Below are 72,089 nucleotides of genomic sequence, written 5' to 3' on the forward strand. Positions count from 1 at the left end.
GACGGTGGTCATGTTCTGCAGCATGGGCCACATGTAGCCAATATTACCAATTACACCACTACCACCACCACAACAAAATACTTCTGAACCTGTCACTGATGCTGTGTGCGAAAATGGATTTTCCCATAAAAATGACCATTTTCCCCAATACAATGGTTGGAAATATAATAAATCAACACAAATGACATTTGTATTGTTTTCCTTTGTCAATGCACATCACATGGAGTATTTATCACCTCTGAGAAACCTACAAAGAGAATAACAATGACAGATATCCCATGTTGTTAAAGTAGAATGGCGGCCATTTTGGGAAATGGCCGCCAAAGCTGACCAAGGCAAAATCTCGAGTGGCTCCATATCCAGAATTGTTCAGAATACATTAGTCAACACATGTACCAATTTTGGTGCTTTTATGAAAAGTCGAACAATTGGTTTGCTATGCTACAGTACTATCCCCGACACCAATAACAGATAATAAACATTGTCATCACCATGGCTGAGAAACAAATGGAACAGAGGATGGCTTTGATTTCCAGTCAAAATGAGAGGCAAAGGAAATGAGACTTAGAAACGGGTCAATGGAAATAAAATGAGATTACAGAGTGAGGAAAAAGCGGGATTGGAGAAGGAAAGGACGATGGGCGAGAATGCACTCTGTAGGGAAGCCAGTGAGCACCCCTCCCCCAAATTCGGACGGAGCAAGGCAGTTCGCAAGTTGGCCACAGCGGCTCATGAGTGCTGAGCTAGGCACAATGCACAACAAGGGGAGCAGGTGACAAGAGTGGTGGGAGAGGGAAGGACAAAACAGTGGAGGACACAGACATTCTGTGGAAGGGAAAGGGATGGGGCGGGGAACATGGGGTATACAAGATGGACATTTCAAGGACTTTCAGGAAGGAAGGCAGGGAATTTGAAGGAGGTGGGTTTGGGGTGGATTAATGGGGTTAGAAAAGATCGAGGTTTTGGATGGGGGAAGATAAGACGTGGTGGTTAACTGCTGTTTTTAAGGCCTGGAAGGAAGAATGGGATTGAAGAGAGAGTGTGGAGTTTATTCCAAAGGCGGGAAAAAAAAGAGGATTGAAAGAGTGAAGGTGAGCAGCGATTCGTGATTTTGGTAGTTTTACCAGAAGGGGGTTGTTGTTGGCGGACCTTGAGCGCCCTGTGGAAATATGGGGGGGGCAGGATTGCAGACAAAGCGGGGGGGGGGGGGACGAGACCGGAGAGGAGATGGTAGCAGACAGAAAGACCACTGACCTGCCTGCGGTGAGAAAGTGATTGGCCCAAAGACTCAGCCTCACCGCGGGAGATACCAATGATACTAAATGCCTTGGTTTCCACAGCGTGAAGCCGAGAAAGTTGAGAGGCGGGAGCACCAGCCCAGAGGGGAGAGCAGTACTCCATCAGGCTGTGGACAAAAGCTTTGTATGTTGTCAGGACCAAGTCGTTCGGTCCAAAAAAAAAAAAACACATTGGTATAATGGGCAGCAAAATTGCACCAACAATATTAATTTTGTACTTTTGCAACTTTCATTTCATTATTATTTTATAACCTTTTATATTGCACAGATGTTGGCAATTTAAAAACACGTCTTAATAAAATCGTACAACTTAAAGCATATGAATATACAAAACATTACTTCTTCTCAGGGAATGGACTTAAAGTGCCCAAAGGTCTTAAATGGTCCATAGGTCTGAAAAGTATATATAGGGTCAAAGAAGGTTTAAAGGTGTCTCAAAGGTATGAAGTAGTCCAAGGAGAGTAAAGGTCTATCGGGTCTAAATGGGTATGAAGAGATCTAAAGGTATAAAAGGTCTAAGTGGGTATTGAGGTCTCTGAAAAAAAAAAAAAAAATATATATATATATATATATATATATATATATATATATATACACACCATCAGAGATGGGGAATCCCCCGCCATTGAAAAATAATTGAAATCAGATAAGCGATTTTCCATTTATTACAAAAAACATTTTTTTTTCTAGATGGCCGCCCGTCGGCCATCTTGTTTTCAAGATGGTTGGCCATCTTGGATCTGGCCACGCCAAAAATCAACCGCCATTGAAAAATAATTGACATCAGATAAGCAGTTTTCCATTTATTACAAAAAACAATTTTTTCAATATGGCTGCCCCAGTCGGCCATCTTGGATCCGGCCACGCCCAAAATCAATAAGGTTCTTCCTTTTCAGATGGTACATGTGACCCAAATTTCAAATCGATATGGCGAACAGTTTATGAGTTATTGCACTCACAGCTATAAATGTTGACGGACGGACAGCCGGACGACCTGGGTGACAACAATATCCCCCTTCCGCCACGCAGTGGGGGATAAAAATACCAGAGATCTTTGGGCTTCAGTAACTCTCTTTAGCTTTATAATAATGTTTTTCGCTCAACCTCGGCCATTTATTCCTGGTATGTGAGAGACCCTGCAACCCATGCCTGTAGAAAACGGACATTTGGAACGTCGGCTGCATTGTCCATCCAATCATCGTGCAACTTTCTATGATGCTAGCTTATACCATTGCATACCTTTATCATTTTGTCAACCTGGTTGGGGGTAGGCTTTGAAGGCCATAAAATACAAGTTAACGAGTCTTTCCTCAGCCTTAGGAAAGGAGGTGCACAGAGCACATTGCACAAGCGCAAGCACATCTACATGTGCCACTAGAGATGGTTGAAGCCCAAGTTTTCCACGCAGAAACCGGAAAAAAGCAGCAAAAGGCAGGAATCCCGAATACACTAATTTTGGTTCTATTTGTTTGAAAGCTTTTCTCAGCACAAGATTGAGAAAATTAAGCTTGCACCATCTCTAAGGCTCACTTGCAATACCCTCTCGCACCACCACTGGGAGCAGCGCTACACGATACGTATTGTGACGTCCACGGGACTTGAACAGTCCCGCCAACGTAGAATGAGCCGAAACGATGGAGGCGGTTTATTTTTTTATAACCCAAAGATGGAAGTTTTAATCGCTCTACAGCAAACGGGACGAGGAAGGTGGCACGAGTCACTTTTCACTGAGTTAATAATGTTTATTTCTCTAACCAGAACGATAATAAGACTCGGCAAGAGGAGGGATCCGGGGCGATTCGATGGGATGGTGGTGTGGGTTCGGGCGTGGGGAAAACACAAACAATTCCAATGGATATACAAATCTCAAACCCTCTAAGGCGTCAGGTACGTACACACACACACACACACACACACACACACACACACACACACACACACACACACACACACACACACACACACACACACACACACACACACACACACACACACACACCGTAGCTAGTGGTCAGGCTTGCCTGTGGTGTTGACATAACAGTCACTGGATTGGTGCCGGACGAGCGGGCGTTGCGCCCGTCAGGGGCAGGAGACACAGTGGTGCCGAGGTTCCGTCAGCCCTTCCGTGCTCAACCGCGGTTTCCGGCCCGAGAGCTCCAACCAGCCACCATGGTGCTGTTCCTGGTGGTGTCGACCTCCTGGTGTCGGCCCAAGTCCGCTCACAGCCGCCAGGGAGCCAGTTCTGGCACCAAGATGCGAGCAGGAGAGGGAGGCAGGTCTGCCCGCCGTTCGGTCCCGTACTCCGAGCCAGCAGAACTCCAGAGCCAACCGAGGTGAGGCACGAGGCACAGCAAGGCCACGAGACACGACAAATCGAGAAACAAACCAGCGCAACGAGAGAGCGCGCTCCAAGACCAACAGTCTGGACCAGACGCTTCCTTTTTATCACTCTTCCTCCTCTTCTTCTTGTCCCGAACAAAACCTTTTTATACTCGAGTCCTCGTCACTTCCAATCGACCCTTTTATTGGCCCTCCGCCGTTGCCTTCCGCCAATCGTGATCAAGGGGCGGAGCCATCAGCAGCACTGTCCTGTAACGTCACGGCAAGCCTCCAGGGAATACTAAAAGGGGATACACATACACACTTACCCTAACCCGTCTCCCTATCTAATTACATGACAATTATCATTTCCCCCTTTAAGAAATGGACATTTACTCGACAATTTATCACCACTGAATTGCTACTTATTACATTGAGATCCTGGTACAACTCGAACAGAATGGCATACCTAATTAAACATCCTAATTACCCTTTAAATGCATACCCACCCCCCCCCCCCAGACGTAACAGTATTTACGATTATAATTTCCGTCGCCCCACTTTCGGAACTTCTGAGGTGTGTTCCATTACAAATCACCTTGTACGCACTTGTCAAGTCGCTTAAGCACTCAAGCAAGCACTCCAACTAAACTGCTTATGAGGAATCTCTGGCTTGGCAACTGAGAGGATGCTGATTGGTAATGGAACACACACCTAGTGAGGGGAGCAATGAAGTTGCTCCAACTTTTGCCATATGACCCATCGTCCCCTTGGCAAGTTTAGTTGGTTGATATTGCATAAGTAACGACCGAATACATCGACGTCAGACAGACAGATATCAAAATGCACATCAGTGCGTTGACAGGGCTCACGGGGCTCCACTGGACCACCATTGAGGTTTGCATGGGGCCCCAAACGACTAATGCCACCTGTGCATATGGGCCCCTGCTGGCCCACTGTAGCTGACCAGCTCGAGGTTAAAGGACTGAAACGGGATGATGCTGAGGACTTTGACTGAAGACCTAGTCTGCAAAGAGGAACACTTGTGGCCCAGGTATGTTTTGAAATTGCATGTGTGTGTGTATGTATATGTAATATGTATCAAAATGTGTGGAGCGTGACGGACGCTACCCCGATCTCCAATGGATGTAAGTCCTGTGTGTGCGCACACCAAAGCGTCGCCTCACATTGAAGAGAATGTGGAAGTTTCTGTCAGGAAAAAAGAGGAATGCATAAGGAGTGATTCTGGATTTTGGGAGTTGTTCTTGTTCATATACAGAGTCAAGGCTCGTGGAAGAGCTAGTACACTAGGATGTAACACGAAACAAATCAGGATGTAACAGGACAAAAGAAACACTGGAGAAAGGGGTGGGGGCACCAACAGTGGATTTGAAGGACAAGATAGAAAGAGACTTTGACATACAATGGGTGTGGGGAGGAATGGGGGTCAGGAAAGGACGCATGGAGTTTCACCAGAAGGGGGTTGATGGTGGACCACTTGCACCCTGCAGAAACCTGGCGTGTGGAGGTGACAAAGCACGGAAGGAGCAGAGGTTGCAAGACCAGGAAGGAGGCGGTAAAATACAGAGACCAATGTACCTGTCTGCAATGGGAAAATGATCGGCCCATAGACTCAGCTTCGTCGTGGGAGATTATAATGATCTTGAAGGCCTTAATTATTTGTTTAATGCCTTTTGACTGATGTCGCTGATTTTAAAAAGCTATTGTCTTTGTGTTATTTTGTTAATTTAAATGATCTTCAGAGGTATTTGCCAAATTCTTATTATGGAAAGTTTTACAATTGATTTGTATTGCATGACAGAAATAACATGGTATCTTGTTAGTCTCGTCCTGAAGGGGTTGCGAGACTATTGTAATGGGTCTGTCTGTCTGTCTGTCCATGTAAGTATATTTCTGGCTTAAAAATATTTTTTCTCTGCAACTGCTTGTCTGATGAATGAGAAACTTTAAATGTAGGATGGAATGCCCATGGAGATTATTTTATTGATGACTCTGACATCATAGGTCAGATGGTTATGGCAGCCATCTTGGATTAATGGAAAAATTTGGACATTTCCAAAATTGCCCAGTGAAAAAAATTGAAACTTGACATGTGTCATCAACTCCCCATGGGGTATATATGGTGATAACGATGATGTCTTCGGTTAAGTGGTATTCCAGCCATAATTGGTTTAATCAAAATTTTTATCCAAAAAAATCTGAAACTTCATACATCTGATCTACGACCCGATGTGAGCGAATAATTAAATGTATGACATCACATGGTCTGATGGCCATGTTGGATTGAAAATAAAAATGTAAAAAATCTTCTCTAGAACCGTGAAATGGATCGATACAAACTTCATACATATGATCGACTCATCATGGGGAGTATAGTTTGAAAAATTTTCACATTCATCTTCATTGATGCATTTTAGCCTTAATCTACACAAAAGTGGTCATTAAATATCCTAATAAGCAATCAATAAAGCTATGGAGAATGGCAATGTATATGACATAATTTGGTGCATGGATGATACGGGTATATGGACCATAATAGCAGTGGGCCATAAACGTAATGTGTTCAGTTAACGATGGTATTTTTGTTCAGAATGAGTTCGTGAAGCAAGACTATGTGCCTTTAACATCTATAATATAGTCATTTAACAACATCAAGACTTTAACATCTATAATATAGTCAAGTGCCGTTCTAGTATTGACGTAAATTAGTATATTTTTAGGAGTGTGACCCATGTTAAACAAGGAAGGCCACTTACATGGCTGGCAATGGCGAATACTTTGAGGAACTTCTTTCTTAGATAAATTGAGGAGGAAGCGATACGATGTCTTAATGTTCTTTATTAATTATGTACATAAAGAATCAATGACAGGCAGTGCTCAACAAATTGCAAACTGTGACTTATTTCCTATTACATGCCTTATTTGACTTTCTTCACTTGTTTACGGTATGATAATGGTGCTCCTTTTATTATTAAATGATCGCAGCACAGCAGTTTTGAAGCTCATTTCTACCTGCTATGATTCCGTTTAAGAGTCAAACAGTGCCCTTTTGAGGGAAGAGTCGTTGATTAAGGAGATCTAAGTTCGCAGTAATTCTGTGAAACTTTAATTAGACTGTCTGCACACTTGGGAATATCAGGATGAAAATCATATATCTTTAAATGTGGAAGATTCCAAAGTAAAATACATTCAACAAGAATATAAGTAACTTCTCAAGTATCGAATTTAGAAATGCATCAAAGGAATGTGATATTGTTTTGTTATATACGAGCCAGTATTACCTTATAATGATGTTATTCTCATGCTATAAATGTACTGTCATTGCTAATGACCTCTACCGATTGATGTCAACCTTTTATCAATTGAATGTCTGTAGGTAGTGTTGATTATGAGTTGTACAGTGCATGCAAAGATAAGATTTTCTTGCATATCCTGCAGTGGCTTCAGGCATCCAATGCCCTAGTGACGCATCTTTTCCGAACGGTCGGGATTTAATGGTCATATCCTGGACCGGGATGGTGTGGGCAAAGTTAATTTAAAAAAAAACAAGCAAGTTTGAACATTTAAGGAGAGTACGATACTTTAAAAGATGTTTTCTGCTGTAGATGTGCCCCTTTTCCTCTGGACCTCTCATGTTCCTCTCGGCTGTGTGACGACAGGAAAATGAATGTCTTTTCTGAAACTAGAGATTTAGGTGATTAAATAATTAATTTAATGCATCTACATTCTTTGAATAACTTACAAAACATCTCTATTATAACAATCACAAAACGTTTTATATCAACAGATCAAATGTGTGAGATAGGTGATGATGAAGACTGCAAAAACAACAGCACTAAAAAGCAAGCATGCGCTGAAGAAAATTATGTGTCCTTTGACTTTCATGTATTGGCAGAAAGGGCAGGTAGAAAATGACTGATTTTGTAAGGAAGTGTTTTTGTAGTTTTGTGCTCTTCTCTGGCCTCCAAAAAATGTCTTGGCATTACAAGATTCAGTAATGCGGCTGGCATTGTTTGGGAAGCCATTTTTGCGAATGATGGAGCGATAAAGCATTGCCGATGCCTTTGCAGCACCACGGTAGTAAGATGAGGCAAAAAGACCATATTTAGGAACTGTACGGTCCCTCAAGACCCAGGAAAAGTAACCTTGGACGTTTGCACCATCCAGTTGAATGGCTGTATGAGGAAAAACCACAAGGTTAATGAACATTTAAATTTTTATACATACGAATCAATTCAACCTGAATCATGTCCCATCTGCAAATCTCATTAACTACTTCGTGGATATATGTGTAATCTATTATATAGTCAATGAAAACACAACTGTGGAATATAATTTGATTGGTCTCATAGAAATGCACTTTTTTGTCACCTCTGCCGCCAAAGCTGGATGGAGGTTATGATTGTTTCTTTTACTACGACCACTTTATTCATGTTTTGTTCCTCCTCGTGTTAATTTTTCAATAGCAGAATTACTCACACCTTTTGGGACCGGCCAAGGGGGGAAGTTTAGGTCCAAGTATTTTACGAATTGGCTGGGCAGGCCTGATGTTCGAGTGGAGCTGATTGGGCCGGAATTTGGCCAGTGTGCCAGCAATAAATAGCAATCTCCACAAATGCCACTGGCATTTTTAGTGGTCACCCAGCATGATAGCATTTATTATTACTTTTTGAAAATAATGCTAGCAGATGTGACACCCACCTTAACACCCATCTGATGTACAATGCACTTTCTGTTCAGCATCCTGCCTGCAAAGCACCAATCTGGTAGCTTGGGGTTGAGCCGAGACTCAAACCCAGACTATATATCCCAAAGGTTCTGCACCATCCCATCCGGTCAGGCCATCTGAACTCGATTACTTGTCTCCAATGTGTATTTTCTAAGGGTTGTGTAAACTAGTCCATCGCAAAGGTGAGCATTGTTGTCTCCACTCATACATATCCCATAATTTCCAGTTGTCCTTCACATATGCTGGCAAGATGGCCAAGAGATACACCCATTTGCCTCTAAACTGTGTAGATTGGGCTTAATACATCCATTTCAGCTATAAACTGTCATCCCAGAGTTTCAAAGGCAGGGTTATTCATCGATGTGTGTGCCATCCTTCAGATGGACTTCACACTGGTGTCCCATCTGCCAACATCAGTTCGTGGATGTTAAAGATCCCACAGTGCCCTTCACAAAGAGTAGGTGAGCCATTGCCAGAAACGTGGCCAAGTTCCAAATTCCTGCCCCAACTACTGCTGAGAGAGGGATATGGTTCACAGCCCAGCCGAAAAACTGCTTCAGAAGAACCAACGCTTTGTAACACAGATTATGGTACATCAGACCAGGATATATATTAAACTCCTCATTGCAGTGTTGCTTGCAAAGATATTGTAGAAACATTTATGGCAAAAAAGTTATTTCAACAAAAAAATTTAAGCACTTCTCTTATATACAACGTTTATGGTTTTGTTGAATGAATCTTCTGAGATTTCAGACCAAATATTTTGTAGATGGCAAATGTGGGAAACAACAACATATCGTTGGTCATGTGTGAAAACTAGACCATGCAGGTACACTCCAACTCTTTGTGAAGTTTCATCTTGAGCCTTATTTATATATTGTCATCACAAATATGAGATGTACTGGGAACTGACGTCGTTGCCAAACAAATGGGAGGACTTGTCAGTGCGTTGTATTGCAATACTTGCAACTAGCACCATTTTGTGTGATCCTGCTATTCTTGCCTGCAGTAATCATTCATTGATGATAACCGGCAACCCTTCTGTATTTTCACACTATTCAGCCTTGGCAACTCAGGCTAAAACTGAAATTACATACAAAAACCTTAATTTATCACAGAAATTGCTCATCCCTTTATTTCGGCAGTGTGTTGTCCAGAGTTCAGACTGCTGCCTCAATGGCTCCTGAAAATAAAAAATAACCCGGCTTACTTACGTGAAGCAAAAACATGCCGACTGCTCATGTGCATATATACTACATCGTGGTAATATATCTTGGATAATTCAAATTGTGAAAATGACACTTCCAAAGACATCTTAGGCTTACCAGAAAATCAAGATGGCGGATATATTTTCTTCCTGACAATTATGGTGAGTGGAGTCAAGCCAGCTCTCCAGCTAATGAGTTCAGAGGCTTCATACACATGCAGCTTCATTACATATATATATATATATATATAATTTTTTTTTTTGGAAAGCAAAAGTGTGTTTGTATCTCGCACTGAACATCTCATTCATGTAACTTTTGAACACTCCGAAGTGAACGATAATGATAAGTAGTACCTTTGAGGAGCTCGTTGAGATAACTTTGGTGGTAAATCACTCTTAAATGGTCAGTCCTTGACCTCCTGTCATCGATGCCATTGGCTGTCACCATTAGTACCATGCTGTCCCCATATCGATGTCTGATCCAGTTAAGCAATTGACGTAGCCCTTGAGGCTCGACAGGTTTGTCTAATGGTGAGCGCATCATTGTTATGTCACGAAACACCCATCCATTATGCCCCACCAACCAGGTGGTAAAATGATTCAGACCCAAAAAGTCACAAGCCCCATAATACAATGGAAAGGTGGTATCATTAGCAGAGGAAACTGTTTGGACAGAAGGAGGGGATGTTTTAAGAGGAACTGAAGAATTGGCTTGTTCACTTGTGGATGAGGTAGTTTCATCGCTGAACTTTGGCACTGCAGAAAAGAGTTCATCAGCAAATGGGCCTAGCTGTTGCACAAGAGCATCAGTGGCTGCCCTTTGATCTCTTAGCATATACGGGTTGGCTGGTTTGTACCAGTCAGCAAGCAAAGCAAGACCAACGTGTCCTCCCTGTTGTGCACGATAGTGATTATCATAAGTTTGCCATGTTAAAACATGTGCTCGGAAGAGGTTGTGAGTAATGTTGTTCAGATCACCATTTTTTATGTCATCCTTTTGACCGGCCGTACTTTCATCTGCAGACATTTTCCCATTCTTATGAATACCATTTTTCCAAAGGCAGTTTGGCCGGTTTGGCTCATCCAGGGTCACCCAGCTTTTAATGTCATATCCAAATGTTTTGAAGCAAAGATCAGCATAGGTTTTAAAAGCTGAGACAATTGAAGGATTTTTCCATCCACCAGCAATTTGCAACTTGATTGGGAGCCTATTCAATGGATCCCAGGGTCTGTGGAGTGTTGCTACTGGTTGAATGGCAGCCTTTCGTAATTCCTTCACAAAGCAATGGTAGAACTGAAGTGCATCAATGTTACATCGAGATGGATCACCATCTGGAAGGAGGAGGCCCCAATCAAGCGTGAAACGGTAATGTGTGATGCCAAGCCAGTGTAGTGTAGAGATAAGATGGCGAACAGATGCGGCCTCAGAGCAGTGGAAAGACCGTTGTGGATAATGAGCAGATGAGATTGAATGCAGATGACCATCACCAGAAACATTCCACAGGTAGATTCCATGATAGGATGAAGTGATTTCAACCTTATTTGATGAAAAGGAAAAGGGGGTGTTGAATGACGAAAACAAAGAGGCCACATTAAGAAAATCTTATAGTGTCATTCTATTTCCCACAAACGACACTCAAATGCACATGCACAATATTTGTAAACTGATAAGAAAAAGTGAAATATCTTAAAATGAATAACGACACAGCTCACTTGAATTGCCGTGTCCATTGCTCCCCAGGTAAATCCACAGGGAAACATGCCATGATGGAAAGGTGGGGCAGATCCAAAGCCATTCTTTGCCACAATATCACGATACAAAAGCGCTGATGTTTTAGACTTCAAGAGTACATCTTCATGCTTAAAATCCATAAGAAATAGTCCTTGTTGAACATTGAGACTCCAGTCAAAGCCATCCAGCAATGGCCAGACTGTAAACCCAATCAGGTTTACACCATCATGTTGCACAGCTGAGGATCAGAAAAATAAAGGTCTTTCATGCTGATATATCCTCTAATTTATACAGTGCTGATTCTTTTGATCATTGCTTATGTCCACAAGTCTCACAATACCTATGCTTATGCTTATGTCCACACAATACCTGCAAAAAACACGTACAAAACAAAATTCACTGGTTGTAAGAGTATTCAGCCCCTCAGGTCAGTACTTGGTGGAAGCACCTCTTGTAGTAATGAATGCTATGAGTCTTTTTTTTTTTTTTACAGAGTGAGATGGTGAAATCTTTACCCATACTTCGTGTGAAAAATGCTCCACTTCTCCCAAGTTTGATGGGGATCGTCGATGGAATGCAATTTTCAAGTCTCATCATAAATCTTCAATTGAGTTCAAGTCAGGACTTTGACTGGGTTACACAAGAACATTTAGTGTCTTCTTAATCACCCACTCCAGTGTGGCTTTAGCTTTGTGATCAGATTTTTAGCTAAAGCTTTGTGTTTAGCTAAAGCTTTAGCTTTAGCTTCAGATCATTGTCCTGCTGAAATGTGAATATCTGACCCAGGTTCAGATTCATGGCTGACTCAAGCAGGTTTTCATCAAGGATTCTCCGGTATTTTGCACCATCCATTGTCCCTTCTGTCCTGACAAGCTTGCCAGTCCCTGCTGATGAAAAGCAGCCCCATAACATGATGCTACCACCACCATGCCCGAGGACCCAAAGACCCAGAGGACCCCAAAAAACCCAGAGGATCCAAAAGACCCTGAGGACCCCAAAGATCCAGAGGACCCAAAATACCCTGTGTAACTAAAAGACCCAGAGGAGCCAAAAGACCCTGAGGATGCTGAGGACCCAAAAGACCCCAAGGATGCCAAAGACCTGAGGACCAAAAAGACATTGAAGACCCAGAGGACCCAAAATACCCCGAGGACCCAATAGACCCAAATAAATGATGACTGGGTGTTCACTACGGTCTATTTTTTAGGACAAAATAAAACTTGAAAAACATTTTTCTTGGTTTCCAATTTTTTTGTCCGTAATACTGTATAAAAAGCCACTTGTTTTAATAATATAACTCCAACCCGTCATTTTGGACGGGCTTTTATTTATATGAGTGGATGTATAAATGTCATGTGTCAGTCAGTCAGTCAGTGTATGTCTCCACCATAACTTCAAAACAATGAAACCTAGCTGTCTGAACCTGCATGCAGACAAAGGGAAATCCAAAGGAGTACATGAATGAAAATTGGGTATTTTGGTTAATTTAAACACCCCTTTTGAAGATAATTAACGACCTTATTTAATTATCCTTTATCAAGGCTCATCCTTGGTCACCTCACTGTCCCCACTGGGGTCTCAATTCGCCATTTTTTGGCCTGCTCAACAACGCCTTGCCTTGGAACAGGCTGCAACGATTTCTTAACGATAAAGTTTTTTTTTTTTTCACCTTCCTTGCTCATATCATCGAATGCCTGGTTATCATATCTACACATCACTGGATACATTGTAATGCTTATAAAACGCCCAGACACCAGCGTTCATGGCTTTATTTCATTTGTGCACATGCCATAACCTCTCGAATCTCTTAATCTTAACACAAGCCGAATTTCAAAACGTTAACTCTGGAATTGAACTTATCAGCAGTTCCAACTGCTTAAAACAACTGCTCATTTGTCCAATTCTTGACATTTCGGGCGTCCCCGGGTGCATGGTGTTTATATTGTTACGAATCTGGAAACCATTCGCATTCAGACATACAGTTGACCCAAAGTTTAGTTATTTCGTTAAGTATATGTGGATAGTTAGAATTCCTCCCTTATGCCTAATGGGAATTTCATGTACGCGCTGCAGGTTTCTTTTATAGTCAGGTTTTTTACATCTTGAAATCGCACAACGCCAACAAAACCCTTGTTTCACTCCTCCTCCCACTCTGCGGGCGAACAAGCGCTTCACCCGCCCAGCTTTCACTTCACACCACGGTGCCATAGCCCACGTGTTCAGGGCTACGGGCATGGGCGGAGCCCCCTTGCCTCAGGGCTGACTCTGCCCCAGCCAGATGGAATGTTCCCCTCATCCAATCGGGGGTGAGATCACCTCAGGGCCGACCCCGCCCCAGCCAATTGGAATGTTTGCCCCGTACAATGAGGGGAGGACACCGATCACCCAACGCCCCCCGACCAATCGGAAGGCGAGTTACCTCAGAGCGGATCCCTCCACCGCAAGGGGGGGGGGGAGGAATAAGAAGGATCGTGAGCTGTATCCAGGGTTGGTTGGTTGGTGGTGTGCCGCGGGTCTGGTCTTCTTTTTTCGGGGTGCCTTGGTGGTCGGTGCTCGTGGTGGTGCTCGTGTCGTCGATGATCATTCATGACTGCCAGGATCGCTCGTTGGATTCTGGGTCGTGGGTTCGAGTCCCACCATGGTGGGTTGTGTTGGAGCACTCGAGCTGGGGGTTCCCGTCGACGGACTCCGACTCGCATATAAAACCACATGAGGTGGCCAGGTACCCGGCCAGACTCTGGCCCTCAGCTCTCCTTCCATCCCGAGCTGAAGGGCCGAATAAAGACCCATGAGGTCCATTTCTTTTTTGGTGTGTGTGTGTGTCTGTCTGTTGTCAGTCTGTAAGTCGAACTGTTTAAGACTTAAGTGATTCCATTGTACATTTGCCTGAATTATTAGTCGTGATTAAGTCTGCTCTGTGTTTTCCTCCCTCTTACAATTGTGAATAAATAACTGTTAAATGTTCCAGTTCGTTGTCTGTGGTTTCTATCATTGACCCAGCATGGTGCGGGCTTGAGAAATAGGGAGGCCGTTTGTACAGTAAATTGTTCATTTGGTCCGGCAGGCTTTGGTAATCCCCACTCGGTTACGCCGGATCCGAGTCGGTAACAGCGACTCGGTTCGTACAAAGTCGGCCGAAGGTGTGGCTTCCCCGGTAGTTAGACAGGGTGGGTACTTAGGTAAATTGGAATTAGACAATTAACTCTACCCCACACCGTCAAAATATTGGCGTCCACTAAGGGACCGGTGACCTTTGGAGTTATCCGAAGGTTACGACCTTCAATTCCGGTGTACGGTGGGAGACGGTCCAACTGCTCCATCTAGCTGTCGTCCTCGCCACAACAACCCGGCACAACAACAATTGGTGTCAGGAGTGGGATTCGGACCCCTCCGCCTCCATAGAGAAATTCACGGGACTCGGATCAGGGGTGCGCAGAGCAAACCCCCGCCCCCCCATTCCCTCCAAATTAAGAGCGTCAAATTTATTCTCAGGACGAGCCATGGCGGGCCAAGACAGGCTGGAGCAGGTGGGTTCAGATTTGAGCTAAGGAGAATCCATGGTCCAGGACAACACCTCCATGCAAGAAGATGCCTCCCGCGACCGGACCCAGAGGTTGGAATGGGCGCGGGAGGGTTGGCATATGACCCCCCCCCCACTTCGTCAAATTTACCCCCCTCGACCCCTGTCCGACCCGTGCCCGATCGTGGCAGACCGGCTTCGCCAGTGTCATTTGACATGAGACAGATGTTGGAGGTGTTGATGCAAAAAATGTATGCAAACATGCAAGATTTGAACAACAAAATGGACCGCAATGCGCAAAGAATGGATGAGATGAGGGATGATATGCAAACCCAGAGAGGGGAAATGCAAAGCATGGGAATGGACCTGCAAAACCTACAAAGGAGCGATATGCAAACGCTCAAGGCGGGAATGAAGGCGGAGGAAATGAAGGCGGAGTTGGACGAGGTGAAAGGCGAAATGCGGACTATGGATTGGAAAATGGCGCCTGCACGTGGGGAAACGTCCGAGTCGAGGGGGAGTGTGAAGGTTGTTTGGACCCCAATGGAGACGGGCAAGGTCGAGGTGACGATGGACGCCACGGTAATTAAGAGAGAAACCTGTAAGCTCGGACAGGTAGAGCCGAAAAGCCAGGAGTAAGAAATAATAACAGAAACGCAAGAATTAGAAGAGGAGAACGAATTACATGAAATTAAAATGGAGCACACACAAGTAGAGCTAGGAGGGGACATGGAGGTTGAGCTTGGGGAATGTTTCAAGACCCAATGCGAGAGTCGGATTGACCTCCCACAGGAACGAGGGGAGACGGTATGCTCCCTCGAGGCAGGCCGCGACCAGGAAAGGCCGTGCGAGGTCGAGCGAGTGCATGGTGCGAATGAGCACATGCCGAGCTTGGGGGGGGTATAGAAACCCCGAGATGTTTTGGGCTAACGCAAGCCCCCGATGTGAATGTCCCAGAGTGTGTGTCAAAAGGTGTGCAGAATGCGAGTGTCATGGCATGTTTGTGTGCATGCGTGGAATTGGGACACGGACCAACCCAGATGGGAGACCTGGGTCGTGTAACGGACGGAGTTGTTTTGGAGACGGCGCCGGCTCCGCGGGACGCTGCGTGCGAGATCCGTTCCGTGTTTTGCGAACGGCCCAAGCGCGCACGTTTGCGTGATCGGGAGTCGGCCTTAAAACGTTTCGTGCTGGGTACAAGACACCAGCGCGGACGGCTAAAATGGCGACGAACTGAATTGTGTGAATTCGGAAAGCACGTGGCCCCATGTGAGCACGTGCACAGAGGCCCACGTGCTGCTCGCGGCGAGTACTGTTCGCGGGACGATACCACCGGGCCCGTGTGTGGTAAGCCTTGCAGGGTCCGTGTGCGAGTGACGTCACCGGGGATCTCGCAGCACGAAATGCGGGTGAGTGGCGCACGTTGCATCATGTGGTGGACGGCTCGAGAACAAGCGCATGGTGCGATCGACGGGGTGACGTTACGGTCCCATTTATCGCCCATACGGAGGGAACGAGCGAGTCGGAAAACCGCCGCCCTGGCGACGCAAAGATAGCCGAGCCTTGCACGAGTACCCGATCCCCGGCCAGGATGTAGCAAGCATCCTCGCCCGGGCAAAGGAGCATTAGTTAGTGGGAAGGGTTTAGCGAAAGATAGACCGGCCTCATGGGGCAGGAACAGTTCCTCATGGGGCCCGTGGAACGAGTTAGTGGGAATTTAGGTTAGATTCAGAAATGGATTTTGGGAGACACGGACGGACATGGAATGTGTAGTGGGGACGTAGCTTAGCAGTCGAGTTAAAAGGAATGTGCGTTTGAATAAGGGATGATGAGGGGCACGAGCTAGTTAGGGGGACGTAGTTGTTAGAGTGTGGAGAGAATTGAAAAAAAAAAGAGAAAGAAACATGATGAGTGAATGTGGGACAGCGGGCCCAAGTGCGAATGGAGTGAATGTGGAATGCATGGTGCAAATGAATGATTGTATCCCACCAAAGGGAACCCGGGGTCAGTGTAATGTTAGTTAGTGGGTTCGTCAAATAAACAAAACGGATGTCGTTTTGTTGTTGGTGTAGCACGAAGGCATGAAACCTTTTTGAAGGGTGCAGGAGTCCATTGACCGGCTGGGAGCGTGGCTGTGGAAAGGTGAGTACTGAGTAGAGGGCACCCCGGGCACGGAGAAGTCGGCCAGAGTAGGCCATGGGTCCAAGCGACTGGGATAGTGAAATGGGCACGGGTGACCCTCGGAATGGGACCCGGAGCGCCAGAAATGTCACATGGGCATATACGGGGGAGTAGCCAGGAAGGGCACTCCCCATGTTCATACAGACTAGGTAGGCTCGGAGACAGCCTCAGCTGCCCGGGGGTGCCGTGGTTCGAGTTCGGCAGAAGGGAATCCCTGCCAATTGAGCCACGCTGGCCAGCCACAAAATTGTGCAAGGGCACGAGAGAAAAATTGAGGGCCAGGCCCAAATTTATAACAGACACCAACACAGGCGACGGGCATCATGGTTTCTAGAACCAATAGTTTAAAGAGACAGGCATGTTGAAAAGCCCCGGGGATAGTTCAAAGTTTAATAAAGGATAGGACATATAGGAAGTGTGTACCCCTTCATACCATCCATCCCTTTGCTCTCCGTAGGCTGCTGGACCCACCATGGGAAATTGCTGAAATCTGTGGAGGCTATTCTGAGGCTCCATTGGGCCTCGAGACAGATCTACCTGTCTCTTCCTTATTCCCCTCAAGAAGGATCTTAGGGGTTGGGGAGTAGGCAGGTAGGATAGGTTGGCCGGACAAGGACAGTAGGAGGGTTAGGGACACTGAGGATTATAAAAGGAAAAAAAAAGGGGGAAGTCTCAATTTTGTTGTTGAAAACTAAGGGAGTGGGTATGGACAAAGTCAGGTAAAGGCGATAGGTTGGGGGGAGACAGTAGGGTAGGTCCGAGCCCATTTTCGGAGCGGCCGGCACCACCGCACTCCCTCCAGAACCCCACAGACCAGACCAGAGGCCGGCCAGCTTCATATGCTGGCCCGTTTGTGCTGCATCTGCTGGTCCGCATTTGCCTCACCATACTTTGCCTTGCCTGCCTTTGCCTTGACCCCATGCCTGCCTAGCCATTGTTTGCATTTCCCCTGTGTCAACCATCTCCACCATGTGCACCAGGACCATCCCAGCAAGTGTTTGCAAGGATGTGCCCTGCAGGCAGCCACACCATGGGGACTGCATTGGTGCAGCCCGTGCATCCATCATCCATTTTGTGTTTTGCATCCATTCAGTTCACATGTGCCAGGGACTGCATTGTGCAGCCTGGCTACCTCCTTGTCTTCTTGCAGAAAGGCCAGTTCAAATGGCCTGTGGAACAGCGTATGGCCTGCTGTGTTAGGGTGAGTTGCCTCCAGCAGCCAGGAATGGAACAGGAAGGTCCAGTGAAACAAAAAGAAGGACCTTTTGAGCAGGCCCTGAAGACATGTGACCTTCCAGCTGCTGGGCACTCACCCACACCAACTGTTGACTTTACTGTGCCCTTTTCCCACAGATCACAGGTCCTGGGCCATGGTTAGTGTAAATAGTAAAATTGTAAATGAATTGTAACCCACCTGTTGTTTGTGTTAGCGCCAGCAATGTATTTAAGTTGTCTGAGTGAGTTTGATATTTTAGTTACGCAGCGCACTGTTATTTTTTTGGGGACATGTATTTCAAATGTCGCACTCAGGGATCTGTAGGTAAAACGTACGAGGGGAAAAACCTACACCTGCAAGGCACACAAAAATTTACGACTCGGAACGAGTCTATAAAAAGGGGGGGGGGGTAGTGTTCCGAATCTGGAAACCATTCGCATTCACACATACAGTTGACCCAAGGTTTAGTTATTTTGTTAAGTATATGTGGATAGTTAGAAATCCTCCCTTTTGTCTAATGGGAATTTTATGTGTGCGCTGCGGGTTTCTTTTATAGTCAGGTTTTTTACATCTTAAATTCGCACAATGCCAACAAAACCCTCGCTTCACTCCTCCTCCCACTCTGCGGGCGAACAAGCGCTTCACCCGCCCAGCTTTCACTTCACACCACGGTGCCATAGCCCACGTGTTCAGGGCTACGGATGTGGGCGGAGCCACCTCACCTCAGGGCCGACCCCGCCCCAGCCAGATGGAATGTTCGCCCCGTCCAATGAGGGGAGGACACCAATCGCCCGATGCCCCCGACCAATCCGGAGGCGAGTTCCCTCAGAGCGGATCCCTCCATCCACCCGGGGGGGGGGGGGAGGAATAAGAAGGATCGCGAGTTGTATCCAGGGTTGGTTGGTGGTGTGTCGCGGGTCTGGTCTACTTTTTTCGGGGTGCCTTGGTGGTCGGTAGTCGTGGTGGTGCTCGTGTCGTCGATCGTCATTCGTGGCAGCCAGGATTTCCCATTGAATTCTGGGTCGTGGGTTCGAGTCCCACCATGGTGGGTTGTGTCGGAGCGCTCGAGCTGGGGATTCCCGTTCCCGTCCACGGACTCCGACTTGCATATAAAACCGCACAAGGCGGCCAGGTACCCGGCCAGACTCTGGCCGTCAGCTCGCCTTCCATTCCGAGCTGAAGGGCCGAATAAAGACCCACGAGGTCCATTTCTTTTTGGGTGTGTGTGTGTGTGTGTCTGTCTGTGGCCAGTCTGTAAGTAGAACTGTTTAAGTGATTCCACTGTGCATTTGCCTGCATTCTTAGTCGTGGTTAAGTCTGCTCTCTGTTTCCCTCCCTCTTACAATTGTAAATAAATAACTGTTAAATGTTCCAGTTCGTTGTCTGTGGTTTCTATCATTGACCCAGCATGGTGTGGGCTTGAGAAATAGGGAGGCCGTTTGTGCCGTAAATTGTTCATTTGTTCCTGCAGGCTTTGGTAATCCCCACTCGGTTACGCCGGATCAGAGTCGGTAACAGCGACTCGGTTCGGAAAAAGTCGGCCGAGGGTGTGGCTTCCCCAGTAGTTAGACAGTGTGGGTATTTAGGTAAATTGGAATTAGACAATTAACCCAAACCCATGCTGTTGAAATATTGGCGTCCACGGTCCACTAAGGGACCCGTGACCTTCGGAGTTATCCAAAGGTTACGACCTTCAATTCCAGTGTTCGGTGGGAGATGGCCCAACTGCTCCATCTCGCGGTCGTCCTCGCCACCGAACCCGGCACCACAACAATATGACCGATCGGCGAATGCTAATCGCTTGCCAAGCCAGCTGTTCTTATGAACCATCTCGTTGGAGTGCTTGCTTGAATGCTTAATCGACTTGGCAAGCTCGGCTGTTCATTTCCAAGCCATGGCCCCATACGACAAAAGCAAAAGTATTCGCACTGTCACTGAATATATCGATTGACTTAAAACAAAATTCATGCCCAACTCTCCTGCATTTTGTCCTGCGTTGTCGTGCGGTCCCTTGGGTGGTGGCTCGCTTGCTGAAAATGTGCAATTTTATTTCGACGTTTCCCCTTTTTGTACAATCCTATTTCTTGATATGATCCGTCACTTTGACATAGATAGATACAATCATACATATATAAAACTGGAAGGGCACTCGGTAGAGTGCGTACCTCCACCACAGAATGCCTGATCCACTAGAACTTGGTTTTTCAAACCCGAGGGCGCGACCCTAAGTGGGGTCGCCGAGCAAATTCCATGGGGTCACGGGCGTCCGCTTACAGCGAAAAATAATTGTCTATTTTCGATCGGTGTTCGCTATTACGGGATGTAATATAAACGGTTCGTTCAAAGTATGGGAACCGGCACAACATGATGCTTGGAATGGGATCCAGCCGATGCGCGGGGGCTCGCTGAAGGGCGGTTCATTTTGGCGAGAAATTAGTGGTTTGATCCACGGTCTCTCAGACTCAGACTCTGACTCGATCATTAACGTCTATTCACGTCTCCACGTACGACTCGAGACCTTATTTGTAATGGCAGCACCGGCCACCAGCAAATCTCGAGAACGTTCTTACCAGGATAAATTTCTGGACCGTGAATTTTACTACGTTGTGGAAAAAAGTGGGGCACAGAGGCCTCAGTGTGTGATTTGTTTCGAAGTGCTTTCTACGGAGTCTATGAAACAAAATAAGTTGCAGAGGCATTTGACTACAAAACATGCGCCTTATCAGGATAAGGAGAGAGCGTTCTTTGAGAGGAAACTTCTTGCACTCAAGAATACGCATCTTGACAGAGAGGGTACATGCCATCAGACCAATTCTCGGGCATTAGAGGCCTCGTAACGAGTGTCGCTCCATGTTGCCAAGACTAAAAAGCCTGATATGACTCCATTGCGGAAGAACTTGTGCTGCCATGTGCAAAGGACATGGTATCTCTGATGGTTGGGGAGGAAGCGGCGAAGAAACTGGCAGTTATACCCCTCTCTGACAACACCATCCAACGCAGAATTGAAGGTATGAGTCTGGACGTAATGGCTCAGGTCGTACAGAAGATCAAGGAATCGCCGTGGCACACCATTCAGTTAGACGAGTCCACTGATATCGCATCGTACGCGCAACTCATCGTCTGGTTCCGCTTCATCAAGGCTGATAACTTTGTCAATAAGCCTCTGCTCATCAAACCATTGGAGGCCACCACCAAAGGCGAGGACATTTTTGGGAAAGTAGAGCAGTTTTATCGTGACCATGATCTGGACTTCGGAAAGTTGCTCGGTTCTACAACAGACGGCGCGCCAGCAATGTTAGGAGTGCGTTCTGGATTCAAGGCTAAATTGCTTGAGGTGGCTCCTCAGACCTCCATGGTACACTGCATGATTCACCGAGAAGCGCTCGCCTCTCGAACTTTGCCAGAAACCTTGCAGAGCGTGCTCTCAGAAGTCGTAAAAATGGTGAATCACATCAAATCGTGCGCCCTCAACACTAGGTTATTCAGGCTATTCTGCCAGGAGATGGACGCCGACCATAAGAATTTACTATTCTACACTCAAGTGAGATGGTTATCTCGAGGAAACCTTCTTCTGCGCGTTTACGAGCTCAAAGATGAACTGAAGGAGTTCCTACGCACACAAGGGAAAACGGCATGGGTAGCGTTGTTTGAGTCGGACTCTTGGCTGTCAGAACTGTGCTATCTCGTTGACATCTTTGAACGTCTCAATGTCCTCAACCTCTCCATCCAAGGCAAAGACGCCAACCTCATGATTTTTCACGACAAAATGAGCGGATTTCTGGCGTCTCTAAAATTACTGGCAGACAAAGCAGCTGTTAAGCGCTTCAGCCTTTCCCCCCGTCTGGTGGAGCATCTAACGACCTGCCAGTACGATGATACTGAGCTCGACAGTCTTTCTGGGGAGATAGCACGTCACCTTCGGTCGCTCATTGAACAGTTCGAGCACTATTTCCCTGAGCTGGATGTGCAGTCCTTTTCTGTGGTTCGGGACCCTTTCATGGCTCCACTGGACTCGATTGCTGATGAAGATGATACAGCACAGGAAGAGCTTGTACAGCTCCAGCAGGATTCAGGAGTTCAGGCTCTTGCGCGGACGAATACGTTGTCGACATTCTGGTGCAAAATGCTGCCGTCGTACCGACCCTGTCACGGCGCACCATTAAGGTTCTCATGCCATATCCTTCATCATACTTTTGTGAGCAGTCGTTCTCCACCATGGTGGTGATTAAAACAAAGTACAGAAATCGCCAAGAAATGGAGCATGATATGATCCTGGCATTGTCATCTACTTCTCCATGAACAGAGAAGTTGGTTTCTGAAAAACAGGCTCATCCTTCTCACTGATATATCTAAATGTCATTCGGACTAAACTTCTGAAACATTCAACTGTACTATTTGGATACTGTCGGCTATTCTCCGTTTACTCGTCTATGAAAACATGACGATGGTGAATAAAGTAAACAGTAAATGTTCTTGTGTCAGATGAAATCTTATCTTATATATTATGAATTGGGTTTTGAATCTTTTGGGTCGCGCGATGTCGAGAGGTTCTGAAATTGGGTCGCCACTAAAAAAAGTTTGAAAACCACTGCACTAGAACATATCGGACCCAATACATTTTTAAAATATCATGCGATATATCGTTATTGAGCCCTATCTTTCAATGATGAAGAATCACTTTAAAAATTAAATAATTATCGTATCCGTATCCGGCTTCGGATCTTCACCAAAATCGAATCAATTCGTCCTTGCGACACACCCAACCTGTCCACAAAATTTCACCCGGATCAGTCCACAACTTTTTGAGATATCATGCGCATAGACAGAGAGGGGTGAAAACCACCTCCTTCACCTTCGGTGTTGGAGGGAATTGAACGTTTCGTTCGTAAAAGTTTCTTCAACCGTTTTGTTGGAGTGCTTTCTTGGAGCACTCTTCAAGCTTCCATGGCTTTACCATGGTGCAGTTCTCTGTGGGGACATCTCCGGAGTTACGAAGGCAAAATAATATGATCACAATGAGTAAAAAATGTTTTCAGTTGTTACAAAGCATTGAATTGCCACATCACAGCAGGATAGCTGAGAGGTATACATGCTTGCTTTAAGTTGTCTAGCCTGGGTTCGAATCCCGACACAGCTTTCAACTGTTATCCTGGTGTTTCACAGGCAGGGTGATTCATTAATGTGTGTGCTCGCTCTCGAATGAACGTTAAACTGGACGTCACATCTGCTGGAATCCCCCTTCTCCCCTCCTTACTCTCCCCTCCTCACTCTCCCCTCCTCACTCTCCCCTCCCTGCTCCCTCTCTCTCCCTGTCCTACCCTCCAACAAAATTTTGCATGTTGCTTAAGGGTACCCCAAGTATGGTTTCATATCAGGGGTAGGTAGTATGGGGTTGCATGCCAGGGAAGGGAGGGGAAGACCTCAATTCTCTCGATGTAAATGTGTATTTTATCCACCCAGTGTTATCCAGTTTTACAAATCATCATCTTCTTATCTCAAAGAAAGTTTAAACAATTTGATAATATGCATTATAGTGATGAAATCTGAATGAGAATAATTCGAAATTTTCAAAATGTTTCATTTCACTCAAACCAAAGCATCCAACATTGAGCTTCGCAGCGAAGCGGAAGTGATTTTTGCTCACACCATATATATCCAGCAGGGGTGATTGATGAAGGTTGACGTTAGCTGACTTCAAAGCAGATGGAAGATGAGCTCAGGCATATTATAGAATGAACAGAGCACAATATTTGTGAAGTCCAACATGTTGTCTTTTGATTAAATCTGTCAGCAAAGCGATGGGATCGTTTGCTGGTCTAAAACCCACTATAAGAGAGAGGTTTGTGTTTATGTGTGTCGCCATTGTTCTCAGTGATGGCCAAACAGGTCTTTGTCAAACTTCCAGAGGTCCATCAGTGAGGGCCAGGGAGTGTTTTAGGCAAAACTAAAGAAAGAAATAAAATAGAAAATTTTGAAAAACAGTTGGCTTTTTATTATTATTGTGCTCTTGTGCCTAAGTCTTTGTAGCTATGTGAAAGGTAATATCAAGCGATCACCGACCCCATTCCTTAGTAGGTGTTGGGAAGTGTTTTAGGTTCCCATAAAAAAAAAAAGGAAAAAAAAATGATTTCTTTAAAATGCCAACTGGATTAGAACACCACTGGGCAATGCAGGGTACCCCTGCCAATCTCCAATAAAACCAATCATATGTGTGTGTGCATGTTCACCAACAAGCAACTGTGAACAGCTGAAAAAGTCGATAAATTATCTGTTTTCAGAAATCAATAAGAACGAACAATCAGAGATTTCAAACCCTCACCAGGACTTGTTTTGTGTGGCAAATAAAAGTACTAAAGGAAAGGTTGGTGATTGCAAATGAAAGGTCCAAATGGTCGAGTTGTAAATGTGTAAAGGTCAGGTCAGGTAGGGGAGCATGCGCAGGAGCAGCAGGTTGCTGCATCCACTTTCTGTCGGTACTCGAAGGACGAAGGGTCTCTGTCTCGCCATTCCCCCGGCAGATGCTTGACCCATCCCCTTCTCCTTGAGATGCTGATCAACCTGCTGCAACTACAAGGCATGTGGTCGGCCCCTTGGCCTCCTTCACTCATGATGCAGTTTACAGGATGCAAAGGGTAATTTTGGAGCGTGTCACACAGGAGAAGGATCTGGGGGTGGTCATAGATATAGGAGGTAAGCAGGTCGAGCACAGTGCCAGGTTGCTATCGGTGAAGCAAATAGGGTTTAAGGTTGGATTCGGAGGGGGATCATTTATAAATCAAAAGAAGTGGTGTTAACATTGTACAGGAATTTAGTGAGGGCCACATCTAGAATATTGTGTGAAGTTTTGGTCACCACAGTTCCGGAAGGACATAGATGCCATAGAGAGGGTTCAGCGCAGGGCTCGTAGATTGATTCTGGGCCAAGGAGGGCTCAGCTATGAGGAGCGGTTGAAGGAGATTTGGCTTTATACACTAGAAAAGACATGGTTATGAGGAGATATGATAGAGATATTTAAGATAATGAGAGGTATAGTTAAAATAAGTGCAGATGAATTATTCAGCAGAGTAGACGGTGATCGGACCAGGGGCCATAGCCTGAGAGTTAAGAAGAGGAGAGTTAAGACGGTAGTAACGAATCTTTTACTCAGGAGTTAATGCATGGAATGGTCTCCTTGGAAAGGTAGTGGCAGCAGAGAGAGTGCTTAAGTTTAAATTGGAATTACATAGGTACCTGGAAGTTATGAAGATAGAGGGGTATAGGGATGTTGGCAGGACTCTTATGTGGCTTGAGCATTGATGGGTGATTGTGTGCATGTGTACGGAGTGCTGTTGGTGGGGGTCTCATCAAGAGGTCTTGTGTGGTTGATGTTGTGTGCTTTTTTTAACAAAGCCTATGCCCCCTCCCCTGGGGAAGATATATATATATATATATATATATATATATATATGTCATAAAATATTTTAAAAACTTTAGAAAAAAAAACAAAAACATTTTATATTTTCTTCTTTTGATCATGTGTTGATAAATTAGTATGGTGTTGATGTGGCACAGGCATGATGGGCTGAATGGTCTCCACCTGTCTGATTTCATTATATTTCCTGGTGTTCTAAAAGAATATTAAAGGTTAATTCTAAAGAATATTAAAGGGTTTAAATGGGTAATTCTAAATGGTAATTTTGAAGCGTTCTTAACGGTAATTCTAAAGGGTTCAAAAGCATAATTCCAAACGGTTCTAAAGGGTAATTCTAAAGGGTTCCTACTTTGCTTTATTGGTGGCCGTCCTTTGGAAATTGTGGATGGTGTCAGGTGAACTGTCCAACCAATGGGTGGAACTCACACAGATGTACGGCTCCTTTTATAGGATGGAGTTATAGATTATGGAAGTACTAGTATAAAAGCCCGTCAAAAATGACAGATTGGAATTTTGTGATTCAAAATATTCAGGGACTGGAAGATATGTTTTGTAGCAAGAAAAGCGTTATTTTAAAACATTACATGTACAAATGTTACTCTATTTTCTTTATCTTTTGGGACCTTTCATTTCAAGGGTACAGCCTCATGAACATGCAAAAGCCTGAAGTCTCGGCATAGCGTCAGGTGTGCTTATCTCTATTATAATACCAAGCTTGCACACTAAAAACTCGGCTCGCCGTCACACGATCCCTATGAAACTGCTGTGGCACTTAGCGGACATGCCAACAATGTTTGGGAAGTCTTGGCGTTCCATAGTACCATTTGCATTTTGCCCAATGCGTATTTTTGTCATTCCCCGTGTACGGTCTGTAGTCTGCTACCAGCTATGTCGTACTGCTATCCCGTGCATGTGCACGGGTATCGCTCGTATCTTATTTATTAAACATCGCACGTATGTAAATGAACAATCGTTTTACTCTGTGCATATAACACTTCACTTGCCACGATTTTCACCTCCCTGTGCCTTGTATTTATTGTTATGTTTTTTTAAACGCTTCTGTTCACCGCCATTGAAGCCTGGTTGTATGTCACTGTCTAAATTTCCAAAATAAGAGACGTAATTGCTCTTTAATGGATAAGGTTTATCGAATTTTTTTTATCCTGAAAAATAGACCGTGGTGAACACGCAACAATTTTAAAGATTGGCCGTTAAAACCCTTCTTAAATCGTCCTTTTGAAGATGGACAAACATCACACAAACAAATACACAAACGCACAATGTGATTTATATGGTAGAAGATAGATAACCATGCGAAATGCTACGAGGACCATATGAGAACTTTGCACATGAGAACCATGCAAAGCACCATGAGAAGGGAGGGATTGATAAGAGAGTAATTTTCAGCGTAAGAAAAATAAAAGACAAGAAGGTGTTCTTCTGATCTCTCAGCTGAATCCGCATTTATGACATGAGACACCTTAACCGTCAAGTCATTTTTGATGTTTCCTAAGCTGTTGGCACTTTCTCAACCCACAGACTTAACACGAGAGTGAGTATCCTGTTCGTACAACTTTTTGAACGTTCAATGTATTCAACATAATATGGTCACGAATGCAATTTACCAGCCATCAATTGAGCCAAAAATAATCTTAAGAGTATTATCACGCACCTTGTAGAGCATTGTATAGAAAGCTTTTCAACATGTACAAGTTTGTTGTGTCTTCTGTTCCAGCGTGTGCATCCACAAACCATCCACAGTCCGCCAAAAGAATCGGAGGATTTCCATATTCCTTATCCACGTAAGTGAGCAAGGGCCGCAAACTTAAAGAAGGTACCTACAATAAGAGTGAATCAAATTTTCAGGCAGACGTAGCAACATGATTCAGATCGACAGACACAACTTACAAATGGAAGGCAATCGGTTACTGTCCCTGTTTCAGTATAATACAGAGTACATTGTAAATTTAATATACAACATTTTAGAGTATAATAGTGGAGTATGCTTTCCCATTGTGTAAGCATACGAACCGTGTTTCCCCATTGTCTCGGGTCACTCACCTGCATTAATTTTTTCATTTATTTTCCCCATTTATTTATATTTTCATTTACGGTTGCTTTCCAACAGTTCTGTGATTTTTCCTGGTGTATCAGCTTTGATGTCTTAAGACATCTTTGTCTTTGACGTCGGTGCCCAAAATTACCGTGCTTCCCCATTGTCTCGGGTCGCTCACCTGCATTTTTTTCCTTTTTTTCATTTATTTATTTTCATTTATTTATATTTTCGTTTACGGATATTGTCTGATGGTTCTGTAATTTCCCCCGATGTGTCGACTTCGATGTCCATCGGCACGCAAAATTTCAGCTTTCTATGTCATCTCAAAGGTACCGATCTTGGTACCGGTCAGTCAGTGAATCAGTGGTTAGAAAGAGATTTACGTATGAGATGAGAAAATGGTATGATTAAAGAACTTAAAAAAAAACTTTGCAGTTCACTTGCCAATTGAAATGCACGGGGTCATTCAACCGAACAGAGACGACCAACTCGGGCCTGTGAGAATGTACATAGTACAACAACTATTCCCTGTGCCTCTGCAATTGGTTACAATTTACTGAATAATCCTCAGTGTGCAGAGCAATATCATATTGGCTGGTTTAAAATACCTGAGTAGAGGACACAGTTTAGCTCACCTTCATGCAATGGAGACCACATTCATCAGGTCAATCAATCCCATTCTTTGTAGACAGAAATATTGTGTCCGAATTTATATCTATTTTGACTATGATGGCTTGACTGTGTGACAACTGTACCACAGTCAACTTTGAGTCATCATGAAAACCACCACCCCCCCCCCCCCCGAATAAATCGAACCACAGTGGATTCAGTGAACTCCCGGCAAGGTTTGTGATGAAAAGAAAAACAATTTTTAAATAATTTTTTTATGGGTTAATGGGCACACGTGGCAAAACTGCAAACGCCAACTTGCAACGCTGGTTATCGCTACACTCGGAATCCTTTCTCTTCTTGCCCTATTGATTCTTGCCCAAGCCATCACAGCAAAGATTGGTATTTCTGTCAGCGAAGCTACAGGTCTTATATTTGTGTGTGTGTGTGTGTGTGCACACACATATTGTTGCGGGCCAGGGACCGGTGGCGAGAATGACCACTAGGTGGGGAAAGTTACGTCGATTCCCACCGGAATTGTAGGCCGTCGCTCACGGATAACTCCGTGAGGCGGCGGGTCGCTTAACCGACTGTGGACGCCAATAACTCCACGCGTAGTGTAGGGTCTTTTTGTCTAGAACCAATTTACCTAATTAACCACGCGGTGTCATTGACCGGGGAACCACTCCCTCGGCACGTCTTGCTCGAACCGGGTCACTCTACCGACTGCGGTTGAGTTCCAACTACCGACGACCAACTCCGGTTTGGGTGCAGTCCAGCGGAACTGCCAAAGCCATGCCGGCTTGGATGAGCAGATTAACGGGATCAAAGACCCAGCTAAAACACAGATCCGAACCATGCCGGACCAATGAAGGAAAAGACGAAAACGAACTGGGAACATTTCTACAATAATTTATTTATAATAAACGAGGAAATTTATGTGCCACAGAAAAAGGTTTATTGGGGTGTTATGCAGGGGAAAGAAAGATGTAGTGCGACAATTTACAGCAACTTAGAAAAGAAGACACAGAGCAGACTTACGCAGGAATACACAGGCAAGATTTACAATGATCGTAAACACTTATACAGTTTCTACTTATTAGACTGGCGCCACACACTCAGACACACACTCAAACAAAATAAACCTAGTTGAAGGCAAAGGAGTTTTGCAGCCAGGGAGGGAGGCGGGCTGAGGTTGCATGCAGTTCTTTCGAGTACCTGAGTCTCGGAGAAAAGAATGCTCCATGATGCGGCACCTGCCAACAGTCGTGCAGTCAGGTCCACAGCCACCCGTGTGGAGTTCGAGTCCACGGAGGAGCTCGAGTGGGCCGGGAACAGTAGTCGGGGTGAGACGTGAGCGGAGCCAAGCAGCGGGAACCCCTTCGTTTTCCAACCAACTCCGGCCTCCAAGTACAGAACGAACGACCCTCAAAGAACTCTAGACTGAGGATCGTGTTGTGGTTTATAGACCTCCCTCAACGGTGCGGGGCCTTGGTGAAACTGACGTCACTGTCCGCCCTGATTGGACGGGGCTCTCATGGCTCCGCCCTTTCTGGGCGGGGCCTCGGCCAGGCACCGGCGAGGCCCACCCACTCCAAGCATGTGGACTCGTCAAGAAAGAGTTGGAGCGTTTGGATAAGCCAAATAGGAACTGCGACAGTGAAGATTCTGTCTTGGAAAAACGAGCCTCCAGAGACAACAGGTGGACCGTGGTACGTTGTTGCCAGTGAACCGAAGGCTGCAAGCGCTCGGGTACCGTGGATCACAATGGAGGATGGGATATAAAGATTTATTACCCTAACTAAAAAAACATCGCAACGCACCCATTTGATTTCCCACTACACACAAGGAGGGGTTCTGTCTACACATATACTTAACAGCATAAATGACTTGGGACACCTGTATGTTGTGTATATATATATATATATATATATATATATATATATATATATATATATATATATATATATATATATATATATATATATATATATATATATATATATATATATATACATACATACACGACCGGTCGAAAGTTTTAGAACACCCCGATTTTTCCAGCTTTCACTGTAATTTATGCAGTTTAATGTTTCAATGTTCTCTGAAATTAAAGCATAGAACAAATAAACAATTGCAGATAAAAGAGAAATCATGGAATCGTTTTGTTGAACAAAATTTAATCTAAATTTTTGACTCATTAAAGTATCCACCTTTTGCAGATATAACAGCCAAACATACTCGTGGCATTCTTTCTACAATGGAAATCAAATATAGTTCGGAAAGTTCTTCCCAACACTGTTGCAGAAGTTCCCAGAAATGTGTTTCATTTGGAGGTTGCTTTCCTTTCACCCTTCTGTCCAGGTCATCCCAAACCAGCTTGATGGGGTTCAAGTCTGGAGACTGTGCTGGCCATTCCATGATTTGAAGCCTACCGTCTTGTTCTTTTCTTCGAAGGTAGTTCTGACATAGCCTGGAGGTATGTTTTGGGTCGTTATCTTGCTGTAGGACGAATCCCTGACCAACTAGGCATAGACCAGAGGGTATTGCATGGCACTGCAAAATACTGTGGCAGCCCTTTTGGTTTCGGGTGCCAGTCACTGTGTGCAAGTTGCCGACTGGATCCAGCAAAAGAGCCCCAGATCATCACGCTTCCTCCTCCATGTTTGACAGTTGGTGTCAAACACCGAGGAACCATCCTTTCGCCTACTCGACGGTGTACAAAAACCCTGCGTGATGAACCGAAGATTTTAAATTTGGATTCATCGGTCCATAAGACCGTCTTCCAGTTTTTAGTAGTCCACTGGTAGTGCTTCATGGCCCAGGCAAGCTTCTTTATCTTATTTTGCCATTTTAGCAATGGCTTTCTAACTGTCACTCGACCTGTCAGACCTGCAGCTCGAAGTCTTCTCTTCACAGTTGAAACTGATACTTCCTTACTTCGACCAGTGTTAAGCTGTGCTTGAAGCTGCTGTCCTGTGAGCTGCCTATCACGCAAGTTGTTGACTCTCAGAAACTTGTCTTCTGATTGTGTTGTGGCTTTGGGTCTGCCAGACCTCTTCCTGTCAGAGTTTCCTCCAGTTTCCAAGTGCCTTTTGATGGTGAAGGAAACTGTACTCACTGACACCTTGGCTTCTTTGCTATTTCTCCAAAGGAAAGACCGACACTTTTAATGGTTATAACGGTCTGTTTGTCTTCCTTTGTGAATTGTCTTTTTCTCGCCATTATGATAACAATATATTACTTCCTGCAGTGCAATATTGTCCAAATCATGCTTCAGAGGGTTCCAACATGTTCCAACACTGCTTTTATACAGACAGAGGGTTTGTAACTAATCAACAAAAGTTGGGACACCTGTAGGAATTGTTTGCATAAACTTTCAAGGCTCAATTTACTTCCATTGCTGCAGAACAGCTGCAGTTGCTAATGCATTACTTGTTCCCTGAAAAGGGCCTTTTTAACAACTGAAATTTACATTCTTTTTCAGTTTTTGGTAACCTAAACTACTTATTTTTTTAACCTCTGGCAGTTTACCGCTTAGCTTTGTACCATTTCAGGTTATTCACTGGACTTGAACTGCTTAAATTTCAGTAAAAACTGGAAAAATGGGGGTGTTCTAAAACTTTAGACCGGTCGTGTATAAATTCACATATATGTAGATACAGAGAGCGAGAGAGAGAGAGAGAGAGAGAGAGAGAGAGAGAGAGAGAGAGAGAGAGAGAGAGAGAGAGAGAGAGAGAGAGAGAGAGAGAGAGAGAGAGACAGACAGACAGACAGACAGACAGACAGACAGACAGACAGACAGACAGAGAGACAGACAGAGAGAGACAGAGACAGAGACAGAGACAGACAGAGAGAGACAGAGAGAGACAGAGACATGAAAAATACACCATTTTAAAAGAACCGCATTTGACGTTTCGGGCAGAGAGAGCCCTTTGTCAAAAAAAAAACTAAATAACCCAAAAATCAGTTGCAATATATAATTACATCATTATGAACAGCTGTGTAAATAATTAATCAATTGTTGGAGCAAGGAAAAAAACCTAGAATGTAACGTGAATTCCTTGAGGATGTATATAGTACCAAGCTGAAAGATGACTTTCTCATCCAAGCACTTTCGATCCAATCACTGGAGCACGCCTTAACAACACACATGTGAAAATCATCCTCGGTGTGATTAGCAGGGTTAAAATGTGCTGCTACTGGCAGACCCGTTGTGTTTAAATGTATAGATCTTAAATGTTTGGCCACTGTCAGCCAAACGTCGTTTGGTTTCACCAATGTGAAGCTGTTTACGACGATCACATGACAAAGCATGTGTGATGCTTGTTGCAGTGTAGTCGAAGTGACCTTTGACATACCATTTGCCTCTTGGATCTTCAATAGTGTCATGTGACGCAGCATGGTGACAAGTTTTACATCTGGGGTGATTACAAGGTGTTGTCCCCGATCATTCTACTCCAACATCGTTGGAAGCAAAACAAGAATGAACTGATTTGTGTGCCACCAGAATAGAATTATCACCAATAATCTTGCAAGTAATTTCGATTAAGGTTCTCTTTGTCACATCTGGCAACACGGCTCGTCGTCACGTTCTGGGGCATAACCGATGGAATACTACGACGGAAATTATTTTGCTTTTCAATCATTGCCACTTGGTGAGAAACTCTTGTGGCCTTACATCTGACTTCATGAAAAAATGGTGATGGGGTCACCACTATTTTTGAAAAAAAAATCACTCAATTCTTGAGCCCATATGTGAAAAGTGTCATCATTGCTGCAAATACTTCGTAAGCCAAGAAACTGGGAACATGGTATGGAATTGGTGCACAAATGCGGATGAGATGACTCAGACATTCAATAAGAATGAGAGTCAGCCGGCTTATTGAAAATATCTGTGCTAAATCCCTCTGCTGCAAAAGAGATGATGCTGATGTCCAAAAAATCCACACAGGTGTCTGAAATGACACAGTGTATTCTGCAGGGATGGATGGTCGGCTGGGGGGAGTGGAGGTGTCAATGGCGCGAACCTCGCAACTGTGAGTGGTTGGTACCTGACGACTGAGCGTGAGCAATAAAGAACAGAGCGCCTGGGGGTACCATCCACTGTTGTTGTTAGGGGAGCTCCATGCCCTTCATGAGCCACAGGCCTTCAAGCTCATACAACCCTCTCGAGGGACGAGGCGGGTTCTGCAGCACCCTTTGCACCAGGTCACATCGGGGCGTCTTGTCTTCCCCTAATTGTATCTCTGTCGAGTGAACCATGGGCCCATAATTATTTTGTTGAGTTAAATGTATATAGCTGATCTGTTCCATGGGTGTGAGCATCACTTCGTGGGTAACTTGGTGATTATTGATTGCCCAGTGAGGTACCTGGCATTGCCCAGTGCTTTTCTAATGCTGTTGGCATTTTGAAGATATCAAATTTTGTGGTTTTTTTCCCATTTTTTTGTAGGGGCCTAAAACACTTCCCTATATCCACTAAGGAATGGGGTTGTGGATCATTTAATATTTCCTTTCACATCGCTGCAAAGGTTAAATCACTATAGAGTGATTTAAAGAAAAAACAAAAATCTAGCTATTTTTCAATATTTTCAAAGAATTTTATTTTACTAAAACACTCCCTGGGACTTACTGTTGAACCTCTGAAAGTTTGACGATGATCCGTTTGGCCTTCTCTGGGGAAATGGTGACGCACACAGACAGACAAACATCTCTCTTATCGTATTAAGCAGTTGAACCCATGCAGGACCGAACACACTACTGTGCTGCTGGCTCCCAAATTAACCAACTCTAGAAGCCGGATGTGAGTGAGTCTCTTCATCTCGACCAGCTTCTCAATTTTTCTAGTGTACTGCTGTGACTGTCACTTTTCAACTCTCTCCAAATCTCCCTGAATCTCTGGAATAGCTGATGTCCCCAAATCTCTTTTGCTCAATTGCCTATTGTTACCGGCAGGTCCTTTAAATTGGCTTCACCCTCTGGACTTCTTTGAACCAACCTCCCAATCAGATGGGCTCGCTGAAGGAACAGCGATTTTGAACCCGTCATCGGGAGAGGACGTGCAATTGCTTGTTCAAATGTTCAACCTGCCTGAAGTTTGGTAGTTATTGCAGGTTTAGGGGAAAAGTCTCGACTACATTCATAACTGACTACAGAATATAATACCAGCTGCTGGCCGTCTAAAATACTCACTCAATAATGGCTCAATAATTATAATCTAACATTTACTTTCTTAATCGAAAATTATAACGAAAATAATACACTTATTTTAAGCTACTGTTAGACACCAAATTGTGTATTTTAGCATGATGATGTCTGTCTGTCTGTCTGTCCGACTTGTTTTTTTAACCGCAATACATTTGGTCATTACTTATCCAATCGTAACCAAACTTGACAGGAGGATTAAGGATCACACGATGGAGGTTTTATGAACTTCATTACCACCCCCACTTCCCCCTTCCCCAATGTGGTTTTCTACCTTGGGCAAAATCCGTGCTTATCCCTCCTAATCATGGCATTTTTCAAAAGTGTGTGTGTGTGTCAACAAAAAATTGTTGAGTGTTTTAGGCGCAACAAATTTTTGAAGAATTTTGAAGAATTGAATAATTTTTTGGATTTTTTTTTAATTGCTCCATAGTGCCTAAGCCTTTGTAGCTACGTGAAAGGTAATATTAAATGATCCCTGACTCCATTCCTTATATTAGTGGGTGTTGGGAAGTGTTTCAGGCCCCCACCAAAAATGGGAAAAAAGCAACATTTGATTTCTTCAAAATGCCAACAGGATGAGAACAGCACCAGGCAACAGCGGATACCCCTGCTAGTTACCTATAAATCAGTGCTGGTGTGAATAATGTAATTTCGTAATAACACAAGTCATTTTACAACCCACCTGCCCTAATAGCTGCCATGGTTCCAAGTAGCGAAAGGACGTCGGTCCAAAAGAGAGGGCAAAAAAGTCAGCTGATCCATGTATGATGTGCCGGTCAGCCGCTAAAAGTCTGGGCAGATGTATTTCGGCACGGCTTTGTAATGCTTCAGGGTAAAATCCATCACCAAAGATAGGTTTGGCAAACCAGCCAAGGGTGGCATCAAGAGTAACCTGGTGTGGGATTTTAAGGCTTGACATGCCATTTGACCTCGTTGGTTTCATCCAGGGAGAAGCTAGGACTAAAGAAACACAGCCAGCTTGCAGCGGTTTGAAATGGTACTGGTAGAGACGGTAGACTTTGGCATGAGCCTAAAAAAGATGAAGAAAGGAAGATGCAGATTATTGACGTGTAAATTGATTGAGTACATTGAATTTGTATCAATGCAAAAAAATTATTTCAATTAAAAGGGAAATTCAAAGGTGTTTCACAAGTCAAAAGCAAATCCCAAAAATATTTCTTCACAATTACTGTGGATAACAACTATTACAATTGAGAACGGATTTATCGCCTTCGAACAAACTTTTCTCATCATAGGTTTATTGCAAACAAAACCATTTGCAATACTCGAATGACACTCGATAAAGTGCAACCTCTAACAGGCTGAACAGTTTACGTTCTGTATCACATTGATTGGCCGGATCTGTATCTAGACCTGAACCAAAATTGAATTGGCTTGTTCTTGTCACCTATTCAATCCATCCACCAAGTTTTGTCAAAATCCGTCTACAATGTTTTGAAATATTGTGTTATATATCGTTTTTGGCCTGATCTCTCAATGGTGAAGAATCACTTGAGAAAATTGAAACATTCTCCTATAGATATCTGGATCCGGATCTTCACCAAAACCGAATCAATTTGTTCTTGTCACACACCCAACCTGTCCGCGAAGTTTCGTCCGAATCCGTCCATAATTTAGTGAGATGTCTTGCTATATATTGTTTTTGGCCCTATCTCTCAATGGTGAAGAATCAGTTTAAAAATTCTCAGATCCAGATCCGGATCTTCACCAAAATCTAAACAAATCGTCCTTGTCATACACCCAAACTGTCCACTAGATTTCATCCGAATCTGTCTACAACATTTCGAGATATCCTGGTCACAAACAAACAAGAAAGATATTGTGCATTGCACGATATTTGCAAAATCCAAATAAACAATAGTTACCATGAAAATAACAATTTGGAAATATGGAAAATTTGACCTATCAAGTGTTTTCCATGATGGAAAGTTGTGCATACAAATTTGGTTGATGCATTTTATAATTTCTGCCTTATAGATGTTTTACATGTTTTGGATGCCATTGACCTTAACTTTTGACTAATTCTGACCAGATTTTGTACACATATATGATACATGCATAAAAATGAGCTGTTTAAGTTTCAACCTGATATGTTAAAAAAAATCCTGAGGTTTGGCAATAATACAATCACAAAAATATCCCATTTGATTATAATGGGAGTGAAATTGTTGTCATGGACACTGTTTTCTCTTTGCCACGTGGGACTTTTTTCTGTTCCATGTGGGACTTTTCCCTTTGCCACGAAACAAGTTGAGCAGAACCTGAAAAAAATAAAGATAAATTTAATTAATTAATTTTATTTTGCATTTAATTAATTATTCTCTTGGTACTGAGTTGGTTTACCAATGGGGGGAATTTTGATTATGACTAGTAACACTCAAGTGTTATTGCAGAAAGTCCTCAGACAGAAGGTCTAGCAGGGTCTTCAGGGACTAAGGGTTCTCATGGGATATATAGGGTCTACAGGGTCTGAGGGTCCTCAAGGGTTTTTGGGGTCTTAAGGTTCTTTGGGTTCTAAAGGTCTTCAGGGTCTAAAGGTTGAAAAAGTATAAAGGGTCTTAAAATGTTCAAAGCATATAAAAGGTTAAAAATGGTCTAAATAAAAGGGGTCTAAAATGTGTACAGTAAGGGCTCTAAAGGTCAACATGTCTCAAAGGAATGTTCCAATAGTCCGTAATTAATAGAGGTATTTAATAGACATAGTCAAGGTTTAATAATAAGTAATTAATAGACGTAATCACAGTCCAACTCACGTTCACAGCCCGTAGTTAAAAGACACACTCACAGAGGTCGACCAACACTTCACCTCGACAAGGGTTCACCATCCACCTGTATTTTTTATTTTTATGTACAGGATATACATACAGTAGATATCAACTGAATCTGTTGAAAATTGACGATTTATGTGGCCTTGACCTTTGACCTATTGACCTACAAAACAATAAGCTTCCGGCTTATCACTCCCTCTACCAGGTGGTGAAGTTTTGTGAAGATCAGAGTAAAAATGTGACCTGCAGGCGATTGACAAACAAACAGACAAACAAGAAAGACGTGCAGAGATTGATACTTGTGAAATCCCAAAAACAAATTTGACCTTCAAAATAATTGGCTGGTTGAATTCAGTGACGAAATATACAAATCCTCTTCAAATTTCAAGTCAATCGGATGAAAATTGAAGATTTTATAAACTTCATCAAAGTTGTTGACCTTTGACCTCTGTTGACCTTTTGACTTCAAAATCAATAGGCTTCTTACTTATGAACAACTCTACCATTTGGTGAAGTTTCGTGAAGATCGGTTTAAAATTGTGACCTGCAGACGATTGACAGACAAACAGACAAGCCAGTAGGCGGACATGGGTAGTCGACTACCCAATAGAACCTGACGCGATGGGCCCGTTCGATGGGGAATGACCTGAGGATTAAGCACAAGATAATTCATGATTCGAGCTTCAAGGGTTAATGCTGCAGATTGTTTTTTCGTTAAAATACCCCCACATTTAGAGGTTTTTCGGCCGTTGCTAGGCAACGGAGGGGTCCATAGCAACGGTTCTTTCTCACACATAACTAGGACATCCCATGAACCTACCATACCAGTTTCATGTATATCTGACTCATAGTCTCTGAGATATAACGAACTTCGTTTTTTTATTGTTTTCGACCAGGGTTCATTCAAAGTCTATCTTCTCCGACAGTTTTCATAGGATCTGGCTGGAATTTTTTGACAATATGGCTGAATGTACTATACTGCCCACAGTCGCTCGTGGCCCGATTTTTGAATTTCCAAAAAATAAATTTTTTATGATTTTTCAAAAATTTCAAAGTCCCGTTGCTAGGCAACAGTGGTGTGCATAGCAACGGTTCTCATTTGCACACAGCTTGGTCATGGTGTGAACCTACCAACCAAGTTTCATCGAAATCGCTATTGTATTAACTGAAATCGCCATTTTAAATACTGATAATAAGGGCAGAACAAATGTCAAAAAAAAATTTTTGAAAATTTTTTTTTTTTCGACTAGATCGACTACCCAACATAATTACAGACCAGACCAACTAATATACTTGCGAATCTTCGATTTTTTTAAAGTGACAAACAGATATACAAACAGCTAGACGGGTGAAAACATAACCTTCGTCCACTTTTGGTGGCAGAGGCAATGATGGAAAGCGACTCACTGCACAACGACCAAATTTTCTCTTCCCTGATGTCAGTCATTTATTTTAAAAATTTGACCATACAACGTGTCAGTGGTCAATTAGCTCTTTCAACAAGGAGAAAAAAAACATCAAATGTCAAAACCCCTGTGGTTTTAGTAATTTTTGCTGTACGGAGTTAAAGGGATAGCCCATATTTACAAGATTTATGTCTATGCACAACTGACTTGAGTTGTCATGAGAGATTCATCGAAAGCGATGACCCACACCATCATGTGACATGGAAGATTGCATACGATTGGGTTATTCGGTCATGAATATTAATGGTGTGGGTCACGCCGTTATATTGTGTAAGATAGTCGGTCACATGACATGTATGATGTTTTTGATTGGGAATGCAAATTTCACACAGAAGGGATTCAATGTTCATATATTTTGGGGGAGATATACTGAATTACACAATCAGTATCACATTGAACAAGTAAAAAAAGACATAAAATGTCATAGCCCCCGTTGTTTTAGTAATTTTGCTGTTTGGAGTTAAAGGGCGAGTCCATAGTTATGTACAACCAAAATGGCCACCAGTCTACCAGTCGGCCATCTTTGATCAGATCGCAAAATAAAGTGAGGGGCACATGTATGCCATCATGCACTGTACTTGTACCAAGTTTGAACAAAATCGGACCATGCCTGTCTGAGAAATGGTTAGGGGCACATTTAAGTAACAACATGGCCACCAGTAACCAGCCATCTTGCATCTGATCTCAAAAAAAAAAAATGACGTGCATATGTAAGCCATCATTCGTTATCTGTTTGTCAAGTTTGAACAACATCGGTAAATGCTTGCCCGAGAAATGGTTGAGGACGTGTTCAACATCAGGGGTTATTTTTTTACAACTAAAATGGCCGCCAGTCCACCAAATAATCGAATCAATTGCGAAACCGTATTTCAAATGGGTATTAATGTTAATTTGTCCATTCTATTAAGGGCATTTACATAGTGTCCGCAAGGAAAGGCTTGAAGGAGTTTCGAGAAAAAAGGTGGGTGAGGACAATTAAGGAGTTAGAGGTGAAACAAGGGTCAAGTGAAACAATAAAGGAAATCAAAAATTTCACCATCTTTGCCAAAATTTTACCTTTGATATCTTTCAAAAAATAAGTCTAAACATTGTAATCTGAGACAGTACAAGTTTATAATTGAAAAAAAGCTGGACTACCAGTTGGTAAAGCCGATGAAGTATCGGCGAGAATCCACTCTCCTTTGTCAGGGCAGATGTTAAAGTGAAGAAGAAGTAACCACAGCATTACAGATGTCATGTTTCTAGATTATATGAACAAGTACCGTGTACCAGCAACATATTGTGTGCCACCACAAAAGCTGAAGTGCCATTTGGGTCCTGATGTCCAGGAGGAAGACGTCCTGTCCCATAGCCATGGATTGCTGCATTCAGTGGATCATGAAATGTCAGCCACATTTTCACTCGATCACCAAATGTTTTGAAGCAGAAGGCAGCATAAACCACAAAGTCATTAACTGTGGACCCGTTCAGCCAGCCACCTTGGACGTTCAATGCCCGTGGCAAGTTCCAGTGGTAGAGTGTCACAATGGGTATAATTCCTTCAGCAAGTAAACCCACAATTAACTTTTGATAGTAACATAACGCTGCGACATTAGGTGAAGTACCATTAACATGGCCGCCTGGAAAGAGACGTGCCCACGTCATTGAGAAACGATAGTGTGTTAGCCCCAGTAGTTTTGCTGCGGCTATGTACCTCTCAACACGGTCATATTCACCAGTTGAGTTGTCCCTTGATGATTCACGGCATACTTTGTTTCTCCAATCTGGGTTCCGTGATCCCACACATTTCCACGCATCTTCAGCCGCCATTTTGGCCCTGCGTTTACGACTGCTCTTGGCTGTTCCCATTTTCTCGACCCTTCTTGGATTTGAAAGCTCAATTGTTTTTTTTCCCTGTGAATTACTGCATCCAGTAAATTCTCTTGATTTTGCTGTCCTCTTGGCTTCTCTGTTTTCTCTTAAGTGTGTTAATACATCCACAGTAGTTATGTTTTTTCCGTCTGTGTCCCAATCTCCTTCAACCTGTCGGAACATTATTGGGTATCGTGCTGTAATCACAAAAATGTTCCATGAGAAATGCTTTTTTTTTGTCCCATAATGTTCATTGAGAGGAAAATATAGTCATACTTTATATAATTTGGCATGTGGATGTGCATTTGTGTGTTTGGCTTATCTGATACCAGGTGGGGTTAACTCGACCTGTCATCCTTCCGAGGTCGGCAAAAATGAGTGCCAGCATGCTGGTATCCTGTGTCGGAGTGGCGACCCGTCCAGGATTGTGCCCAAGAGCCAAGGAGACTGATAAAGCAGAACCAACGCTCTGCACAGAGTATGGTCCCAATCTCCTCCTCCTTATCTGATCCGATGTAGCATACTCTGTTCGAGAGCGTTGGTTTTGCCGAAGCAGTTTCCTGGCCAAGGATCATGCTGGGCGGTTTGCCATCCCTCTCTCAGATAGTTCCTTAGGGCAGTTATTTCGAATTTGGACATGGTGTCGACGATAGCTCACCCACTCTTCGCGAATGGCACTGTGGAATCTTTAGCATCCACAAAATAATGCCGGCCGAAGGACAGCACACACATATTGATGACTAACCCTGCCTGTGAATTAAACGTCGGGATGACAGTTTATAGCCAGTTCAGGATTCAAACAGAGGCTAGACTGCTGAGAGGTGGGTGTGCATACCTCTAGGTCGAGGCCATCTTGTCGACCTGTTTGACTGACACACACTCCTAAAACGCTGGACGGAATGAGTTTAAATTTGGCCTTTGTACCTGGGGTGTGCCCGGGAAAGTTTTATGCATTTTAAAATAATTCATCGTCGTGGGAGTTCGGGAGGGGGGAGACGAAGCAAATTCTCCATGCAAATGTGGACCATGCATCGTTGCAACCTGTGGGAGAGCTTGCATGACAAGTCCCAGTGGTTTACAGTATGGTATTATCATAATATCTCTGACTGAAAACGTTGTAGACTCAAAAACGACTTGTCCAATTTACATATGTGCTCCGTATTTTTTTTTTACTGCCACATCCCCTTCCTCCCCACCCCTGCATCCCCTTCCTCCCCCACTCAAAGCCATTCTCTCTCTGACCTTATAAGGAGGGCAGACATTTTATCATGTTCCTATGATATCTTCTTTCTCATGTTTTTCTTTCTTTCTCTGAAAGCAATTACAATCACACATCATTCCTTCGTTTCTGAGAAATCCTCTTCAGATTCGGCATGAAGATGCCTTGGTCCAATCAACACACCTTTAGGCCGGGGGCTAGTGGGACCTACCTTGCACCCCCCCACCCCCGTGACAATTTTTCACTGATACCACAGTGTTCATATATATCCCAAGTATCAGAAAAAAGATGTTCCCAGAAAAATAACTCATTTGCACTATGCTTTATCAAGCTGTTTCCATTTTTGCATGTAATTAAGCTATCCAAACATTATTCTACATCTCTGACAACAAAGGAAATATGTTCACTCTATTCCTTGACCCTCCAAACATATGTGTGGATTCCTCATTTACAAATTTCCATGCACCAGAAGTTGAGATATTTATGAAAATGAGAATTTCCATAATGGCGGATCCTAATTTGCATATCAATGCATTAAAAATTATTTCCACTACTTTTACTCAAACAGAAAATAGTTATGTTTCCCTTAAACACCAACAGACATCATAAGTCAGAGTTATGTATTATATCAGGCCCAGGTAATTAATTCTATTGATTAATCTGATTTCGCATGATTTTCGAACGATTCATTGTGCTTTGTATTTTATGCTAATTAGCCTACTTTATAAAATTAAAAAAATTTTAATATATTTTTTGCCAACCTGGCTTGTATCTGGCAACACTTAAGTAATGTTTTTTTTGACAAAAAACTGACATGTGTGGTAATTACAAGGAAAGAAAATGGGAATTCTTGCATTTTTGTTGGAATTATTGTCTTTAAGTCAAATTTAATTAATATGCAAATGAGCTGATTAGCATAAACAAAATATATTTTAATACATAAATGTATAAGTTTTAATTTGACACTAATTTTGTGATTTTATGTTTATATTTGACAGAGATATTGACATTTTGCCGATCTTTGTGAGATTCATCTATTTTTGATTGGTTGCCATGGAAACAGCTTAATAAATCATAGTGCAAATGAGTTATTTTTCTGGGAACATCTTTTTTCTGATACTTGGGATATATCTGAACGCTGTGGTATCAGTGAAAAATTGTCGCAGGGGGGGTGCAAGGTAGGTCCCACGGGCCCCCGGCCTACTTGAGCCCATATTTTTTCTCCAATTGGATCCTGTTCTGATTTTAAGGGGTCAAAGGTGAAACACTAAAAATCACTCCTTTTGCCTTGCCATTCCCTCGTATTTGAGTCGATGGAGATGAAAGTTGTGGCAAATGTGCTTTCAAAAAAAAAAAAATCTCCTAAAGCGATACGTTCGTTAAAATCTCAGGATTACCGTTGTTTTATGAATCTTACGGAAGTCAAAGTTCAGAATGGAATGTAAAATTAAGGTTTTTGGCTTTCCGTGCCTCCTGTATTTCAATCAGTCCAAACGAAAACTGGTAAAATGATACCTTATCACAGTCCTTACAGATCAAAATGGATAAACATTGGTTTTGTGTCTTATTTTCGATTTTACAGGGATCAAAGATCAAAATATATCACAAAATTATCGGTTTTGGTGATATTTTTTTTACCGATGCAAACAACATTCGGGCTGGAAGGATAACCTGGAGATATGAGCATCTGCCTTTGAGCTGTCAAACCTGGGTTGGAATCCTGACCCAGCTCATAAACTCTCATCCTGATGTTTTGCAGGCAGTGTGAGGCATCAATGTGGTTCTGTGCCTTGGAGGTGTGTTAAACTGGGTGTCCTGTTTGGTGTCTGCTGACATTATTTGGCGGTAAGTGAGCAATCGCCGGCATTCTTTATGGAGGAAACAGGATGCACTCCCTTATGAAGGAGACAGGACTTCATCTATGAGAAAAGAGGTGATGATGAGGGGATCTCGGAGAGATGTTTAAGTTATTAAAGGGTGTCGACAAGACAGGTGAAGTGCAGTTTTTCAGCAGAATGGACAGTGTTATGACCCAGGGGCCAGAGCTTGAGTCACTCAGAAAAGAGTTAATGCATTAAATGGTCGCCCGAGAAAGGTGGTGCCAGCAGAGGAGGTGGATGGGTTTAACTTGGAATTATCTAGCTACCTGGATGCATTGGAGAGAGAAGTGTATGGGGATCTTGGCAGGACTTGTAGGTAGCTTGTGCGTGGATGGGTGATTGTAACTGGTGTTGGTGTAGTGTAGGCACGATGAGCCGAATGGTCTCCTTCTGCACCAAAATTCTGTGTGTGTGTGTGTGTGTGTGTGTGTGTGTGTTCTCAACAATTTTGAAATCCCTGCTCTAACACCGTTGTAGTCGGTGTACTAATTCATACTTTAAAACCTTGGAAGAATGTTGCATTGCACAAGACTTTGTTTAAGTAACCTCCAAGCAAGACTTTTAATCTTTCTTTTTCTCAAAACTGCATGTCGATGTTTCATGTTTCTTCAAACTTGGATTATGCCCACATTCCATTACAAACATAGGTAAAGGGGTTACACTGATTAGTCACCTTGATTTACTGACTTTACTGTAAGCTTTGAGTCCTAAAAGAGTGTGCAACATAATATGTGGAGGACGTGATAAAGAGATTAAGTGGTCAGCGATTTTGAAAAAATTGTGACACAAGTATGTTTCAAGTCATGATCAAAGTTAATCGATGAAGCACTCCGTTGATGACATGAATTCATGACATATCAGAACAGGTATTTAACAATAAGTTGCTTTGCTTACCTGATGGGGTGCTGTTCCTGAAGCCCAAATGAACTTCTTGGGGAATGACCCTGATGGGCCAGACTGTCCAGATCTGTACTGTGTTGCTGGTACGCTGCAGAGTATTCCTGACAAGCATAACACCACCGTGAGGGCCGCAAATGCAGAGGATGCATTCGACTGACGATTTGATGATCCTTTGAGGAAGATGCGATCGATGGTTATCCATTGTGCCTGCATCGTGCTGCACCAAGAGGTGGAACAGCCTGCTTCGTGTCTTGTCTTGTCGAAGACAAAAGCGTTACTGCATCTTTACAGCAACAGTTTGTTTCTCTTTTATCAATCATTACCTTACTATTTACTGGACAGCTCACAGAGACTGTAAGTAATCTCATTGTAAACTGCAGCACCCTGTTGTGTTTGATTCACGTGAGAAATGAAACTGAACAAGATGAAATTGAAGGTGATGTGGGCTAGAGTAATGGTGGGAATCTTGTGGGGAGAGAGATGACATGGTTCTTTGAGTTCAGTTGATCTTCCTAGCTCTCCTGTGTTATTTACCAAATTCCTAAGGACCTTTCGCACAGATGAGCCAAGAGTTATAAAGCTGAGTGGTTTATTCCTTCCCCCATTTGCTATCACTAATTTTCCTTTGTACCATTCAGCCACTGCCATGTGCACTGCTCTTCCTCCCTTCTTTACCTTTGTCTTTCCTTCCTCTGACCCATGACTACTAGATCTTAACTGTGATGTTTCACATCAATTGATGAAGCGGTTCAAGAAAAATAATTTTTGAAAGATTTTCATTCACAATAAAATATAGCTGCTGTCATGTGACCTATGACATCATAAGTGAAATTTTTTTTATCTCCTCATGGATAGGCGATCATAACTAAAGTTTCACATCGATCTGTTCAGCCGTTTCAGTAAAGAAGGTTTTTGAAGGTTTTTTATGTTAAAAACAATATGCCTGCCAAACCATGTGACCGATGACATCATCAATTTTTCCACCCCATATAATTTAGCCTGAGATGACCCTCAATATTTTTCATACTCATTGGATAAAGCGTTCGATGTATGCAATTTTGACGTCATAACGAAGCTGCCACCTATGACATCATCATAAAAGCGTACTTGTTTCCCACGGGGAGTACTCGACACATGCCAAGTTTCAATTTTTTCCATTGAGCGGTTTTGGAGATAGAGGTCCAATTTTTTTGCTTTTTTTTCCAAAATGTCTGCCACATGATGTCATAATTATCATAAAAACATTTTACATGAGTCGTCGCACCTATGGTGAAAATTTTGTGTCAATCAGGTAAACGGTTGCAGAGAAAACAGAGAATCAGCTTGGACGGGCGGACGTACAGACGGATGGACAACCCAAAAACATAATGTCTCAGGCGACTTCATCAGTGGAAGCATAATAATCTATCTATAATTCCAGCCATCTCTGTCTGTCTGTCTGTCTGTCCGTCTGCGACCGCTGTTTCTCGACAACCACTGGTCCGATCTAATTGAAACTTGCCAGGTATATTGCTGGGGACCTGAGTATGTACCTTTTCAAAGTTTGATATTAATCGGACAAGTAGTTCCCAAGTTATGGCCATTTATTTACCAAACTAATAACAGGACACAGTGCTATGACGTCACAACTGACGTCACAATTGTTCTTTTTTGTCTTCTTTTTTTTTTTGCACGTACGGCCACGCACATATGGGCACGCACTCGTAATAGTAATGATTATAATACAAGCAAAGGGACCTGATGAAATGGCAATGAGGAAATAATGAACATGTTTATTTGTTGACACGGTCAGGTTTAGTATGTTGATAAATTACTTCACCTGTATTATCTCAAAGTCCGGATGGAAGTTTAGGTTTATTACCTCCACCACCGAAGGTTATGTTTTCACCTCTTTCTGTCCGTTTGTTACTTTGCAAAATCGAAGATTTCTCAAGTATATTGGTTCGTCGATTTTGTTATTCTGTCTGTCTGTTTATCGCCCAGAGGTCACAATTTAATACCGATCGTCACGAAACTTCACCACATGGTAGAGTTTGTCATAAGGAAGAAGCCTATTGTTTTTGAGGTCAAAAGGTCAACATAGGCCAAAGCTGAACAACTTCGGTGAGATTTCTAAAGTCTTCAATTTTCATCCGATTGACTTGAAATTTGAAGAGGATTTATAGTTCAGGTCACTGAATTCAACCAGCCAATGATTTCTGAGGTCAAAATAGACCAAGGGGTCAACATAGGCCCAAGGTCAACAACTAAGGTGGGAAAGAAGAACAGTCTAATAGACGCCTATCAACAAAGTCAATTCCAATTGGATGTTCTCCACTGATACGTCATCACCTCCCACCGGTCTAGGTGAGAGGAGCCTGTTCAGCGTTCAGCTATCCAATTGGAGGTTGTAGGGTCTCAGGCGGGACCATAAGGTTGTTGCAGAATCCTCTTCATCAAAATCTGTGATCGTGAGACGAGTTCGTGTTCCTCTTCTTCTTTGCCCAAACAAACAAAGTGGACAATATTTTTTATCTGCCTACGAGAAATTTTTAAGTGTTCTTCACTGTTGAGAGATTGGGCCAAAAACTATATAGCACGATATCTCAAAAAATTGTTTATGGATTTGGACGAAACTTGGTGGACAGGTTGTTTATATCGCTAGGACTAATTAATTCGATTTTGGTGAAGATCCAAATCCGAAACTGCATACGAAAATTATTTAATCTTCAAAGTGATTTTTCACCATTGAGAGACAGGGCAAAAAACGATATTTCGAATCATATTTCAAAAATGTATTGGGCCCAATATGTTTGCATGGATCAGCATTGTGTCGTGGAGGGATGTGCTCTACTGAATGCCCTTCTAGTTTATGTTGTAATGAGATCAATGCTGATGTGGATGTGGTGTTCAGAAGATGAAATTGTTCATGTCTGATTAGTGTGAAGATTTCAAAGCTGTAATTGTTTTTATTGTTGTGTGCTACAGTAATGCTTTTGGGAGAATAATATTTTTGACAAATGTGCAATATTGTAGACGGTTATCGTAACTGATGCCGTGATATCCTATTGCATGTGATAAAGCAACATACACTTGTCCATGGGAAAACACAGGTATTTCCAGGTGAAGGCCAACTCTTTGTGTTGTTTATTTTGTTTGGGCCTTAATTATGTCACGAAAAATCGTGGTCGAATTTGGAACTGGCAAGAACATAACTGAAATGGTGCAGTCATAATTTTTGGAAACGTAGAGATGATGTAACTGCACAACAAATGACTCGTCTAAAGAAACTTACCAAAAAGACACTCACCAAATGAAAACGCAATACACACAAAGTGATGAATTTTGTTGTTTTTATTCAACAGGATATTAATCAAAAGTTTGCACTCAGGGAGTTATAATAAATAAGTTGTTTGCACATGTAAAACGGATGCTGATGAAGCAAGATGGCATGGAGCTGGATATAACAGACAATTGGAAATTATTAATGCTCCTTGAGTGAAAGCGTTTTGGCATGTCAACATTCCCCATTTCACCAAATGATGCTCTCTGATGGTGATAGTCAGTACGTTTTCTGTATCTGAGACTATTTACACTTTTAAACGGGAAAGAATCAATTCAATATGGAATCAGAGGAGACTGAACTAACTTTGGGAAATTTGATAATGTCATTCTGGTGCGAAGGTCACGTCTCAACAAATCTCTTTTTTGGGGGAAGAAAAAGTGTGATGACAGATGATAGTCTTCATTTTAAATTGCATAACATAGTTTGGCAAAGAAAAACAACAATTCCAGTCCAATAAAATGTTAAAACTGATATCAGAGGTGGGATTTGAACCCACAACTCCATATAGAAACCAAAATGTAAAGACACAAACTGCACTCCTCTGAATCTGGCACCTTACACTTCTTGGCCATTCTGACTTGCGTCAACTTACTGCTCGTTGTTCATTTACACACGAAAAAGTACATGATGTCCATCCGTCCCTGTTGAAGTTGTGAATGTCTGTTCACGAAGACATACTTTACAAGTGTCAACTTGAATTTCAAATGAACTCATAATCATGTGGAAGATGCACAGAATTTGCCAGTCATCATCAACAAGGAGTGCAATGACAAAGAATCAAAGTCTTGATCATGGACATACTTTTTTAATCATACATTCGTCAACGAGTCTTCATTCACAAAAAACGAAATTGACTCTCCATGACAGATGGGTTTCAGGAAATCAGCTTTCTTTTTTTCTCGGCATTATGCAATATTCAAGATATATCGAGTGATATGCAATGTTTTTCGAGTGCTTGAGAATATTCTCATTTGTATTTGGGGAGAAGGTCTATTTTACAAGTAAGCAGAGTTGTAGATCTTCATATATTTTACATCATCTTACGAATTTGCTCGTCATCATCAATAAGGAGTGCAACGACAAAGGAACCAAGTCTTGATTTTTGTCTTGATGATAGATTATTATAGTCATTGTCTTGACTTTCTAAAATCACACATTGGTCGATGAAGCTTCATTCACAAAAAAAAATAATTGACTCGAGGCCTGGTGTTGGCTTCATGGTAAGGGTGGTGGGCTTGGGATGTTGACTTAATGGAAAGGGTGGTGGGCTTGGGATGTTGGCTTAATGGAAAGGGTGGTGGGCTTGGGATGTTGGCTTAATGGAAAGGGTGGTGGGCTTGGGATGTTGGCTTAATGAAAAGGGTGGTGGGCTTTGGATGTTGGGTTAATGGTAAGGGTGGTGGGCTTGGGATGTTGGCTTAATGGCAAGGGTGGTGGGCTTGGGATGTTGGCTTAATGGTAAGGGAGGTGGGCTTGGGATGTTGGCTTAATGGTAAGGGTGGTGGGCTTAGGATGTTGGCTTAATGGTAAGGGTGGTGGGCTTGGGATGTTGGCGTAATGGTAAGGGTGGTGGGCTTGGGATGTTGGCTTAATGGTAAGGGAGGTGGGCTTGGGATGTTGGCTTAATGGTAAGGGAGGTGGGCTTGGGATGTTGGCTTAATGGTAAGGGTGGTGGGCTTGGGATGTTGGCTTAATGGTAAGGGAGGTGGGCTTGGGATGTTGGCTTAATGGTAAGGGTGGCGGGCTTGGGATGTTGGCTTAATGGTAAGGGAGGTGGGCTTGGGGTGTTGGCTTAATGATAAGGGAGGTGGGCTTGGGATGTTGGCTTAATGGTAAGGGTGGTGGGCTTGGGATGTTGGCTTAATGGTAAGGGAGGTGGGCTTGGGATGTTGGCTTAATGGTAAGGGTGGTGGGCTTGGGATGTTGGCTTAATGGTAAGGGAGGTGGGCTTGGGATGTTGGCTTAATGGTAAGGGAGGTGGGCTTGGGATGTTGGCTTAATGGTAAGGGTGGTGGGCTTGGGATGTTGGCTTAATGGTAAGGGAGGTGGGCTTGGGATGTTGGCTTAATGGTAAGGGTGGTGGGCTTGGGATGTTGGCTTAATGGTAAGGGAGGTGGGCTTGGGATGTTGGCTTAATGGTAAGGGAGGTGGGCTTGGGATGTTGGCTTAATGGTAAGGGTGGTGGGCTTGGGATGTTGGCTTAATGGTAAGGGAGGTGGGCTTGGGATGTTGGCTTAATGGTAAGGGTGGTGGGCTTGGGATGTTGGCTTAATGATAAGGGTGGTGGGCTTGGTATGTTGGCTTAATGGTAAGGGTGGTGGGCTTGGGATGTTGGCTTAATGGTAAGGGTGGTGGGCTTTGGATGTTAGCTTAATGATAAGGGTGGTGGGCTTGGGATGTTGGCTTAATGATAAGGATTATGGGCTTGGAATGTTGGCTAAATGGCAAGGGTGGTGGGCTTGGGATGTTGGCTTTATGGTAAGGGTGGTGGGCTTGGGATGTTGGCTTAATGGTAAGGGTGGTGGGCTTGGGATGTTTGCTTAATGGTAAGGGTGGTGGGCTTGGGATGTTGGCTTAATGGTAAGGGAGGTGGGCTTGGGATGTTGGCTTAGGACTATTTTTCAAGCAATTCAATTTGTCGATCTTCGTTCATCAATGTTACATCATCTTTTTGGTGGAAATTCAAAATGGAATCAGAGGAGACCAAAGCAACTTTGGAAATGTGGAAACGTCATTCCAGTAGGAAGGTCATGTCTCACGAACTCTTTTTTTTTTTGGAAAGAAAATGTGTGATGATGGATTATATTATTCACTTTAAATTGCATAATTCAGTTCGGGAAAGAAAAGCTACAATTCCATTCCAAGGAAATGTTAAAAGAGATATTACAAGTGGGATTTGAACCCATGAGAAGACCATAATACACAAACCACAAACATACACAAACAGACTATACATTTCTTGAGACTGGCACCTTAGACCACTTGGCCATTCTGACACATACTAAGTTATTCCTTGTTGTTAATTTTCACACTAAAAGTACATGACGTCTCAACGTCACTGTTGATGTGAATGTTTGTTCACAAAAATATTGCTTTCAAGTGTCAACTGATATTTCGAATGAACTCCTAATCATGTCAAAGTTTCACAGAATTTGCCAGACATATCAAGAAGGAGTGCAATGATAAAGAAGCAAACTCTTGTTCACGGAAATACGTTTTTTAATCATACATTGGTGAACGAATGTTCAATCACAAAGTCATAATCGACTGTCCATGACAAAATGGGTTTCGGCAAATCAGCATTCTTTATTTCTCGGCAAAATGTGATGTGACATTCGAGATATTTTGAGTGATCGTCAATGTTTTTCCAGGGCTTGAGAATATTCTCATTTTTATTTTGGAAAAGGTCTTTTTTTTTATCATGTAAACAGTTGTACATCTTCATTCATCAATTTTACTTCATGTTCCCATTGCTTATGCTCTATTCTGCAATGAGTGAAAGATGAAACAGAATTCTCAGTTGCACCTTCAAAATATTTACATTGATGATGATATATAATTGAAGGATATTCCTTGTTGGGAATCGAGAGGTTTTCTTTGGTGTTACAGATATTATTGACAATTTCCACAATAGAAAAGTTATGGTGTGCCACCCTTTGAGCAATCAGACTCTGTGGTGCAATTGTTCAACACAATCGGTTGCCAACCAAAAGGTTTGTCGCTCATTCTCACCCACAGATGATTCTATTTCTTTTCCTTCCACATTCCTTGCTCAATCACAGTTCTGCAATGCAATAAAGATGAAACTTGAACCTCATTTGACACTTTCAATCTTGTTTTCAAGAGGAAGAGAATTAAATGGTGTTTGTCAGTTGAACTTGTGTGTTGTCTTTGTTTGGTGCAACAGATGTTATTCACTTTCTCTCCAATAAAAAAACAACACCAGAACATCTCGTCTCTGTGGTGCAATTGGTTAGCGCGTTCAGCTGTTAACCGAAATGTTGGTGGTCCAATCCCATCCAGGGACGTTTACTTTTGTATACCCGATGCATTCTTTGCTCACGGGCTGTTCTGTGATTGATGAAAGCTTAAACTTCAACCTCAACTGACTCTTTCAAAGTCTGACATTGATGAGGAAGTATAATTGAAGGGCATTCCTTGGTTGGACTTTTGATGTTTTCTGTATTTGGTGAAACAAATATTATTGACTTTCTCTCCAACAGAAAAGTTATGTTCGATTCTGTCTCTGTGATGCATTTGGTTAGCATGTTCTGCTCTGTCAACTGGAAAGTTGATCCAATCCAATCCATGGACGATGCTTTTTGTATTCTTGAGACATTCCTTGCTTATGCTTTATTCTGCAATGAATGAAAGATGAAACTTGATTCTCAGTTGCCCTTTCAAAATATTTTCATGGATGATGATATATAATTGAATGACATTCATTGTTTCGAATTGAGAGGGGTTTTTTTTTTGGTGTAACAGATATTATTGATAATCTCCCCAAAACAAAACAATTTCCCCAGGACAATTTTCTTTGCTGATGACTCCACCCTCTGCCGTACCATCTGTCGTCCCTCAGATCGGCAAGCAGCAGCTTCTTCGCTCTCTGCAGATCTGGGTAAAATCACAAACTGGTCCAACACGTGGAACATGTCTTTCAATCCTGACAAATCTCACACTCTCACTATGTCTCTTTGAAAAGACCCTTTGGAAACCCCTCCATCTACTTTCTCAACAATTCTCTGGAAGAAGTCCTTTCAGTGAAGCTTCTGGCTCTCACGATTTGCCATGATCTTTCCTGGGAAAACCACATTTCCAACCTCGCCTCCAAAGCCAGTCGCCGACTGGGAATCCTCCATCGTGCAAAGTCCTTCCTCAGTCCACCTGAGTTCCTGACCATACAAAAAGCTTTCGTCCATAGCCTGATGGAGTACTGCTCCTCTCTCTGGGCTGGTGCTCCTGCCTCTCACCTTTCTCGGCTTCACCCTGTGGAAACGAAGGCATTTCGGATCATTGGTATCTCCCGTGATGAGGCTGAGTATTTGGGCGTCTCACTCTCACCGCAGGCAGGTCGGTGGTCTTCCTGTCTTCTCATGCATCTCTCTGGTCTCGACCCCCCTGCTCTCTCTACGATTTGTCCCCACCATATTTCCGCAGGGCGCTCAAGGTCCGCCAATAACTCCCTTCTGGTAAAACTCCCAAAATCACGAATCACTGCTCACCTTCACTTTTTCATTCCTCTTTTTTCCCGCTTTTGGAATAAACTCCCTCACTCTGTTCAATCCCATTCTTCCCTCCAGGCCTTCAAAACAGCTGTTCACCACCAACTCTTATCGTCCCCCATCCAAATCCTTGATCTTTTCTACCTCCGTTAATCCAACCCAAAACCACCTCCTTCAAATTCCCTGATTTTCTTCCTGAAAGTCCCTGTCATGTCCATCTTGTATTCCCCATATTCCCCACCTCATCCCTCTCCCTTCCACACATCTCCTAATGTCTGTTTTGTCCAGGCAAAATAAGGTTTGATCGGGAACAAATTGCAACAGAATTTTTTTAGCACAATGCATTTCTGTGAGGTCCCCACAACACCATACTAAAAGTCCTAAGAAATCCCTTTTGCGGAAATATGTCTAATTTGCATAAATTCAATATGGCGGCCAATTATCAATATTGTGCCATATCTTTTCTCACAGACGACATATTTGGGTGATTTCAACTTCTACAATGGGTATTTTGTATACAAGGATGCATTTAGAATACTTTTAAACTTCCCTGGAACAAAATATCATTTGCATAAATCCAATATGGCCACCAAATATCAATATTTTGCCAAATCTTTGCTCTTGGATGATATATTTGAGCCATTTCAACTTCTAGTATATGTCTTTTGCATACAAGAATGCATTTAGAGTATTTAACAATTTTCTTGGATGTATTTTGATACACATCTCATTTGCATAAATCCAATATGGCTGCCAAATATCAATATTTTGCCATATATTTACTCTCAGACAACAGGTTTGAGCGGTTTATATTTCTAGAATATTTTAGGGGATCAAAGGCTAAATTTGGGATAGCTTAATATTTCGATTGGATGGGCTTAAATAAAATGATGGATGAATTAAATAAAATCCAATATGGCCACCAAATATCGATATTTTGTGATAAAATTTATGACAGTCACTTCTTTTGGCTCGTGTTTCATTGCAGGCATATTAATACCCCACTGAAGATGCCCATCAAGGTCATCATTATCGTCATCAGTGAAATCTGGTAGCTGTGAGTTGGCACAACTTGTCCCACGGCATTCTCCACAAACAGCACTGCAATGCAGACTACACTTTCTGCATGTGCACCTCTTTGTATTACAGTCTGTTTTACAGTTACAGCAGATGACATCCAGTAGTTTTGATGGGGCTGCAAGCTGGTCAGTTTGTATTGGCAAACATTGTCCATCCACCATGTGCCATCCCCACTCTTCCGGCTTCATATTGATGCTTCTTCCTTTCCACTCCATCATCTGATAATATACATGGAGGCTGTGATACTTTGCAGCTGCTGAGGTTGGGGGTAGAGTTTGAGGTTCTACATGAGATGTGCTCTTGGAAACCTTCTCACAAAATCGCCTGTATCGTAAAGTGTCCAGTCCTTGTTCTTTGGCACCACCATATAATGACACAAGGGCTTTTTCTCCTGCTGCAATAATGTCCTGTTTTGCCACATGTCCTTCTTGGCTGGACTCCTTAGCTTGCTGACGGAACAGTGCAACACTCTTGATCTTCCTTACTGCTAAACCCTTTCCCAATCCAAACAGGCGAGAAGTTGTATCGCAGCCAAGGATTGCATGGATAAATAACACATGGTCACAAACATCAGGACCAATAAATTCCTTAGACTGCTTTATGCACCATATCCTGGTTTTTTTGCTGATTGCCTGGGCTCTGGAGCCAGGAACAAGTCATGTGCATCCAGTTCAGCATGATGCAGGAGGATGAGCAAATCTGTGTCATCCCCTATCAGGACAGTGTCTTTGATTCTAGCAGATGCAACAGCTGTTTGGACAATGAGCACATCAGCATCATGCTTTCCATGATCTATATTACACCCAGCCCGCTCTAGATGTCATTAAGATAAACAATAAATCGCTGTTTGTTTGTCACATTTTTCAAGAATTCCTCCTTCTTGGACTGTATAACCATTCCACCAGTGAAGTTTACTGTCATGCCTGAACAAGCCCCTGCCCTTCTCATGTGCGTGGCATCTTTTGTTGTTGGACCATCTTGGTATCCATCAAAGATAATGGGAGCAGCCCCATATTTATGTGTAACATATGAAATAAAGCTGACTGACACTCTCATATGTGGAACCTCTTGGCCATGGAAGACGATGAAGTAGCGCACCACCATCGATAATATACTGGACATTTCCAATTGGTTCTCGTTGCTCCCCTTGCATGGTCTTCCAGAGAACATCGGCAAGGACAGCCTTATTGGCCTGCAGGGGAAGGAAGGAAGATTCAAACAATGCTGGGGGGGGGGGGTAACTACACAGTTCATATTTGAAGAGTGACTAGATCTTCACAGCGCTCCGCAATGGTTACCAGTCTCTGGAAGATCAACTGTGGATCTACCTTCACAGATTCTCCTTTGATCTTGACAGTTGATCTTGAATTAAGTGTCACTGCACGATCACATTTCCAGAAGTTGAACTCTTCTACAGATTTCCCAACCATGGATGCTAGAATCTGTTCTCCAACTGTTCTTGATCTTTCAACGTTGACTCCTTCCTGGGCTGTCATGCCATTTGCAATGTTAAACAGCGACGGATGTTAAAATGTTAAAATGCGAATGCAATGTTAAAATGCGAATCTTTCTCTCTCCCTGAGATAGCTGATAAGATCAAGGGTGTCATTGACATCTCCAGCTTGTCTTGCTTTTGACAGGACTTTGTGCTGGTCACTGGTTTCAAATGAGATGCCAATGAGCTTCTGCATGGCCTCGTTGATATTTTCACATGCTGGCATGGAAAGGACCCTGTTTCAAAGGACCCTGGCATGGAAAGGACCCTGCACATTTCTCCAAAACCAAACGCTGAGTTTGTCATTCCTTTTCCTCTTGTCAGGCCTCCATGTGTCTTTATACTTCTCATCAGCACTTGCTCAATTGTGAGATCCATGGATAGTCCTGCCCAGTACCTATCACTGTGCCTCTCCACATGGTATCCTTTCTCAAATTGCTGATGGACATCTGGATGACTTTCTGGCAGATTAAGCATCATTTGCAGGTATACATATGCATACTTTGCATATGGCGTGTGTCCTAGATGCATCCAATGAAATTTTTAAGTATTACAAATGCATCCTTGGATCCAAAGATCTCATTATAGAAATCTAAATCACTAAAATACATCATCTGAGAACAAAGATTTGGCAAGATATTGATATTTGGTGGCCATATTAGATTTATGCAAATGAGATTTTGTTCCAGGGAAGTTTAAAAGTATGCTAAATGCATCCTTGTATACACAATACCCATTCTAGAAGTTGAAATCACTCAAATATGTCGTCTGTGAGCAAAGATATGGCACAATATTGATAATTATTAGCCACTATATTGGATTGATGCAAATTAAATGGATTTCCGCAACAGGGATTTCTTTGGACTTTTAGTATGGTGTTCTGGGGACCTCATAGAAATGCATTGCGCTAAAACAAATTCTGTTGCAATTTGTTCCCGATCAAGTGAAAAAATTTGCGAGATTGCCTGGACTAGTTCCCCACTGTTTTTGTCCTTCCCACTCCCACCCTCTTGTCTCATGCCCCCTTGCTGTGTGTTGGGTGTTAGCTCTCATATGAGCCTCGACAAGGTACACAAAAAAAGTTATGGTTTCCCACTCTTGGTGCAATCAGTCTCTGTGGTGCAATTGTTTAGCACATTCAGCTGTCAACCAAAAGGTTTGTGGTTCATTCTCACCCATGGAGGATTCTTTTTCTATTCCTTACACATTCCTTGCTCAAGCACAGTTCTGCAATGAAATGAGGATGAAACTTGAACGTCATTTTACACTTTAGATCTTGCATTCAAGAAGAAGACAATTAAATGGTGTTTGTCAGTTGAACTTGAGTGTTGTCTCTGTTTGGTGCAACAAATGTTGTTGACTTTCTCTCCAGTAGACAAGATACAGGACATCTCACATCTGTGCTGCAATCGATTAGCATGTTTGCTTGTTTATTGGAAGGTTGGTGGTTCAATCCCACCCATAGTTGATTAATTTTGACACCTAAAACATTCTTTGCTCACGTGTTGTTTTGTGAGGAATGAAAGGTGAAACAACTTAACGTCAGTTGAGTCTTTCAAAGTTAACATTGAAGAGGAAATGTAATTGAAGGGCATTCCTTGATTGAATTTGAGGTGTTTTCCTTGTTTGGTGTAACAAATATTTTTGACTTTCTCATCAAAATATAAGTTATGTTCGATTCTGTCTCTGTGATGTAATCGGTTGGTGTGCTCCGCTCTGTCAACAGGAAAGTTGATTGAATCCGACCAATGGACGATGCTTTTTGTATTCTTGACAAATTCCTTGCTTATGCTCTATTCTGCAATGAATGAAAGATGAAACTTGAACCTCAGTTGCACCTTCAAAATATTTACATTGATGATGATATATAATTGAAGGACATTCCTTGTTTAGAATCGAGGTTTTCTTTGTTTGGTGTAACAGATATTATTGATAATTTCCACAATATATATTATGCAGCACATCTCATCTCTGTGGTGCAATCGGTTAGTGTGTCTGGCTGTCAACAGAAAGGCTGGTTGTTCAATCCCACCCAGGGATGTTGACTCTTGTATCCCTGATGCATTCTTTGCTTACGTGCTGTTCTGTGATTGATGCAAGCTTAAAATTCAACCTCAATTGACTCTTTCAAAGTCTGACATTGAAGAGGAAATACAATTGACGGGCATTCCTTGGTTGGACTTTTGATGTTTTCAGTGTTTGGTGAAACAAATATTGTTGACTTTCTCTCCAACAGAAAAGTTATGTTCGATTCTGTCTCTGTGATGCATTTGGTGAGCATGTTCTGCACTGTCAACTGGAAAGTTGAGTTAATCCGACCAATGGACGATGCCTTTTGTATTCTTGACACATTCCTTGCTGATGCTCTATTCTGCATTGAATGAAAGATGAAACGATTCTCAGTTGCACCTTCAAAATATTTACATTGATGATGACATATAATTGAAGGACATTCTTTGTTTAGAATGGAGAGGTTTCCTTTGTTTGGTGTAACAGATATTATTGATTATGTCCCCAAAAGAAAAGTTTTGGTATCCCACCGTTGATGCAATTGCTTGGCACATTTGGCTGTCAACCAAAAGGTTTCGAGGTTCATTGTCACCCGTGGAGGATTATTTTTCTATTGCTTACACATTCCTTGCTCAATCGCATTTCTACAATGAAATAAAGAAGAAACTTGCACCTCATTTGACACTTTAAATCTTGCATTCATGAGGAAGATAATTAAATGGTGTTTGTCAGTTGAACTTGAGTGTTGTCTTTGTTTTGTGCAACAGATGTTATTGACTTTCTCTCCAATAAAAAAGATACAGGACATCTCAGTGGTGCCATTGGTTGGCGTGTTCGGCTTTTAACCAAAAGGTTAGTGGTTCAATCCCACTCGCGGATGATCATTTCTGGAAACCTGACGCATTCTTCGCTTGTGCTCTGTTCTGTGATTCATGAAAATTGGAATTTGAACCTCAGGTGACGCTTCAAAAGTCTGACAGTGAGGAAGAAATATAATTAAATGGCATTCCTTGGTTTGAATTGTTTGTTGTAACAGATGTCATTGACTTTCTTCCCAATAGGAAAAAAACATAGAACATCCCATCTGTCTGCTGCAATCAGTGATTATGTTTCCTTGTTAACCAAAAGGTTGGTGGATCAATGTCACTGTGGTGGAAAATAACTCAATTTCCACTCCGGTTCACACAAACAAAAGAGAATCTTTAATTTCGTATATACGGAGGAAGAACATTCAATGATTCACTGAAGCATTCAAATGAACTTCACTAACAAATATCCCAAAGCAATCCCTCTTATACTCATTTGATATCCCCAAAAATGGGAGGTTGAGACATTTGGCAATTCATCTACAGAATGGGCTGATAAGCACAAGGCGAAAGAACTCAGAACTGCAATACGTGGCCACTTCGGGTGAATGGGAAAGAATTATACACTCATGGCAAAAGTTTGCAGCATTAACAACCAGGTCAGCCTTGAAGAAAGGATGATAAGCATGCAGAGGAAAGGCAGAGAGAGGGTGGAGGGAAACATGAGGTCATCACTTTGAACATGCATTCTCAAAACACCCAGTCTGCTTCTATGCCAGAGTAAGAAACTGTGTTTAATGAAAAGCCACAAGTGAATATAATTGAGAATAAATGAATATAATTATTTTTCTTCCACATCCCCCCTTTTTTCCTATCAGGACTTGAATAATTATATTACACATGATCACCATACCCCGTTCTTCAAGGAGGAAAGGTATCCCTTACACAAGTTATCCACAATAATGGCAGCAAGCGCTCATAGGAGAAGAATGCTGGGGGACGGCCATTTCAATAGTGTCCCAGTCAGGTTAGTGAATGTGTTTCTATTTAATTAATGGCCTGTTCATCGGCAGGTGCGACCTTGGGCCTGACACTGGGTTGCAGATGACTGAGTTGAAGGAGATGAAGAGGACTCGAGATGTGACCCAGAGATCCAGCCTCCGCAAAATTTGGGGCCTCGTAGCAACAGTTCGTGCAATCAGGTTTGAATTGCCAAATCGAGCTATGCATGTTGGAGGCAGCCGCAATCAATGGCCCCACAAGCCCCCTGCATCATTGTGCACATGTTGCAGATGACTCGCCGTATGGACCTTCAGGGCCTTTGTTGTGCGACCACGGTAAGTTCATAATATATCTGCAGAGCAAGGGTTTTTCGAGTGTGGTCGGGGTTGCTCTGACAGGAAGGCGCCATGCAACAGTGACGTTAAATCTTTGCCTTGCCGGGGTTTGACTTGTCCAACCTTCTCGTCAGTGGGGGGGGGGGGGGTCCTTTAACACGCTCATCTTATCTACTCAGGAAGGGGTCATGTCATGATCACGTGTTGAATACCCAATCACCCAAATCTGGGTTCTCCCCATCGTCCAATCTTTCAGTGGAAGTTCTTCCAAAGCTTCCTTTGACGAAATTATACACAACATAATTCAACTGCTCTCAACACTCCGAAACAAACAAAATTGAGGTTAAATACTAATTAGAATTCAATTAATCAATAAAACATAGTGGGCCCATGTATTTCAATAAGACTGACAAAGGTTATTATAGAAGCATTTAACTTGTATTTCATGTTAAATAAAAAGAAAGATAAAAAATTGATTAAAAAAAAAAATTCTCACCTAAACGACATGCTAAAATCTAAAAAATCTCAGTTGTATGTATACTCAAAAACAATCATCTCATTTGCTATTTTTAAAAATCTCATATGTTGTCGTAGCACAATGGAAAAGTACTATGATAACAAATAACATGTCCAACAAAAATGCACAATTTTGTCCACCATCCTCCAAAGATCCCTTTTTAATCAAGAAAAAGATTCCATCATCTGGATAATAATAAAAGTTAGCTTCTTCTTCTTCTTTTAATTTTCAATGTATTATAATTTGCCTGAGATATCCACAGTTACATTGACAAGCAGTTCCAAAGCAGCTGCCATATTTATTTATTTATTTATTTCCCAGCTAACTTAGCACTTCCGTAATGAGGAAAGATGGTCCTGAAGGCCAAGTCAGTGTTAGAAATTTTGAAATCTGGATAAGTAAACATACAAAAAGTACCACTTAATCAAAAATCATGCATCTGTCTAATTAATCAGAAAACAAATAAAATAGGTATCATTTTTAATGCTGCTTGTGGTGTGATGACACGATTTTCAACAATATATATTTTTTACACTCTAACCTACTTAACATTCATTTCTCTAATGCCTTCTGTACTAGGCATGATTCTGGTTTATCTTTTGTTTGTCTTCCCACAAAATATGGAGGCATTTTACTTACATTACAGTCAGGCCAGTAGCAGCTACTAATCAGTGAGAGGCAATACAATTGCAAAACATGGTACAATTCCGAATCCAATTAATTGATTTCATAATTGCTGCTGGTCTAGCCATTCTTTCTTTGTGTGGACTATGGTTATGTAAATACCATGCTGATTTCCCTCATATATTGATTTTCTCTTGCAGTTAACTTATGATTCCTAATATGTAATATTGACCAATCTGTTGATCAATTTAATAACATAGACCCTCCTTCAATACAATGTAAATACCTCAACTTAATATATTATCTCGATTCAATTCCCAGTAACTTTTGTCTACCCTTAATTAATCGAACAACCCATGTCACGAGGTCCATACAGTGATTGATAATGTATTAATCAATCAATACAAGTTACCAATAACCAGCAGTGTATCTTACAGTGATACAAACAATCATTTACCTGTGTTCCAAGTTGCTGGTTTTAAAAAGTGCGGACTCGAATAACTCACTGTCATTTGAAAATCCCAATGTAGCTTATAATCTATCGATAATTCCAGCAATCTCTGTGTGTCTGTCTGTATGTCTGTCTGTCTGCGACCGCCGTTTCTCGACGACCACCAGTCCGATCTGACTGAAACTTGCTAGGAATATTGCCGGGGCCCCACGGATGTGCCTTTTCAAGGTTTGATATCAATCGGACGAGCGGTTCCCAAGTTACGGCCATTTTATTGCTTTTTTCAGTGTTGGAAAGGTGTATATATCGCAGCTGAAGTGTCGTTCCACCTTATCATGCCATTTTTCCCAAATATATCTCAGAATAATGACAACAGCATATTAATAATAATAATAATAGCACAATAATTGGCAGTAATAAAAAAGAATAACGTGATACAATGACCAATGTGTGTCAACCACCATGAGTTCCGGGGGTCGTTCGCGCATGTGCAGAACACAGGACGAGTTTCGGGGGTCGTTCTGCGCATGCGCGAATAACTCAACCACGTTTTGAAATTGTTTGAATTTGGATTAGTTCTCAGTTGAAGGTTTATGAAATAATTTTTTATACAACCTCGTTTTGTGCTTGATCGATTTTTGGCAGCCCATCAGTCATCCGGTGTTCAGTTTAATATCGTTTTGTTTTGAAATTCCAAATTGAGAAACCTTGATCATATAAATGTCGTAATCTTAATTTAAATGTACTCGTGCGGGCCCATACGTGCGTGCCCGTAGGTGCGTGCCCGGACATGCATGGCCGTACGTGCAAAAAAAAAAAACTGGATTGGGGCATTGTTTCAATTATATCGGACCAACCGTATCATAAATGGCCATAACTTTGGAAACAGCTGAAACGGATGAAGAAGAACAATATCAAACCTTGAAAAGGCACATACTCAGGTCCCCAGCATCAATTGTGACATCATATCAAAAAAAAGAAAAAAAAAGAATTGTGTTTGTGACGATACTCGTGACGTCATAGCACCGTGTCCTGTCATTGGTTGATAAATAAATGGCCATAACTTGGGAACCGTTTCTCCGATCAATATCAAACCTTGAAAAGGCACATCCGTGGGTCCCCAGCAATATTCCTGGCAAGTTTCAATCAGATCAGACCTGTGGTTGTCGAGAAACGGCGGTCGCAGACAAACACACAGACAGACAGACAGACACACATACAGAGATTGCTGGAGACACACACAGAGATTGCACACGCAGACAAACACACATACAGACAGATACATACCCAGAGATTGTACACGCAGACAAACACACATACAGACAGACACACACACAGAGATGAATTAGGGGGAGGGGAAAGGAGGGGGGAGGGGAAAGGTTATGGGATAAAATACTAATCTATCTCACGGGGTTCGACAGGTTTTGAGCCTACACTTAGTAAACCGAGGAGGGAGAGGACCATTCCTGAGCCTTCACGGAAAAATGGGGGAAAAGGTTCAATCTCAGAAGGGTGGGAGCACTTATACATTTGAGACAAGGTCATGACTGTTCATCACTCGATTCAGTAACTGAACCGCACCCTTTATATACCGGAAACGCGGACGTCGTTGAAGACACATCCTTGGGATCCCAACGTTTGTGTTTTCTTTCTCTCGACTCCCGTCTTCCCTCCGTTCATCGTCCCATCGAACTCACCTGAGTTTCCCTCATCGCAGACTTCCTTGAGCAATCCTTCGAAAAGAAACATTCCAATAACTTTCCTTCAATCATCTTCAAACAGCCTCCAAAGATGTTAAAATAACAACTCAAATTATATCAGTTTATCACTTCGAAGGTGTTCCAACCTCCTTCCTTCGTCTCGATCAAACCACCTCTGTTTACAAATATTCTTCGATCGTTTTAAATGACGACACAACTCAAAGTTAAGCATTCAAACGTTGATAAGTTACACTAGTTCTGGATTCCGAGTCATTAATAAACACAACTGAGCTAAGGGGCGTGGCTTAACGGTTTCCAGGCAACCAGCAGGTCCTCCAGGACAAGCAGACCCGTGGGATGGTCGCGTCGCGTTTCCATGTTTTTTAATCTGTAAGTTACTATCTGTTCCCGTTTTTGTCATTGCATCTTTATTTAAACTAGTGCGTGCCCGGAGGTGCGTGCCAGTATGTGCAGCTTCGTTCCTTCGCTCTCCTAAACGACGACTGGATTGGGGAATTGTTTCAATTAGATCGGACCAACCGTATCATAAATGGCCATAACTTGGGAAACACCTGGGAAACATACTCAGGTCCCCAGCGTCAATTGTGACGTCATATCAAACGAAGAAGAAGAAGAATTGTGACGCCTCCTCTCTCCCTCCTCGTCTCGCCCCTCCTCTCTCCCCCCTCTCTCTCCTCCCCCTCTCACCCCTAGTCTCGCCCCTCCTCTCCCCCTCTCTCGCCCCTCCTCTCTCGCCCCTCTCTCTCTCGCCCCCACTCTCACCCCCCCTCTCACACCCCATCTCCTGTCCCCTCTCTCGCCACCTCCTCTCTCCCCTCTCTCTAACCCCCCCTCTCTCCCTCCCTCTCCCGCCCCTCTCTTTTTTTCTAACGTAGGACACCTCAACCTTTTAACATTGCAGACGTTTACATCGACCGAGTCATCGTTTTCGAGTGAATTAAAAAGCACACAAATGGAGACGAAGTGTGGCTAAAGCATTTCCCTCCAACGTCCGATCATTAGTGTGGTATAGCCTGTGGGCATGCAGGGCGGGGCATGATGAGGGGAGGAGTGGTCGGCGTGGTCATCGGGTCTGCAAGGGATATAAGGTGTGCGCGCCGCCTGAGGCGTTGTAGTAATGCTGGAGTCGCCCGGCTCGTGAGTGTGCTGAATACGTAATAAAGGAGAGCCGCGGGCAAAGTACGCCCGCGCTCGCACTTGTGCAACACAGCCCGGCTCGACTGTTCCCCCACTCGTGTCTGCCTGCTAAGCATCTTCTAGCCAGTACACCACAGTTGGCTGACGAGGATCTTCGGATCGGCGTGTGCAGGGCGGCAAATAACCCGTGCGGTTCCAGGCTACGGAGCCAAGGGTCTCGCCAGCACGAGCATGGCAGAGGGCCGGTGCACGGCGCACGAACACGTGCCCGCCTTCGTCGGAATCGACTTCGGCCACGTCGAGTGGGCAACGGCTGCGCTCACTGTTCGTTTTATTGAGGCACGTCAGATCGGGGGAATGATGTCTGCAGAGCCACGGCTAAAGAACGAGGACACGCGGTTCGGCTCGAACGCGGCGTGGGACGTCGTGCGAGCTCCGAAGAATGTCCGGGGTCTCGATGGTCGGGGCACAGCAGATGGTCCGGGGGTCAGCGCGATGGGCCAGGCACGCACGGCCACGCGCACGGTCTGCGGCGCGGGTCGTGGGCGAGCGTTGCAATGCAGTCACTCTGACGGCGGTCTGAGCACTCGAGGACGTCTACGGGGTGTGCGCCGAGAGTCATCGCCCATCATTACAGTCATAGATGGCGGTGTGCGAAGCGGTCCTTCCGTCCCGGGTCAAGACCTACTGCCGGCATGGTGTTCGGTGCATGGCGTGCACGGTGACGCCCCGGGTCGAGTTTTGCGGCCGGGGCACAGAGATTCCAGCGACCCGGAGCGGGAGATGCTGCCGGAGTTAGACCTGCTTCGAATTGATCCGGAGATGACTAGATCAGTGGCAGGGGAGGTTGAAGTGATCGGCGCACTGATCGGGTGTCGAATTGAGTCCACTCGTGCTGCCCGCGCATCGCGCGCGTACACCGGCGAAGCGGTTGCGCCGCTTGCAGCGCCCGACATCTCGGTGCTTTACCGGGGGCGAAGCGCCCTACTCACGGTGTTTGTGGTGCGAGGGGAGGGGCCCGTCCTTGTGGGTCGGGACTGGCTGGCGCACCTCGGGCTGGATCTCCAGTTCGTACCTTCAGGTGTGCCGGTGCTCTCTTCGATGCCTTCGTCGAGTACCGAGGGCGAGGTTCTGGCGGTGGGAGCCGCGTCGATGCAACGGGAGCGGCCGTTCGTTGCTGCCTGCGGCGGTGATGTACGGTTCGGGAGCGGCGAGAGCCGTATCAGCTCTCGCGATGAGTTCCCGTGCTTCGGCAGCGTTCGTGAGGCAATGCGCGCCGGTGTTGTTCGGGCAGCTTCAACAGGTTGCGGTGAGCCCATGGCGTTAAAGGAAGTCGCGAGTCACAACATCGAGTCGACAACCAAGAGACGGACTCGTGATGTGGGTTGTGGGTTGCTGTTCATTGCATATTTGTTTTTCCTTGCTCTAGTGATGCAGTTTAACGTTGTTGAAATAAATTCCAGCAGTTCCCGTGTGAGAGTGGGTTTGGCGGAGATCAATCAATGGGATTTGTATTATGATCAATGTGATGTGGGGGCTTTGAGAGAGGTGGGGGCGAATAAAGAGAGTTTATTGGCCTCCAGTTTCCCCAGGCCACGGGTGGTGGTTTTGTCAGGTGCTGGGATTTTATCAAGAGGACGCGCTGTACGGAAAAATGAGTTTGCAATGGTTCAAATGTTATTCCTATTGATTTATAACGAGCCTGTAGTTAAAATGTGGTTTAAATGGAATTGCTACCGTCTAACTGCCGTGTGGGTCTCGGAGATCGACTCGGAGCCGGGACTCGTGCGCTGGTCGGCGTTACCCCCACCTCTGCTTTCAGCAAGGTCAGACGTGCCTGGCGCCTGGGGCGCGGCTCTCTGGGTTCGCTCAAGGCCGTTTTGGCCATGCGGTGGAATCTCAACTGATTATGGTGCGTGGGGTGTTGGGGAGTGTTTGTTGCTTCCAGCCAAGGGCGCTGTTTAGCGCCCCCACCAAGGTCGGTCGGGTCTGGCGGTGGCGTCGCGGGTTCCAGACAGCGGGGGTCCGGCCTCGAAAGGTTTATCTGTTTCAGGTCTGGCTGGGGAGAGGTGCCGCCTTATGGGCCGGAGGCGTTTGATGGTGCCGGGGGAGGTCGGGAGGTCGCCGCGACCTCGCCAAGGGCCATGTAAGCATGACCCGCCTGGGGGCGTTTTCGCTGTGTAGTGCTGCTGTGCTTCTCCAGTAGCTCGCTTCCACGCATTATATGATGTGATGTGCTGTTATACTTCGCTGTTTTCTTTTTTTTTGTGCCTTGTCTACTATTATACCGTAGTCCTTCGTGCTGTTTATGCTTATTATGATGGTGATCATTTAATAATCATACTTTTAGGAGGGAGGAGTGTGGTATAGCCTGCGGGCATGCAGGGCGGGGCATGATGAGGGGAGGAGTGGTCGGCGTGGTCATCGGGTCTGCAAGGGATATAAGGTGTGCGCGCCGCCTGAGGCGTTGTAGTAATGCTGGAGTCGCCCGGCTCGTGAGTGTGCTGAATACGTAATAAAGGAGAGCCGCGGGCAAAGTACGCCCGCGCTCGCACTTGTGCAACACAGCCCGGCTCGACTGTTCCCCCACTCGTGTCTGCCTGCTAAGCATCTTCTATTCAGTACACCACAATTAGTTGTTCTTTTGAATGAACAGCCGTTTACTTGTTTTTTTTAATCCCCCCCCCAATTACAATTTTCAGTTTTTGGTGCTAACCAACATGGCGGCTAGGTGGCGACACCGCGGTCTATGCGCCGTAAATTGCCCTGCTCAGTGACGTATTTCCGGTTTTTATAAATATGATGGAAGCACCACAGCTTAGCTACCGAAACATTTGCGACACACTCCAATCGCACGGATCCTGAATCAAAAAAATTATCTCCGCCATCGGAACCAAATTTACTTCGTTCGGCCGATGTTATATCGATCCTTCATGTAAACTTTCGTGTAAACGATCCTTCATGTAAAACTTGTATGAACCAATTAAAGTGTCAATGCGGTGTAATCTTGAAAGGATCACATTTCGCCTTTTTTACAAACATTTCCTTTTGCCTTCCTTTCCACGAAGCTGAAGTCACGTATAACAAATTTACACTGAAAAAGATGAGTTTGTCCCGTTTGAATGTTTAATTACGTGATGGGATCAGTCCCTGCGATGAGGAAGAGCCGCGCAGGGTTACTAGGCCTCGCCTTGGCGGGAAAGGGAACGCGAAACTCCCATGGTGAGTGCCACTCAGGGACAATGATTCCGCCATGGGGAAACTTCGTTCGGTGATGTTTACCTCGGTTTACCTCAGTTCTGGATCCATTGTTTTGGCTGAAGATTGGATTTGGCGATTCAGTACGATTTATTTATTTATTTTAAATGGAGGCTTGTCTGAAAAAAAAACATTCTCACCGCGGATAAAGAGAATAAAGGGAACGTGTTTTGTTTCTTTCTCACATTGTGCGGTCAGTTTTATGGTAGCGGGTTGGAATTCCTTTTTAAATCGTATTGCTGCCATCAGGTCCTCACATGATTGTTGCCTCCTTGAGTCTTGGTTCGATTCCCGGACCCGACTGGACACGGTCCGATTGGTGCGGCGTTAGGATGCACGTTAAGCCGGGTGTCCTGTGTGCTTGCATGAGCTGGTTGGACGTTAAAAGATCTCGCTGTGTCTCTCCGCGAAGAGCATTACAATTATCCCCGGCACCCGACCCCAACTCCAGTTGAACGACAGGCCTGGCCAACCAGTTCGTGAAAGGCCTGAGCCGCCGCCGTAGTAGTAGTAGTAGTAGTAGTAGTAGTAGTAGTAGTAGTAGGCCTGGTGTTGGCTTAGTCACTTAGTGGTTGGGGTAGCGGCTTGGGATCCTAGGGTCCTGAGTTCAAGCCCCGTTGGCCGCTGAATTAAAATACACCAGGAGGTTGACTGACTCAGCCTGTCATCCTTCCAAGGTCGGCAAAATGAGCACCGGTGTAGTGGTAAGGGGGACACTGCATCAGCAGCATAGCTGCATCCCAACCAATGATGCAACCAGCAGCCACAGGCTGCAAGAGAGAGAGAGAGAGAGAGAGAGAGAGAGAGAGATAGAGATAGAGATAGAGATAGAGATAGAGAGATAAAATAAATAAATATATATATATATAGATATCGATGCTGTTGGAAGGATGGAGCTTGATGATCACATCTGCAGAGTACCTTTAGCAGCCAGCTGACATTTACACATTTACCAACAGGACATTCGCAGATTCTTTTCTCCGAAGACCACAAAAACAGGGAGTGCGCAGTCTCATGATGCTTCCAAGAAGATTGGAACGGCTTTGGGGATTGGCAGCAAGTCCAGTGGCAAAACAAAGGTACAATGGAACTACCTTTTTTTTTTATTCCCTCAAGTCCAGGAAGTCACCTATTGTCATCAAAGATGAAATGTTATGGAGTTTGGCATGAGGTTTTTGGAGCTGCTCAACAGGATTTGTACTGATGTGAAGTTTGTTACCTCCAAAGGTGGATGGAGGTTATGTTTTCACCCCTATGGTGTTTGGCTGTGAGCATAGTATTTCGCAAAGTTATGAACGTATTCAGGTGAAATATGGTGGACAGGTTGGGTGTATGACATCGAATTGCTTCGACTTTGGTGAAGATCCGGATGCTCGAATTTTAAGTGACGTTTTAAAAAGTTTTCTTCACCATTGAGAGATGTGGCCAAAAACGATACATGGCATGATATTTCAAAATGGTCAATAGTGAAGAATCACTTTAGAAATAAAATAATTCTCGTATCCAGATAAGGATCTGGACTTCACAAATCGCTTCGTCCTTATCACACACCCAACGTGTCCACCAAGTTTCATCCGAATCCATCCACATGTTTTTGAGATATCATGCTATATATCGTTTTTGGCCCTGTCTCTCAATGGTGAAAAATCACTTTAAAAATTCTAGTAGTCAGATCCGGATCTGGATCTTCACCAAAGTCTAATCAGTTCGTCCTTGTCACGCACCAGACCTGTCCACAAAATTTCATCTGAATCCATCCACCACTTTTTGAGATATCCTGTACACAGACAGACACACAGAAAGGGGTGAAAACATAACCTCCTGCACCTTCGGTGGTGGAGGTAAAAAGTGAAAAATGCAGGTGAGTGACCCCAAGACAATGGAGAAGCATAGTGTGTGTGTGTGTGTGTGTGTGTGTGTGTGTGTGTGTGTGTGTGTGTGTGTGTGTGTGTGTGTGTGTGTGTGTGTGTGTGTGTGTGTGTGTGTGTGTGTGTGTGTGTGTGTGTGTGTGTGTATACAGTCATGCGCCGCATAACGACATTTCGGTCAATGACGGACCGCATATACGACGGTGGTCCCATAAGATTATAATGGAGCTGAAAAATTCCTATCGTCTGGTGATGTCGTCGCCGTCGAAGCGCTGCCAGTCATATAAAAGTACAGTATACCACATACAACTAGAGGAGGAGCACTTGGTAGGGTGCAAAACCTCCGCCGCCAATACTGCTAGGTCACTCAAGTGAACCTGATATCCTATTCATTCAATTTGACGTCAACAGCGCTCAGAGTTATAGTTTGCAACTTTCCCTTTTACTTTTAACTTTTACAAACTCAATTCATTCGTCATAACTCGATTCCTTGAGACAGAAATTGATTTTACGTGGGTATATCCACCTGAAGTACCAAAATCGGCCGCAATTATAATTTTGGCATGTTTTGTTGTTGGAAATCACTTATAACATGTCGAAATGCAAGAAAAAAAAAATCGAAATTTTGTTGAAAAAAAGTTGCAAAAATTTTTTTTGGGGGTGGGGGGGTTGGAAATCACTTAAAACATGTAGAAATGCAAAAAAAAAAAAATTCAAATATTTTTTCAAAATGGCCGCCAAAGCGGCCATATTGGATTTTGGACCAAGTCCAACATCTAATGGCATGATCCTTGGACCATACCTAATCCCTCCACCAAGTTTCATCGAAATCCATCGAGGAGTTTTTCCGTAATACTGTTCACAAACAAACAAACAAACAGAATGGGGTGAAAACGGTAACCTCCGATCTTCAATGGTGGAGGTTAATTATGTACAGTACATAATACTTGATAATGATAATAAACAACTCCAGTGTGGCCCCGTTATAACGCAATCGTTGAGGTCCATAAAATGTCATCGTGAAAAAACCGGGGTCGCGAAAAATCAAGAAAATCAGCGTTCAAACTGACCAAATGTTGACCTAACATCCAAAAACACTCCTATTTTCATCCTCTTTGACTAGTTGTTTTGCACGTTTACCTTCAAGCAAGTAAATTACCTTTGAATTGAAGAATTCCACGAATAAATCGTTGTTGTTCCAGTCAAAATTAAAACACAAATAAATTTTTAGTAAAGTTTTTTTTATGTTGTTAAAACATTCGCACTGCTCTGAAAATATATCACACAACTGACAGGTGCTCGATTCTTCATTTGTAAATTATATCATCGATGCAATGATTGCATATTTATAAAATCCAAACGCTATTTATTCACCTTTCTATAATCGATGCGAGAGGAGATTGTAAGCAGCCGCGAACAACACCGATGGCCGTCATGAACAGCACAAAGGTAAAACGAGAGGGGGAGCACTTGGGAGAGTGCAAAACCTCCGCCGCCAATACTGCTGGGTCACTCAAGTGAACCTTATATCTTATTCATTAAATATGATGTCAACAGTGCTGACAAAGTTATAGTTCTTTTCTCCAACAATTTTTTTTTTGGGGGGGGGGGGGGTTGGAAATCACTTAAAACATGTAGAAATGCAAAAAAAAAAAAAATTTTCTCTAACAATTTTTTTGGGGGGGGGGGGGGGACCAAGTCCAAAATTTAATGGCATGATCCTTGGACCATACCTCACCCCCCACTAAGTTTTGTCGAATCCGTCGAGGAGTTTTTCCGTAATACTGTTCACAAACAAACAAACAAACAAACAGAAAGGGGTGAAAACAGTAACCTCCATCCATCTTCGAAGATGGCGGAGGTTAAAAATGCAAAAAAAAAAAATTTTTTTCTCTAACAATTTTTTTTGGGGGTGGGGGACCAAGTCCAAAATCTAATGGCATGATCCTTGGACCATACCTCACCCCCCCCCCCCCCACCAAGTTTCGTCGAAATCCGTCAAGGAGTTTTTCCATAATACTGTTCACAAACAAACAAACAGAAAGGGGTGAAAACAGTAACCTCTGATCTTCGATGGCGGAGGTTAACTATGGTGTATTCCGTCTATCTTGGATGTGTGTTACAATTGCCAACAGTATTCAGTACAGTAACATGCTGTACAGGTTTGTAGCCTAGGAGCAATAGGCTTTCCCATATAGCCGAGGTGTGTCGTCAGCGATACCATCGAGGTTTGTGTAAGTACACTCCAAGATGTTCGCACAATGACGACATCGCTTAACGACGCATTTCTCAGAACGTATCCCCTAGGGTGGTCCAAAAAAATGAAAGTTCGAATTTCTCGAGGGCATGTTTGCCAAATCGTTCCTGACGTTGAAAAACGCAAAGAAACAAAAAATTAGCAGATTTGGAGGTGGTTTCGGGGTCCATCAAAGTCTCTCAACGGATTCATTATAATGTCACAATACTAATAGGAAAAATGAAAGGAAAGAGCATAAAATGTTCTCAGTGGGCAGTGGGCAACTGGCGGTCGGTGAATTTCTCCAATGGTTGATCCAAGAGGAACAGTTCTGTGCTTTTCCGTGTAGAACATGCCATACTCACTCTGGGAATCAAAAAGAAGA

The 72,089-nt window shown here is 43.4% G+C and overlaps 2 protein-coding genes across 10 annotated transcripts in view; one reads left to right on the forward strand and one right to left on the reverse strand.

Annotated features, from left to right (window-relative positions):
* Positions 1-5,944: 5,944 nt before the first annotated feature.
* LOC147018664 (klotho-like) lies at positions 5,945-44,882 on the reverse strand. Its single transcript, XM_085898571.1, has 7 exons — positions 44,609-44,882; positions 40,034-40,786; positions 35,192-35,539; positions 27,307-27,472; positions 11,288-11,544; positions 9,929-11,111; positions 5,945-7,813 (listed from the first exon to the last, which is right to left on the reverse strand). The coding sequence occupies exons 1-7, from the start codon at positions 44,825-44,827 to the stop codon at positions 7,419-7,421; spliced, it is 3,321 nt and encodes a 1,106-aa protein (XP_085754697.1). The 5' UTR covers positions 44,828-44,882; the 3' UTR covers positions 5,945-7,418.
* A 22,523-nt stretch (positions 44,883-67,405) lies between these two features.
* RFC1 (replication factor C subunit 1) overlaps positions 67,406-72,089 on the forward strand; it is a 191,305-nt gene continuing 186,621 nt past the window's right edge. For 8 of the 9 annotated variants that reach the window (XR_015062484.1, XM_085898573.1, XM_085898572.1 and 5 more), the window contains exons 1-2: positions 67,406-67,564; positions 68,560-68,679. Coding sequence is in view for 7 of the 9 variants with exons in the window: in XM_085898573.1 (XP_085754699.1) it covers positions 67,562-67,564; positions 68,560-68,679 (123 nt within the window). In the remaining 2 variants the exon portion in view is untranslated. Of the gene's footprint in view, positions 67,565-68,559; positions 68,680-72,089 lie in introns of those variants that run through there. The other variant, XM_085898580.1, reaches the window with a different exon arrangement.

Source organism: Eptatretus burgeri, chromosome 10 (assembly GCF_056783735.1).
Source record: "Eptatretus burgeri isolate ZD-2024b chromosome 10, Ebu_testis_v1, whole genome shotgun sequence".
Taxonomy (NCBI): Eukaryota; Metazoa; Chordata; class Myxini; order Myxiniformes; family Myxinidae; genus Eptatretus; species Eptatretus burgeri.

What these genes read in the sequence shown, in the direction of transcription:
- LOC147018664 (XM_085898571.1), bottom strand. Translation starts at nt 44,827, where the DNA reads ATGCAGGCACAATGGATAACCATCGATCGCATCTTCCTCAAAGGATCA. An exon ending in CAGGAACAGCACCCCATCAG is followed by an intron (nt 40,787 to 44,608) that starts GTAAGCAAAGCA and finishes ATGTTCCGACAG; the next exon opens with GTTGAAGGAGATTGGGACAC. An exon ending in CAATGGACACGGCAATTCAA is followed by an intron (nt 11,112 to 11,287) that starts GTGAGCTGTGTC and finishes TCATCAAATAAG; the next exon opens with GTTGAAATCACTTCATCCTA.